At 31.8% G+C, this 72,089-nt stretch overlaps 1 protein-coding gene and 2 long non-coding RNA genes across 9 annotated transcripts in view; 2 read left to right on the top strand and 1 right to left on the bottom strand.

Moving 5' to 3' along the window:
* LOC134711334 (uncharacterized) overlaps window positions 1-12,257 on the top strand; it is a 12,308-nt gene extending 51 nt beyond the window's left edge. The window contains exons 1-9 of one of the 6 annotated variants that reach the window (XR_010106169.1): window positions 1-327; window positions 810-907; window positions 3,676-3,870; window positions 5,054-5,128; window positions 6,581-6,671; window positions 7,113-7,147; window positions 8,009-8,081; window positions 10,574-10,691; window positions 11,876-12,257. The exon at window positions 1-327 is cut by the window's left edge and continues 51 nt beyond it. This is a non-coding gene — a long non-coding RNA (uncharacterized LOC134711334). The other 5 variants (XR_010106170.1, XR_010106172.1, XR_010106171.1 and 2 more) reach the window with 5 other exon arrangements.
* Window positions 12,258-22,548: 10,291 nt separating this feature from the next.
* LOC134711332 (uncharacterized) lies at window positions 22,549-37,617 on the bottom strand. The gene is made up of 5 exons (XR_010106166.1): window positions 37,594-37,617; window positions 30,485-30,544; window positions 29,722-29,876; window positions 27,466-27,541; window positions 22,549-23,651 (listed from the first exon to the last, which is right to left on the bottom strand). It is a non-coding gene; the product is annotated as an uncharacterized LOC134711332 (long non-coding RNA).
* A 265-nt stretch (window positions 37,618-37,882) lies between these two features.
* LOC134711331 (purine nucleoside phosphorylase-like) lies at window positions 37,883-69,922 on the top strand. 2 transcript variants are annotated; one of them, XM_063571875.1, is made up of 6 exons: window positions 37,883-38,015; window positions 62,066-62,235; window positions 62,545-62,648; window positions 68,117-68,292; window positions 68,978-69,168; window positions 69,708-69,922. In XM_063571875.1, the coding sequence occupies exons 1-6, from the start codon at window positions 37,987-37,989 to the stop codon at window positions 69,905-69,907; spliced, it is 870 nt and encodes a 289-aa protein (XP_063427945.1). In that variant the 5' UTR covers window positions 37,883-37,986; the 3' UTR covers window positions 69,908-69,922. The 2 variants fall into 2 exon arrangements, with proteins under 2 accessions (XP_063427945.1, XP_063427946.1); XM_063571876.1 differs by lacking the exon at window positions 37,883-38,015 and adding an exon at window positions 59,194-59,312.
* Window positions 69,923-72,089: the final 2,167 nt, after the last annotated feature.

Raw genomic sequence — 72,089 nt, 5'->3', positions numbered from 1 at the left:
TTTCTGATAATATCGTTAACAAAAACTTAACAGTGCGATCAACCAATCGCTAACGTTAACATATAATACCATAGTGCTTTGAAGTCTAGCAAGTACGGTCTAACAAAATCTTTTAGTACTGATAACAAATTTTAAAAAAATAAACCAATCGCTGATCATTATTGATCCTCCTGACATCATTGCTATCTTCGCCATCTTTGTTACAGAAAATTATTTTCAAAGATCTTATTTATTTTTATAAGTCCATGAAACAAAACAGAAATATCCAGATGACATTCAGATGACATTCAGATTGGTCATAGTAATCAGCTGGAAATTATATTGAGGGTAATGCAATCATTTTTAGAAATGTTCAGTAAACGACACAAGTTTTCCCGATGTACTCCGGGTTTTACATCAGTGTTGTTTGCAACGCCGTATCCTTCAATTTCATTGAAGACATCAAGCGAACATAAACTTGAACGGTGTATGATGTGCTTGCAAAAGTAAAAAAACAACGTACATAAACGCCAACGTGTACATAGAGATTTTCATTGAAAAGATGTACTCCGGAATTATTCCGCTTTTGACTCCATTTTATATTTTTATTTGAGCTCTCTACGTTTGAGGTAGCAAAGGTATACACATGAATACAAAAACGAAAAAAAGTTTCTTTTTTTCTCTCTTTTGAAATGGTAATATACGCTGTTAAAATATATAAACATGCAGATATGTAGTACCTATTGCAAGATTGCAATATTTTTAAAAATTGTTACATAAAAAAGTAAGCAAATTCAGTTCTAGAATTAATAGATTAAATTAAACTACAGGGACTTCGGCTTGTCAACTAAAATCACCATGGACCTGCTAGAGCACTAGATTTTTCATTACAGAAGAAGTTTAAGAACTGAATCGTTTCTCTATAGAGGTCAGTATTTAGTGGCAATCTATTTCCGTGTTGGGTTATGTATCTGGTCCACAGGCACTTGTTTCTATCCATGGGAAGACCCACTGTCAAATATATTTACGTAAATATACTGTTTGATAGTGGGTCTTCGCATGGATAGAAACAAGTGCTGTGATCTGGTCTATAAAAATATTTTGCCACAATTTTGTATTTTTTTAGTCTATTCATGAATTAGATAATGTGTCTGGTGTGATTTTTATTACCACTGAATTAATCACCAATCAAACCATATGTATAAGAGGGGGGATAGGACCTTTATCAGGACTCCGGGATCGGGTGTTTTTAACCTCGGGATTTTGGGATTGACCCTTTCAGGATCCGGGAATTCCTTTTTCGAATTTCGGGACCTCAGGATTTCGTGTTTTTAAGCCTGGGATTTCGGGATGAGGTATATTTTAGCCCGGGATTTCAGGATCAGGACCCCTTCTACCCCCTCTCATATAAATGGATAGAATTTTAAAAAATATCTGGAACCTGAATCCAAAGACAGAATGAATAAATAAATATAAATATAACTTTTTTATGCATCCCATAAAAATACATATATATTGGCGGGACTAGACACTAACTAATTGTAGCTGATAATCAGTGATTTTATTGTCGTTCCATACATAGGTAATAAAGATACAATACGGTACCAAACATGTGTTAAAAAACATATTCACTATTATCATGATTATCTTAATTATTTCCGATAATATCAATAAAATGTCTTTCAAACTAGTGATGCCAGCGTATCAAACTTATAGTATGTCACTTTAAATTTGTTATTATCACATTCATTTTATCACAGAATGCAAACAGGTTAATTAAAAAACGGCGCTGATTGCAGTCCAAATTCAAAAACATTATAGAACTTTTTATAAATCACACTTATTTTGGACATTTTATATGACAGAATATATCTAATTAATTTTATGATAAAACTTTAGAACTATGTGGTCAATGTATAGCCTCAGCAGTTCCAACATTTTTTTCTATAAGAATACGCCACCAAAATCCATTAATCTCCAAGTCTTGGAAGTCTCGTGGACCGTGGAGTCCAAGATTTTGTCAACATTATACTGAAGAGTCTATCAGATTCATTTCCTATTAAAATACATTGTTCCCGGACCACTGCAGCTGCCTGCTGGTAAAAGTGGTCTCTAACTTTTACTGTTGTCACATAAACATGCAATTTTTTCACCCTATTTCAAGTTTTTGAAGTTTTTTTACCATAAATTATTCTTCCATATGTATTAAATGTACTTTAAATGTAAAGAAAAGTTACAAAAAGCATTCCACATGATTATGAGTATAAAATGTAAGATTAAAGATTATTTAGAGTCGATTTAGGCGGTAGCACATATTTTAATACATATAAAAATTCATACAGAAGCTATGAGAAATTGAAATTTGTTATTTTTTGTTCATTTCTATGCTAGGATGTTATGATACAAGAAGTCTAATTGCACAAATACTCTTGCATTCAACTTTTTTTGCAGACAGCATGGTCTAATGCACAGTTTTTTTTTCACTTTTCAAGGAAAACTTGCATGCAGTTTTAGTCTAAATTGGCATATATATTTGAACCACTAACTATTCTAAAGAAGACTGCTTTTTTATAGATTTAGTGAAATATTTATGATGGACTACAGATTTTATGTACAAAGCTCTTCACATTTCACATACAATGTACATCATGTACATGAAACAGGCCGTTTAACCAGGGCCATGAATAAAACATATTTTGCACATTTTTCTGTGATAATCTACTTTTCTCTAGATTCGGAGTTCACCTAATGGGTAATAGAATTTGAATTGAGCACAGAAACACAAATATCAAAACATAAAAAGCCTTCAAATAAAAAGTCAGCATGCCTGTAACCCATAAACATGGAAACTGCTTTAAACTGCTTATTTAGCCGTAAAATGACAGAATTTCTATCAAACACAGATTTAAATCCTTTACTTTTATTGAGACCAGTAAACCATTCAGGGAAGTTGCCAAAGTACAGAATCTACATTTACTGATTTCATCTCTTAGGCCAGAGAAGAGTTATTTCGTAGTGCATTTTCTTTTAGACAATACATTGTACATTCAAATTAAAAAAAATCGCACTTGTTCAATCTCAAAAAGATTTTACAGTGTAGTGTACTACTATTGGGACAAATAAAGCAAAATTATAGAAACTTCTACCAGCTCTCTAACTCAAAATATTGACAATTCTGTGTTAAGGGTGTCTAAAATTCAGTTTGACAGCTTCAGACATACTAATTTTTTCCCTTTTCCACTGGACCAAATCACTACTTAACATAAAAATTCAGCACCCAAATTTTTTATCATGTAATTTCATCCCCTTACTTAATATTTCATGCATAAAATGTCAAGAAATAAATTAGAAAAGGGTGTGAAAAAAATTGGCAAGTAATACACTGTTCACACTAGGGAATATATATATGTGGACAACGAACATCAAAGGACAATAACTGTGTCCTCGCACCAATTGCTAAACCTCTTTTCTAGTCTCTAACTTTAATTTGTCTCAACAAATGTTATAAAACTTATACACTGCTTATTACAACACAGATTAAGTTCAAATTTGACTTTTTTCACTGTTTCTGGTATTGAGTTACAATTATTTATGCTCCATTATTATAAAATGGAAAAATATCCAAATCTATGGTGGATCTAAAAAACTTTTTTTTACGGATTATATTTATTTATATATATGATTTACAAACTTCAGAAAAGGTTGAAAAGCATTTTAATTTGAGGATATTCCAACCTGAAGCAAGTTGTACCAATGTTAATGATGGAAGGCCCTGTTAGAATACTGTGCATACCTGGGGCTAAAACTTAATCAAAGATGACCTATGCTGAAGTGGTGAGACTTGCTATGCATGTAACAGGAGACCAAACTGAGACCACCTTTGATATAAAGGTATGAAAATGATGTCTATTATTATAAGAATGAATGGAATATATTCCAGTTGAATGTGACTTTTTTTTTTATATCCCCTAGTCCCTACAAACAAAGTTTTGGGAGATACATAGAAATCCCTATATCATCCATCTGTAATTTTTGCAAGTGCAACCCCTTAGATCTGCTGAAATTGATGACATTACACAGTAAAACATAGGGCTCCTTATCAGCGAGGTGTATAGGCGAGTTAGGATAGTCGAGTTATGAAGGGCAAGATATGAAAGACCAATTGCAAGTAACAAAAATAACATTTTTCTCTAATTTCTTAAGAATTATATATACAGTCATATATATATAATATATATACAGTGAGTGAATCTTAAAATGGTTGTGGCGTCTGATTTTGTAATCAAAATTTTTACATTTACTTTACATTTAATAAACAAAGCATAGATGTACCCAAACTTAGTTATACATTGCATCAGGAAGGGTCCCGGTATTTTGATTGCAGAATTTGAAAAAGTTATGTGATAATTATTTATAAGAGGCCATATACATGTATGTTGGAAAGTCATGCACACATAAAATTCTTTCATGAGAGTGACATTGCTCATTTTTCTAAAATAAAACGGGATACACTGTAGAGTATACTGTTCTGAACAAATCAAGCATAAGAAAATTAATCATGTAGACAAATAAAATAAACTTGCATATTGCCAGAACAAATATTGCCTCTACAGCTGCCCCAAAAAGACCACTCTTAATGAAATTTGCAGCAGAAGAGGTCTTTTACATATAAGTGCTATAGTTTTAGTTACTATCTCTCTTTAAGTTTAAAATGACACTCACAGTGTTTTCTATGAATTTAATGATCATGATGATAATTAAATTACAAGCCATCCTCAGTATTTCAAAAGGCTATCTGTTTCTATGGAAAATAAACATACTTTGTGTAGAGATTACATTTTTATTACATGACACTCAGACTCAGATGAACAACATAAAGATGATCGAATCAACAATACTGTATACAATTCTATAAGCAATCATCCTTCAAAAATGTTAAAGAGATACACCCAAAAAATATAAAAATAGTTTTCCCCACATATCACATGAATGAATAATTATATCTTAAAAATAAAATATATCATATTTTTGTTATTGGTTAATAAAATTCATTTTATTGGAATTTTGTTTACAGTGTATAGAAATGAAGAAATCAATGGGAGCCCCTGCCAAAAGGAGGAGTGTTGTTACAGAATATAAGTTCCCAATGGTAAAACTATTCTGGAATATTATTTCCACAAGAAGAACTATTATTGTATAGCAATATAATATTTCCCACAGAAAGTAACCAAAAGTTAGCGTGCAATAAATTCCATTATTGCACTAGTGCAATAAATCTTCAAAATTCATGACGTCATCAAAGACAAAAACTCAGTTCAAACCAATATTTACTTTCAAATATTATATTGCTATACAATAAAAAGGTTTATGCATGAATATTGGGGAATATTGTCCCTCGTAGATCATATATTGCACTCACAAGCTCGTGCAATATAAAATTCTACTCGGGACAATATTCCCCAATATTCATGCAATAACCCTATATTACAGTAGGTGTTCCTAACGGAATAAATAGTATCAAATATTTGTTCCAACAGGTACAGGTATTATGACATTGTTTATAATAAAGTTTCAACTGGAACTTCTGTTAGGTGGAACAAATTCACATTGACAGAGTGCCTTCAGATGAGATTGGTAGAAAAAAGAAAGAAAAAACAGTTTTCATATTATTTTGAATAGTATGACTACAAATGACCATTTATAATAATATAGGAATTAACGATATTATACCATAAATTCGTTTTACACCAGCTTCATGCATGGCAAATGTTTGAACGTCTATACATTTTCGAAAATAAAGTGCTTATATAATCTTTGATGAAAAAAGAAATGCTGTATTTTGATTCCTAAATATTGAATGTTAAATAAGTAATCCGCGAAAATTCAAACTTTATTCTTAATTCTTAACTTATAAATATCAGGGTTGGTCATTGATGCATTACTCTTTATGTGTTTATCTTTTCTTTTGCTCCATTATGAATTATTTTATTTGTAATAAAATTTACAAAGGGCTTCTCCAGAAAAAAATACAAAAAGGTTTGAGTTGGCATCTATAGTCTATACTATTAAACGAGAAGACCTCATTCTGTGTGTAGCTTCTCTTCCTTCCACAATAAATTAATCCTCATGCCTCTGTGTTCTATAGGTATTATGCATAGTGGCATTTGTCATCTATTCTTTTTCATTCAGTTTGGGTTATTTAGGAGAAAAACGAAAAATAAAGGCGTACGGATATGGTTTCAGTCGTCAGACAAACTTGTTAGTCATCTAAGACTTTAATTTAATAAGAGTACTTGGGGATAGGACAGTAATTTTCTCGCCGATGGAGACTCTCTATATAATAAAGCAGTGATCGCCGTGGAGAAGAAACTCCTGTTCATAAATTACTTTTGGACACAACATATATATTTTACATCACATGATAATACATTGATATAATTTTGAAGAAGACTCACTTACACATGAGCCGTAAAAAATAACTACCAACAAAATTACTTAATAATTGTACAACTACTGTAATTCCTTATCTTTTAGTTTAAAACTGTTGAATGTTTTAGTACCTTCATCTCATATTTGATACATTGCATTATTTATTTTTTAGAAACAGGGTATAGATGAGTGATCTAGTGTTTGAGTTCACTGAGGATGTGGCTGTCATCCTAACAAACAAAGGTTTACATAGTATTTATCAGGTATTGTTGTATATGGCTGATATATATGAATATATATATTGAACTGCATAAATATCAGATCTCTGCATTTCCATCCATTAATAGTGTTGCTTCCAAAATCACATAAAGAATATATTTAGACTCCATTACAATGTATCTTGAATGCATTTATTTAACTATATATGCAGTGTAATGCAAGACATATTTCTTAATGTGAGAAACAGACAACAGCTAGCTACAAACATGAAAAAATAGATTTAATTTTCTAAGGCTTATCACATTTATTGAATGATCAACTTACAATAAAGAATGGAAAGGGGTAATGTGTCAACGAGACAACAACCCAACCAAAGAGAAGAAAACAGCCCAAGGCCACCAATAGGTCTTCAATGTGCATTTTTTATTCTTATAAGCAAAAAATAAATAAGAATTTATATGCTTATGCCTTCATTTTTTTTGTAGGCAACATTCAGACAGTCAGATATTCTACATTTCGGGTTAGTTATATATATACACATTCAGAATTCATCACACCATTTGAAAATATGGTAAATTACTTAAAGGATGTTTTCATCTCCTTTTCAAAATATCAAGCTTTTCATCAAACTGGTAAATATTGATATGTGATTAATAAAGAACAAAAGAGCAAAAAACAATTAATAACTGTCTTGTTTGTGCTTTTTTTGTTTGTTTGAGATATATCATGAGATATAGGCTATTGAAAATTTGTGGGGAAAATTATCTCTTGAATTTCGATATCTTAATCATTGACAAGTCTTACTTTCCAAACACTATAATAATTACAAAATGCTAGGAAGCTAAAATTACAAGAATTCAAAATTTGTACAAATGACTTCTTTCCAGAATGTTAAAGATTCTGAAAAGAAAAATGAATGTTGCATTTTTGTCTTCAATTGGATAGAACTATAGAGGAATTACGAAATCTGACAAAATTTAAAAACTTGACTAGTGAACATCTTTGATTAATATGGATTTAATTCTGCTGTATGGTGTTATTTAAATTTGAACTTAAGGAAAATTGATATACACTAGAATACAGGGGTTCAAATTTAGGTTGGTTCTAAGTCCATGACCTTCCATTTACGGATTAAAACTATCCCACAGGTAGTTTGTTGCACCCAATGTACTTGCCTATATTTGCAGTTTAAGAAAATTACAAAAACATTTTGATCAAAAGAATGAAAATTTGGATCTTTATTTGCCTAACGTGAATTTGAACTGTGGAACAAAAATACATACAGTTTTCAACAAGCATTTAATTCATTTGTTTTCAATACATCATATAAAAAAATTATGTAGAGTGGGTGGTTAATTCAATACGATTTTCTTTTTATTAGGTACGGAATAAAGAAATTGCTGTTGAGGAAGAGAGGAGTTTCTGTGACGAGATTGATACACATAGAGCATTTGGTAGTGTATAATAACAAGTTAACATTTTTTTTTAATTGGAAACAATAAATAACATGGCTTCTAAAACGGTCATATATTCCTTACACATGAAATTTGTCCAGACATTGTATGTCTGGGATAAGCATGATACCTTCATCTACTTTTCAGCTTTCTTAAGAGACGGTCATATTAATACAATTCACCAAAACATTTGGAAGTTCCTACATGTCAGCTGTTTACATCTAATTTCTTTTTTCAAAAAGATTAAAGTTATTAGAAATATGTTAGTAAATGTTTTATAAATATGATTTGATAAAAAAAATTTAAAAGGTCATTAAAACAACGTTTGATCTTGTCAGTATGTGTGCAGGTGGGAAATTTAATAATCTATCAATGCTCATCAAAAATGCTATTAAAATTATCATTGATACGTTTATCTAACTTTCATTTCTAGTATTTTGATGATGAAATAATGTGGAAAGAGCTACTTTTACTCAATCGTGCTTTATAAATGCACATGGATTTTACGTATCCATATCTGGTCCATGTTTTATCATTGTCAAGTCAACATCTGGTACATGTATTACCAAAATATGTTTTTCAAAATGAAAATATAGTTTTTGATAATGTTATTTTGCACAAATAAAGAGTCTAAGGCAGAATTCAGTACACTGATGTTGCTCACTTCAAATGATGAACTGTCAGTTTAGCACTTTACGCCAGAACATTGAATTTATTTCAAAGTAAAGTTTGATATCTGTTTTTTTTTAATTGTCAATCATTGGTTATATGATGGCCAACTGATTACCATGGTTGTCTTTTGTTACATAGTCTTAAGAGATCTGTATACATGGTATAAGACACAAAATGTCCGGCTGGCTCAAATATTTTTTGGAAGCCCTGGTAAATAACAATATTTTTTTAATTGTCAATCATTGGTTATATGATGGCCAACTGATTACCATGGTTGTCTTTTGTTACATAGTCTTAAGAGATCTGTATACATGGTATAAGACACAAAATGTCCGGCTGGCTCAAATATTTTTTGGAAGCCCTGGTAAATAACAATATTTTTTTAAAACAAAATGTCACCATTTTCAATCTGACAACAGACTTATATTTTAAATTCAGTTTGAGGAATTATTCACATTTGCACAAACAAAATTTGTTGATAGTTTAAGACCCCTTTTTGGCCCCAAACTATAGCAGTTTTACAAAATTGTTGAAATGTAAACTTTCAGTTATTTATTGGACAGTAGAATGCATCTGCAACATAAATACTGGCTGTTCTTGACATATCAATGCACATACATCAGGTACTAGCACCACTGAAATCTTAACAATTCTAGCATTTTAGTCAAATTTTAGACGGTTTTCATGTAAAGCGAAAGTGGCCGCATTTGTGTTCATCCTTTATATAAAAATGTAAGTTGTATTTTATGATAATACAAAACATATATAAAGGTTGAGGATGAACACGGATGCAGCCACTTTCATTTTTGACAAAAAACATCTGAAAAGGTGACATTTTTCAGCATATTTGGTAGATTTTTCATATTTGAGCTTGAATTGGAACGTTTTTAATGACTAAATCAGTTGAAATCTTTCACAAAAACTATTAATTCAAATGAAATAGTTTTTAAAAAGTGGTAAAAATCTTTCGTCAGATGAACCTGAAATTTGAGGCCAAAATCGGCCCTTACCGGACCTATAAAAAAAATCTCAAACATGGTGATTGAAGTGCATGTTATATTATATAAATTATTGCAGTTCATCATCCACTCTTTATGTACTTTTAACTTGTTAAAGCAAACTTAAGGAGGCTCGCGGGTATAAGATTTTCCGAAAAAAAATAAACTTTAATTTTTCATTACAAATTTTATTCCCTTCCTTTAGTAGTTGTTACTTTATCATATGATCCAAAATTCATTCCGAAAAATCAATTCGTGTTGGCCCCAGGTCACTTTTAAAATGTTGATATCACTGAAAAAGCTCCAAATTATCTCCCTTTGGTGCAAAAATGCCATTTTTTGGCATTAAAATTGAAATATCTTTGTTAACTCATAGGTGACCTATATTTTTTATTGTTGTTTTCGAATAAGCTGTACATAAACTAAATAATTGTAAAATTTAAGCGATTTCTGTAATTTAGTTCTTTTTTTATTTTGATATTACCGATATTTCTCCTCTTAGTTCAACAGAAAAAAAGGACATTAACAAAAATTTATACTTCTTTTGAAGGCAGATAGTGAGCGTAAATGAACGGTGACCCCATTTTTTTATTTCATTTTTCTATTAAGAATAAGTTAAAGTTCATTATAGAAAAATATAGGTATATCCTATATTAAATAAAAAAAATGATTTAGACCCGCGAGCCCCCTTAAGTTTAAAAAAAAAAAAGATCTGAGAAAGTCAATCAAGTTAAAGAGTGTGTATATATTGCAACTTAAAACTCTTTATCTCTTTTCTTTATCTATTGATATAAATATATATCTATGTGTATATTGTTTCAGAGTGTAATGAAGTTGTGAGTAGTATTTTAACCAAAAGAACATCTACCCTAACAACAGTGAAGATTAAAGGGATCAGTTGCTGTATGGTGATATTGAAAGAAATCCAGGACCTACAATGGTATCAATCACCCCAAAAAAATATTTTTTAAAACTGAAATTTATCTAGGATTATTTGATCTGAAAAAAAACTTTCAATATGAGACATATGCATATAACAACTTCATTAAAATCCATTTTATTAAGGCATATTGGAAAATGTTTCAATTCATCTTGTGACTGTCATACAAGTGAGAAGTTAAGCTAGCTATAAAACCAGGTTCAATCCACCATTTTCTACATTAGAAAATGCCTGTACCAAGTCAGGAATATGACAGTTGTTATCCATTCGTTTGATGTGTTTGGACTTTTGATTTTGCCTTTTGATATTTGATTTTCCTTTTTGAATTTTCCTCGGAGTTCAGTATTTTTGTATTTTTACTTTTTTTTTTTACATATTTTCATAGAGATTTAATGTTTAATTGACCAATGGAAAATCTGCTTAGTACTCTGGTGAAGTAAGGCAGACTGGATATGCTGCTCCAAACAGTTTCCCTGGGATTAATAAAACATTTGATCAATTCAAAATGGACATGAACAAAAAATCTACCTTTACTGCCTTTTCACAGTATTTTTTAGTTTGGTTTCCTTTAAATTTCAAAACGAGAAGAGACTTTACTGGTATAGTTTTAATTTTCCAGATACAAAATCAAAAATAAATAATTCTGATATAATTGTTACATTGTACTGTATACTAAATTTATTGAAGATTATTGTTTTAAACCTCTTGCCTTGATATAATCGTGTCCGTATCCAACTTATTGAGTTTTTGAGGTGAATATAGATCTCACCCTGTCAGTCTGTCTGTCCATTAGAACTAAACACAAATTGTCCTATCAAATCAATGTAATTATCTGCCCTTTATTATAAAAGGGTATTTTTTAAATTAAATTTAAATATGCTTGATTACACTTAAATGTTTTGATAGTTGGATCTACCTTGCAAGCCAAAGATTTTCCAGTCGTATAATAAATTATATTTGGTAAAATATTTTTAAACCAAAGAAAGGTATTTTTTGCGACATGTCCAAACCAGAAGATTAGAAAAAGACACCATACCAACTTGAGTTTGATATATCACTGGGAAAGCCAGTCATCTTGTGGAAATGTAATATAAATAGTTCAAACTTTTTTTTTCTTTCAAAATGTTTATTTCAAAAATTAAACCAGATTTTGTGAATTTTACATGAAAGTAATTTTATTTTAGGTTTATGAAGACTTCTTAGAGCTTGCCATATAAGTGTCAACAATTTTAAAGAACAGAGAAGACTATTATTGCACTTAGTTTTGAGTTTTTGTTTTATATTTTATCACTATGATAGACTAATGTTAAATTCAGGAATTGTATTTTTCTGATATATCTGTTTTGTTATTACGTTTTACTCATTTTTAAATACGTTTGAGACGTTTTTTTTATACCTTTTCCTACTTGAGTAGCATTGACAACTATTTTAAGTTTTTAGTAAGGTTACTTTCTTTGGGTTTTGTATTATATAATATTAAGATGTCATACTTGAATACCTTGTAGTTATGAACTGTGTATTTTACTTCTTGATTCTTTGATATGTGTAGTATTATTCTCCCCCCCCCCCCCCTCCAATTATTTTTAGTTTTGTAAAATATATTTTCCATAAGGCCTGTCAACAATGGATGCCTCTCTAGATAAAGATTAAATAATCTTGGCACACATTAAATATGAATTTCAAAAGAAAAAAATATGTATGAAGACTCCATACAAAACTACTTTGGAAAGTATCACTCCAGTGATTCTTCTGGTAAAATTCAGGTATGCTCTAAATCTCAGTTTTCATTGGGAACTTTCTTCATTGCATAGAGGATGCTTTATCATCTGTTTTATTATACCTAACAATGCAAGTGTTAAATGTTGGGAATACAGAAAGACAGACAAAATGATTATGATAAGTTAACAAATAATTTTACTTCAAATATAATGAATATTTAAACTGGAATTGACTATTCACATGTTATGCTCATTGATTGTTGACATTATGTGTTGAAAAACAGAAATAAGTCAAAAGAATTACAAGACAGAAAGTCCAAAAGTCACAATTTATCAATTGATAATAAATTTGTTTGCTCTATAATAGAATAGAATGTTTCTAAAAATGTCGATTGAATTAGACTTTCTATAAAAAAAAATCTCTCCAAACCACATTGTGACCTCTTTGTATATATGATTTAATTGGTTACATGTTTGTCTATTTTGTTATATACTTTAATGTTATGCATGAAAAATATATTAACTGTATGCAAATTAGGAAAAATTGAAAGTTTTATGATAATAAAAAAAAAAAAAATTAAACTTGTTTTGATTGATTTGATTTTATCCAATATGTATATTAAAAGAAAAGCTAGTATTTTATTGTTCAAAAATTACAAATGGATTAGCCACAAGTTTTTCAACTTAGAAACGTCTTCTTCAAAAAGGAAACCTGTTCCAATAATTGATATGGCTTTTAAATATAATTTGCATCTTAAAGAAAATAATGGAGGAAAAGAAAGAAAACGAGAGAGACAATTGCTTCAACAGGATTATACTGTCATAATCAAAGTCACATTTCCTGTTTACACAAAGAATTGACTCAATTGAGTGTAATAAAATGCCTGAATTAGACTTAGCATATGTGAAATGATTTTATTATTAAATGATAACTTTACTATTCCCACCAAGTAAAACTAGATCAGGATACAATCTGTGTGAATTATATGGGTTTCTTAGAAATGATCTACATGTATACATGTATGAATTGTCTGTGATTCTTAGATATCGTCAGTATGTTATGTCTTTTTCAAAGATCTTGTCTGAATGTATTTTCCAATATTCAAACATACAGTGTGTATGCTGTTTCTGTGGTTATTAGATACATTCCAAGCAATATGTAATGGTTTTAAATTATGATAAATGACCATAAATTTTTCATGTTACAGGATAATTTTTCTGAAATATAAATTTTATATCACAAAAGTTAGAAGACTTGGATGCTGCAGATACCATATGTTAAGATTTTTTCTCTGTTAAATGTCCATGTCCATGTCCTCAACCTCATTTTAATGGTTCAGCATCTGCTTATATGTTTGTCATTTAAATTTAGTATATACTATGAATAATAGGATGGATAACTATATTTGGTATATTGATTCCTTGCTATGTATACATTTCAGTTATACAGGGTTTTTTCTGACCTTTACCTCATTTTATGTTGAAAGTTGTGTGATTAGTTCCATTTCTAAAATACTGGAAGTAGTAGGTCAACTATATGTTGTATATGTAATGATTGAAAGGGGTACATACATGTATCAGTCTGGCAGGTTTCATCTAACCTTGGTCTAATTTTCATGATTCATGAATGTCGGTCAGAATTTATCTGAAATGTGAATTGTCTGTGATACTTGCAGTGAAACCTTAATCTATAAAACTCATAAAATCAATGGTTAGTTAAAGATGGACAATGTAAGACAAATGTACATAGACCATTAGTAAAATATAGATAATGAAATATTTAAGGCATGTACATAAGACAATTAGTTAACTTTAGATGTTAAAATATATAAGGCAAATGAGATTTCTAGAAACAGTCTGTAGGTACTGTCTGCAGTTCTTATATATAGTCTGTAAGTATTGTCTGTGGTTCTTTGATGTAATCTGTAAGTATTTTCTGTGGTTCTTAGGTACAGTCTGTACGTATAGTCTATGGTTCTTATATACAGTCTGTACATATTATCTGTGGTACTTAAATAGTCTGTTTTTATTGTCTGTGGTTCTTAGATACAGTCTGTAAGTATAGTCCATGTTTCTTAGATATAGTCTAAGCATTGTCTGTGGTTCTTGGATGTAGTCTGTAAGTATTGTCTGTGGTTCTTATGTACAGTCTGTAAGTCTATGGTTCTGAGATACAGTCTGTAAGTATAGTCTGGTTCTTAGATATAGTCTGTAAGTACTGTGCATGGTTCTGAGATATAGTCTGTAAGCATTGTCTTTGGTTCTAAGGTACCCTCTGTATGTATTGTATGTGGTTCTTAGATATAGTCTGTAAGTATTGTATGTGGTCCTTAGATACAGTCTGTAAGCATTGTCTGTGGTTCTTAGGTACAGTCTGTATGTATTGTCTGTGGTACTTAGATACAGTCTGTAAGTATAGTCTATGGTTCTTAGATACAGTCTGTAAGCATTGTCTGTGGTTCTTAGGTACAGTCTGTAAGTATAGTCTGTGGTTCTAAGATACAGTCTGTAAGTATAGTCCATGGTTCTTAGATATAGTCTAAGCATTGTCTGTGGTTCTTGGATGTAGTCTGTAAGTATTGTCTGTGGTTCTTATGTACAGTCTGTAAGTCTATGGTTCTGAGATACAGTCTGTAAGTATAGTCTGGTTCTTAGATATAGTCTGTAAGTACTGTGCATGGTTCTGAGATATAGTCTGTAAGCATTGTCTTTGGTTCTAATGTACCCTCTGTATGTATTGTATGTGGTTCTTAGATATAGTCTGTAAGTATTGTATGTGGTCCTTAGATACAGTCTGTAAGCATTGTCTGTGGTTCTTAGGTACAGTCTGTATGTATTGTCTGTGGTACTTAGATACAGTCTGTAAGTATAGTCTATGGTTCTTATATACAGTCTGTAAGCATTGTCTGTGGTTCTTAGGTACAGTCTGTAAGTATAGTCTGAGGTTCTAAGATACAGTCTGTAAGTATAGTCCATGGTTCTTAGATATAGTCTAAGCATTGTCTGTGGTTCTTGGATGTAGTCTGTAAGTATTGTCTGTGGTTCTTATGTACAGTCTGTAAGTCTATGGTTCTGAGATACAGTCTGTAAGTATAGTCTGGTTCTTAGATATAGTCTGTAAGTACTGTGCATGGTTCTGAGATATAGTCTGTAAGCATTGTCTTTGGTTCTAAGGTACCCTCTGTATGTATTGTATGTGGTTCTTAGATATAGTCTGTAAGTATTGTATGTGGTCCTTAGATACAGTCTGTAAGCATTGTCTGTGGTTCTTAGGTACAGTCTGTATGTATTGTCTGTGGTACTTAGATACAGTCTGTAAGTATAGTCTATGGTTCTTAGATACAGTCTGTAAGCATTGTCTGTGGTTCTTGGGTACAGTCTGTAAGTATAGTCTGTGGTTCTAAGATACAGTCTGTAAGTATAGTTCATGGTTCTTAGATATAGTATAAGCATTGTATGTGGTTCTTGGATGTAGTCTGTAAGTATTGTCTGTGGTTCTTATGTATAGTCTGTAAGTCTATGGTTCTGAGATACAGTCTGTAAGTATAGTCTGGTTCTTAGATATAGTCTGTAAGTACTGTGCATGGTTCTGAGATATAGTCTGTAAGCCTTGTCTGTGGTTCTAAGGTACCCTCTGTATGTATTGTATGTGGTTCTTAGATGTAGTCTGTAAGTATTGTATGTGGTTCTTAGGTACAGTCTGTAAGTATAGTCTGGTTCTTAGATATAGTCTGTAAGTACTGTGCATGGTTCTGAGATATAGTCTGTAAGCATTGTCTGTGGTTCAAAGGTACCCTCTGTATGTATTGTATGTGGTTCTTAGATGTAGTCTGTAAGTATTGTATGTGGTCCTTAGATACAGTCTGTAAGCATTTTCAGTGGTTCTTAGGTACAGTCTGTATGTATTGTCTGTGGTTCTTAGATACAGTCTGTAAGTATAGTCTATGGTTCTTGGGTACAGTCTGAATGTATTGTCTGTGGTTCTTATATGTAGTCTGTAAGTATTGTCTGTGGTTCTTAGATACAGTCTGTAAGTATAGTCTATGGTTCTTAGGTACAGTCTGCATGTATTGTCTGTGGTTCTTAGATATAGTCTGTAAGTATTGTCTGTGGTTCTTAGATACAGTCTGTAAGTTTACTCTGTGGTTCTCATATACATTCTGTAAGTATTGCCTGTGGTTCATAGATGTATACATAATGGTTCTTAAACACAGTTTATATGCATGATTGGAATATTTGCCACTGGATTTAAATCGTTTATTGAACGGACAGAGACTAGCGGTTGAATAACCTAACTATTGTATTCATCGATAATATGATCTCGTCCTGAACATGAATGAAATATTTGTCACTGGACGTAAAACAAACATGAGACAGAGTTATAAGATGGATATGTAGACCCTACAACGATAAAAAAAAACAATGAGACACAGTTATACAAAATACATAAACACTATAACAACGTTCACACATGATAGGTATGGACCCTATATAACGTTCATACACTGATGAGACAGAGTTATTCGATGGGTATGAACCCTATATAAAGTTCATACACTAATGATACAAAGTTTTTCGATGGGTATGGACCCTATATAACGTTCATACACTAATGAGACAGAGTTATTCGATGGGTATGAACCCTATTTAACGTTCATACACTAATGAAACAAAGTTATGCGTTGGGTATGAACCCTATATAACGTGCACACACTATAGAGAAAGAGTTTTTCGATGGGTATGAACCCTATATAACGTGCACACACTAATGAGAAAGAGTTTTTCGATTGGTATGAACCCTATATAAAGTTCATACACTAATGATACAAAATTTTGCGATGGGTATGACCCCTATATAATGTTCAATCACTGATGAGACAGAGTTATTTGATGGGTATGAACCCTATATAACGGTCATACACTGATGAGACAGATTTTGTCGATGGGTATGAACCCTATAAAACGTTCATTCACTAATGATACAAAGTTTTTCGATGGGTATGGACCCTATATAACGTTCATACACTGGTGAGACAGAGTATTTCGATGGGTATGAACCATATATAATGTTCAATCACTGATGAGACAGATTTTGTCGATGGGTATGAACCCTATTAAACGTTCATACACTAATGATACAAAGTTTTTCGATGGGTATGGACCCTATATAACGTTCATACACTGGTGAGACAGAGTTTTGCGATGGGTATGACCCCTATATAATGTTCAATCACTGATGAGACAGAGTTATTTGATGGGTATGAACCCTATATAACGGTCATACACTGATGAGACAGATTTTGTCGATGGGTATGAACCCTATAAAACGTTCATACACTAATGATACAAAGTTTTTCGATAGGTATGGACCCTATATAACGTTTATACACTAATAAGACAGAGTTTTTCGATGGGTATTGACCCGATATAACGTTCATACACTGATGAGACAGAGTTATTCGATGGGTATTGACCCTATATAACGTGCACACACTAATGAGACAGATTTTGTCGATGGGTATGAACCCTATATAACGTTCATATACTAATGATACAAAGTTTTTCGATGGGTATGGACCCTATATAACGTTCAAACACTGGTGAGACAGAGTTTTTCGATGGATATGAACCATATATAATGTTCATACACTGATATGACAGATTTTGTCGATGGATATGGACCCTATAAAACGTTCATACACTAATGATACAAAGTTTTTCGATGGGTATGGACCCTATATAACGTTCATACACTGGTGAGACAGAGTTTTTCGATGGGTATGAACCATATATAATGTTCAATCACTGATGAGACAGATTTTGTCGATGGGTATGAACCCTATTAAACGTTCATACACTAATGATACAAAGTTTTTCGATGGGTATGGACCCTATATAACGTTCATACACTGGTGAGACAGAGTTTTGCGATGGGTATGACCCCTATATAATGTTCAATCACTGATGAGACAGAGTTATTTGATGGGTATGAACCCTATATAACGGTCATACACTGATGAGACAGATTTTGTCGATGGGTATGAACCCTATAAAACGTTCATACACTAATGATACAAAGTTTTTCGATAGGTATGGACCCTATATAACGTTTATACACTAATAAGACAGAGTTTTTCGATGGGTATTGACCCGATATAACGTTCATACACTGATGAGACAGAGTTATTCGATGGGTATTGACCCTATATAACGTGCACACACTAATGAGACAGATTTTGTCGATGGGTATGAACCCTATATAACGTTCATATACTAATGATACAAAGTTTTTCGATGGGTATGGACCCTATATAACGTTCAAACACTGGTGAGACAGAGTTTTTCGATGGATATGAACCATATATAATGTTCATACACTGATATGACAGATTTTGTCGATGGATATGGACCCTATAAAACGTTCATACACTAATGATACAAAGTTTTTCGATGGGTATGGACCCTGCATAACGTTTGTACACTAATTAGACAGATTTTGTCGATAGGTATGGACCCTATATACCGTTCATAAACTGATGAGACAGAGTTATTCGATGGGTATTGACCCTATATAACGTGCACACACTAATGAGACAGAGTTTTTCGATGGGTATGAACCCTATATAACGTTCATACACTAATGAAACAGAGTTATTCGATGGGTATGAACCCTATATAACGTGCACACACTATAGAGAAAGAGTTTTTCGATGGGTATGAACCCTATATAACGTGCACACACTAATGAGAAAGAGTTTTTCGATGGGTATGAACCCTATATAAAGTTCATACACTAATGATACAAAGTTTTGCGATGGGTATGACCCCTATATAATGTTCAATCACTGATGAGACAGAGTTTTTCGATGGGTATGAACCATATATAATGTTCATACACTGATATGACAGATTTTGTCGATGGAAACGGACCCGGCTATAAAACGTTCATACACTAATGATAGAAAGTTTTTCGATGGGTATGGACCCTATATAACGTTTATACACTAATAAGACAGAGTTTTTCGATGGGTATTGATCCGATATAACGTTCATATACTAATAAGACAGAGTTTTTAGATGGGTATGAACCCTATACTAGTATAACGTTCATACACTGATGAGACAGAGGTATTCGATGGGTATGAACCATATATAACGTTCACACACTGATGAGACAGAGTTTTTCGATGGGTATGAACCCTATAAAACGTTCATACACTAATGATACAAAGTGTTTCGATGGGTATGGACCCTATATCATGTTTATACACTGACGAGACAGAGTTATTCGATGGGTATGAACCCTATATAACGTGCACACACTAATGAGACAGAGTTTTTCGATGGGAATGAAACCTATATAACGTTCATACACTATTGATAGAGTTTTTCGATGGGTATGAACCCTATATAACGTTCATACACTATTGATACAGAGTTTTTCGATGGGAATGAACCCTATATAACGTTCATACACTAATGAGACAGAGTTATTCGATTGGTATGAACCTATATAACGTTCATACACTATTGATACAGAGTTTTTCGATGGGTATGGACCCTATATAACGTTCATACACTAAAGAGACAGAGTTTTTCGATGGGTATGAACCCTATATAACGTTCATGCATTTATGAGACAGAGTTATTCGATGGGTATGGACCCTATATAACGTTTATACACTAATGAGACAGAATTTATTCGATGAGTATGGACCCTATATAACGTTCATTCACTTTTCGATGGTTATGGACCCTATAAAACGTTCATTCACCAATAAGACAAAGTTATCCGATGGGTATATACCCTATACAATGTTCATACACCAATGAAACATAATGAGCCGGTTGATATATACCTTAAACAACTGTCATACATCAATGAGACAGAGTAATTCGATGGATATTTACCCTATTTATGTTTATTCACCAATGAGACAAAGCTAGTCCATGGGTTTAAATCCTATACAACGGTAAAGCACCAATGAGACAGTTATTCGATGGGTCTAAAACTTCTACATTGTTCGTACACCAATGAGACAACGTTAGTCGATTTGTATATAGCATACACCAATGAAACATAATTATTTGGTGGATATATACCTTATACAACATGCATACACCAATTAAACAGAGTTATTCAATGGGTTGTCTTATTGTAAAAACGATTGTTCATTGCTGAAGGTCAGATTACCCATTATTGCTTAAATCCATGATCACTATTGGAGAGTTGTCTTATTGAAACGATTGTTTATTGTTGAAGGTCAGATTACCCTTAATTTCTTAAATCCATGATAACACTGGGATACTATAAGTAATATTTAAAATGTCTAACTTTTTAAAGCATACTGTTTTGTTGTTTTGCTTTATTGTATTTGTAATTGTTTGTAACTATATACACTGTTGGAGAGTTGTCTTATTGTAACGATTGTTTATTGTTGAAGGTCAGATTACCCTTAATTTCTTAAATCCATGATCACTATTGGAGAGTTGTCTTATTGTAACGATTGTTTATTGTTGAAGGTCAGATTACCCATAATTGCTTAAATCCATGATCACTGTTGGAGAGTTGTCTTATTGTAAAGATTGTCATTGTTGAAGGTCAGATTACCCATAATTGCGTAAATCAATGATAACTGTTTGAGAGTTGTCTTATTGTAACGATTTGTTTATTGTTAAAGGTCAAATTACCCTTAACGATAAAATCCATGATCACTGTTGGAGAGTTGTCTTATGTAACGATTGTTCATTGTTGAAGGTCAGATTACCCTTAATTTCTTAAATTCATGATCTCTGTTGGAGAGTTTTCTTATTGTAACGATTGTTTATTGTTGAAGGTCAGATTACCAATAGTTGCTTAAATTCATGATCACTGTTGGATGGTTGTCTTATTGTAACAATTGTTTATTGTTGAAGGTCAGATTACCCATAATTGCTTAAATGCATGATTTGTTGGAGAGTTGTTTCTTTGTAACCATTGTTCAGTTTTGAAGGTCAGATTATCAATACTTGCTTAAATCCACGATCTCTGTTTGATCAAGGTCATTTACAACAAACAATAGTTCCACACAGTTGATAACATCTGAGAAACTGAATTGCTGGCTAGTATGAAAATTAATCATTGACCAATAAAACCATAAAAAAAGAGGTCAATGTCAGGTAAACCATAATGTACAGCCTGCCTGTAATGGAATAATCATTCCATACATCCATACATCAAATACTGTTGACTTGCTGCTTACAACGTCCCAGAAAAAAATATGTGGTCAAGTTCATGTAGCTATCAGACTGATTTGTAATCATTTAATACACCAACTTAATATGATACACAGACAAAAAGTGTGCAAACCTATAGTCCCCTTTGACTGTCTAACTAAGAGCCTAATAACTTGCATATAATTCTGGGTTCAAAGTAGTAATAATATTTTTTGGTACAAACTTTATTTCATTCAATGTCATTTCAAACAACATGAGTCACAAACATTACAAATAATAAATCATTCAGTTAATGTTCTTATTGCATCTATGATAAAAAGCAAAGAAAGTTTGTGAGCGCTTTTCCATTGAACTGAGAGTAGGTAGGGACTATCAAAATATCCCTACAATTAAGAACAATATTTTAGATAATTCTACATTATGATAAAAGATGCAAACTGAACTAGTGAAAATGCGAGCTACTGCTCACTGATGATATCCCCGCCACAAGTGGATAATATTAATAGTGTTAAAATATGCAAGTGTTTGGTAAACAGGAAGTTGTCGAGTGATGAATCTGAAAACGCATCACACGGTATAGCTGACTTAAATAAATCCTGAAACCAAATTTCAGAAATCCTTGTCTTGTAATTCTTGAGAAAAATGTGACGAAAATTTTCAACTTGGCTATCATGTGTAAAATCATACAAGTGTTGGGTAAACAGGAAGTTGTCAAGTGATCAATATGAAAACGCATCACACGGTATAGCTGACTTATATAAACCCTGAAACCAAATTTCAGAAATCCTTGTATTGTAGTTCCTGAGAAAAATGTGACGAAAATTTTCAACTTGGCTATCATGTGTCAAATCATACAAGTGTTCCGTAACCAGGAAATTGTCAAGTGATCAATATGAAAACGCATCACACGGTATAGCTGACTTATATAAATTCTGAAATTAAATTTCAGAAATCCTTGTGTTGTAGTTCCTGAGAAAAATGCGACGAAAAATATTCATGGGACAGAAGGACGGACGGACTGACGGACTGACAGACAGAGGTAAAACAGTATACCCCCCTTTTTTTTAAACGGAAAGCAGGGGTATAATTAAGACCCATGACCCAAGTTCAATAATTTAACTTCCCTCCCTGATACATTTTAATGGAATAACCCTCACAGAGAATATACAGCTAAAAAAAAACAAAAAAACATTTCATACGTGTGATATTGTTACGAAGACATACATTGAAATGTTTTACTTAAATATATGTAATTAATGTAAACACATGAATATTAAGTAAGTCAAGAGTATGGATAGTCATAGGAATGCACATAATAAGCGATACATTATTTTTTTTCTTTAATAAAAATGATATATAGTCAACATTATCATTAACACAATTTATGATGGAGTATGTGCTGTATAGATGTCTTATTTAGAATTTGAAATTTGTATGAAATGTTCTCAGACTTCAAAATAAATAATTATCACAAATGACAAAATCTTTTGAATCCCACAGAATAAAAAAAATTAGATTTGTTTTAGACTAATTAAAAAATTGGCAAACATGAATGTGTCCATTAAGTACAAGGATGCCCCACTCACACTATTATTTTATGTTCAGTGGACAGTGAAATGGGATCAAAAATCTAATTTGGCATTAAAGTTAGAAAGATAATATCATAGGGAATATGTGTTCTAAGTTGATTTCACTTCAACTTTATCAAAAAATACCTTGACCAAAAACTTTAACCTGGAGAGGGACAGACGGACAAAGGGGCGGACGAATGGACACATAGACCAGAAAACATAATGCCCCTCTACTATTGTAGTTGGGGCATAAACAATATTTAATGTGGTTAGATATTTGTTATTAAAGCTTCCTCTTATGAATAAATTTTACAAGATATATTTGTTTGTATAGCAGAGATAACAATGACTGCCAAAATTTAATGGTCATATACAAAAGAAATATTAAGTGTATTTCAAATATTAAATTCTTGCATATCTGTATCTTTCCTCTATCAATTTTCTTCTTAAATGACCTGAAAATAAAATCATTGTTTCATGGCTATTATAACATTTTTAATAAATAAAATGCAAAACAACCTGTTAGTGCTAAAATTGAGTTTTTCAATTTGAATTATCAATCTATTTTAAGGTCAGTGCTAAAATTGAGTTTTCAATTTGAATTATCAATCTAATTTAAGGTCAAGGAACAGTAAATGGACTATTATACCACTGTCCCAGATTAGGGGAGGGTTTGAATTCTGCTAACATGTTTAACCCCTCCACATTCTCTTTGTAGTTGCCTGTCCCAAGTCAGGTGCCTGTAATTCAGTGGTTGTCATTTGTTTATGTGTTACATACCGGTATTTGTTTTTTGTTCCGTGACCTTATTTATATTTGTTTTGCAACATCAAAACTGAAATTTATGTATCAACGTCATATAGTTTTAAAAAAAAAATCTATGGAGAAGAATTAGAGATTTGATGAATTTTAAGACAGATTTTGGATGATTTTTGCCGATTTTAAGGGCTTTCTATACAAATGTTCACTCATATTGAAAGATTTCAATCAGTAAATATTTCAAATGATAAATGAGATAAATGCATAACTTTTTCGGTTTCCACTAGAGCCAGAGTTCTATATATGCAAAATTTGACTGAAATCTGTGACATAGCCCATTTAATGTAACTTGACTTTAATAAAGATTTTTTTCACATCTCCCCTCTGACTATAGAATCCATCTGCAATAGAAAGTTAAATTTGCAAAAACTTATCTATGAAGAGTATACAAAAATAATGTTACCTAGATAGTAAAATGTAAAATTGAAAATGGGGATTTTTTTTAAAGAAACAACAACCTGACCAAAGAGCAGAAAGCAGCCAAAGGCCACCAATGGATCTTCAATACAACAAGAAAATCCCACAACCTGAAGCGTGCTCTTAATAGCTGTTTCTTAAACAAAAATATTTACTAGTTCAGTGATAATGGACGTCATACTTAACTTAACATTTGTTTTCGTTCCAATAATGAAATTTCATGTCATATCCAGAATAAACAGGTAGGCATTTCAATGTGTGGTTTATCATTAACATCTACATCATTAGGTCTCTGGTGGAGAATTGTCTCATTGGCAAACTTAACACCACATCTTTTCTTTTTGATACGTTTGTCTGTACCATACACATAGAACAAGGGTAAAACCTGGATTGGAGTAATATAGATTCTATCACAGGGTTTTTTGTGTTTTAATATCAACTTGAAATAGATTTTTTTTTATATAAAAACATAAAGGGCTGCTCTAGAAAATACTATGTCCCGTCCCCCAAGAAAACATATAAAGGCTGTTCCAGAAAATATTATGCCCCCTCCAGGGAAGGTTATTAAAAAAAAATATGTATTTAAGAAAAAAAATATGTGGGTGGTTGTATTATGCATTATACTTTCATATCAAAATAAAACTTTAATATGTATGATATCATTGTATTACAATTTCAGGATATATGTGATAATTAAAATGTTATGCTTCAACAAAATTAAAAACAAAGGTCAAATGTTAAAAATAGTGTTGTCTCGTACAAGACTTAGAATATATTTGTCAAAGTAGGAATTTAAAAATCTGTAAAATTTCAAAAATATTTTTTGATTGCTGTAGTTTTTAATTTATTTTGTGAAGAAGAATATTGTCAAGGTTAGAAACTTGCTTTTAAAAGGGATAACAGATATTATATGTGATGCACCAAAAACCCACCGGATGACAAGCTTGATTGTTTGTTGCTTTACGCCGTATTAGCACAGAAAGGCTATATCGTGGTGACCAGATGACAAGATAATTTTTACTTTGTTTGATATTTAGTTTCATGGTGTCCTTATACTTATGAAATGAACAAAGAAACTAAAAAAATGTGTAAGGGTTCCACGGAACCCAGTGTCTCGCCTACTTTTGCTGTAACTCCCAGGCTCAACAAAAATGAGGAAAAAAAAAATTCCTCTTGATACTATCTTTTGATTGTAAGAAGCTATTGTCCAAGTTTGGTAAAAATTTCAGGATAGTTTATGAATCGAATAAATGTTTTAAAAACTGTAACTGCAGACTGTATGTAATGTTAACTGGAAGAAAAACTAAGTCCATTTATAAGTAAAATACAGATACACTGGTACAAACCCAGGATAGTTAAAGAAAGTTATTAAAATTTCAAAAACTTTAACCACAGAGTGAATGTAATGTTTCCCCGCAGAAAAACTAAGTCCATTTATAGGTAAAAAACAGAATAAATGGAATTTTATTTTTGCAAACCATTTATAAATAAAATACAGAAAAAATAGAATTTTAATTTTACTATCTTATGATCATAAACAAGCTTCTGTCCAAGTTTGGTAGAAATCCAGTATAGTTTAAGAATGAAAATTTAATAACTTTCTTAAACCACAGAGTGAATTTTTGTGGACGCCGCCGCCGACGCTTGAAAGTAGGATCGCTTAGTCTTGCATTTTGGACTAAAGTCGAAGGCTCGACAAAAATGTGAGGTTGTCAGGTGTAGGACCTGTCTTGCATAAGTTAGTTATTCACATAAACACATACCTAATTCTGTCCCAAACAAAGAGAAACATTTAATACAGTTTCAAGTTTCATAAATTTTGACACCAGAAACTAGACCATTTTTCATATTTAAATTTTCATTACATCTATACAGGTGTCATATGTGGAGCAGGATCTGCCTACCCTTCTAGATCACCTCCTTTTTTTAATAGGGTCAGCTTTAGTGTTACATGTTTTATGCAATATTGGTTGTCTGTTGGTCTTTTAAATTTTTCTTTGGTACCTTTCGCTTCTCTTCTATTATAGCTTTTATTATAATATAAAGGGGGCTCGCAGGTCTGAATCAATTTTTTTTTTAAATATAGGATTTCGCTATTCTTTTCTATAAATAAACTTTATCCTAATCTTAAAAGAAAATTTAAATAAAAATATGGGGTTCCCGTTTATTTAAGCTCATAATCTGCATTTGAAAGAAGCATGTATTTCTGTTAAGGTACTTTTTTTTCTGTTGAACTAATAGGAGAAAAAAAGGTAAAATCAAAAGAAAAAAAGAAAGAAATAACAGAAATCGCTTAAATTTTTCAATAGTTTAGTATAAGTACAGTTCATTTGAAAACAATAATAAAAAATAAAGGTCACCGATGAGTTAAAAGTTTTTCAGTTTTTTTTTTTTTTAAATGACATTTTTTCACCAAGGGGAGATAATTTGGAGCATTTTCAATGATATAAACATTTTAAAAGTCATCTGGGGCCAAAACAAATTGGTTTTTTTTTGGTTGATTTTTGTACAATATCATAAAGTAACACTAAAAGTGTAATAAATAAAATTTGAAATGAAAAAAAAATGTTTCAATGTTTGCTGATGTATTTGTACCCTCAAGCCTCCTTAAAAGGAAAATGCAATAAAAAACCCAAAACAAATGGTTAAAATCAATCTTTAAGTGAAATGTCTCCTAAATATTACTGCAGTTTTCAAAATTTCTCTACCATTTTTAAGACAATAAACATAACCTGAATTTGCCCTTCTGTTCTATTTTTAACCATGCATGGCAACTATGATGGTTGGCATGCCAGGTCCTTGGACAAGATATCCGAATGATGATTGTATACCAGTTTGGTTATATTTAGCTCAGTAGTTTCAGATTAGATTTTTGTAAAAGTAACCAGACATTTACGACAGACTTCAAGTGATGAGAAAAGCTCACTTGACCCTTTGGGTCAGATGAGCTTAACTGAAATGATTCATCTATCAGCCAACACATATAGACAATGAAAACATTTGTATGAATTTAACACTTATTATAGATATTACCATATGGAGAAAATCCAAGCAACACTGACAGTCTTTAATGCATGTTTTGCTTGTCTAAATTACTATAACCATTCACCTAAAAATAACAAAGAAACAATAACATGATAGCAAATTAATTAAAGTTGATAAATAAAGAGAAAAATAAAAAGTAATAAATGTGGATTTCTTGAATTAAATAAGTCAGTTTCCAATGGGAAACTCTATGCAAGAATGTAAGCCATTACTTTTTCTAATTTAGTCTTTTACTACTCATGGTTGAAGGCATTACTTATTGTCCCTTCTACCCAAATCAATTGTGACTAGTTGTCACATTGGTAATCATGCCACATCTCTATCTTTTCAAACCTCTTTAGAAGTTCCTGTACATGTATAAAGTCTGTATCATATGAAAAAAAAACAAATATGAGTACAAATGTATATGTTGATCATATGTTGTTTTCTGAGCCCAGAAATTTAGAAATGATCCGGCAGGTAAACTTATTGATCCTTTAAATAAACTCATTTAAACAATTACCAAATCAAAACTGTAATTAGGTCTTTGAATTTTGATTTTATTGGAAATAATATTGATTTGTTATTATTTAATGAAAATCGAACTATAGTTATATACCTAATAATAAATACAGATTTATGGATCTTACAATCTGTCAATACCTGTATCTTGGCATTGCACAAGTTTTTGTTTTTCTCTGTTTATGACACCTGTTCACTAAATCCATTAGATGGTGCATGTGTATTGATTGACAAATCAGTCTAAGATGCATGATTCTTTTTATAAGTTGTTATTGGCTTTGAACTAACTAGCTGTCAGTAACTGTAAACATTTGTTTTTCACTCATTTTTTTGTACATTAATTAGGCAGGTTTTTTCTATTTTTTTGTTGGGATGTACAAGTACCCATCCATGTCAACTTTCTGTTTTTTGATAGATGTATTTCTATTTGTATCCATGAGCTGAGTTAATTTTTTTTCAACTGTGTTATTATGTTGTATTGTTTAACCACTTTTCCAGGTTAGGGGAAGGGTTAGTGCCTTCAAACTAGTTTAACCCTTCACAATCAAATGTGCCTGTCACATGTCAGGAACCTGTAGTGGATTTTTGCTGCTGTGACTGTGTTACATATATTTTTTTACATAAATTAAGCCATTATTTTTCTCGTTTGAATTGTTTTACATTTTTTGTTTTGAGGATTTTTATAGCTGCCTATGTGGTGTTGGTTTTGTTCTTTGTTGAAGGCTTACGGTGACATATAGTTGTTAATTCTGTGTCATTTTAAGCCCGACAAAGTTTTAAAAGTTTTGCTTAATATCTTTATTTCAAATTATTTAAATAACTTCTGTACAGTTGTAAGACATAAAAGTGTCCTGTGAAAAAGTGTCCATGTGGACAATTTTTCATAGATTTTTGGTATTTAATAATGTCCATTGCCATGAAATATTGTCCCTCAAGTGGACAGATTTTTACTGCAAAAGTTATGAAATAGTGTCCAACTACAGGACAAGTTGTCATAGAAGTGGCTATTAAATTGTGACCTCCAAGGGAAGTAATACAAAGGTCATTAACAAGTTTTATTACACTTGAATATTAATAAAAATCCAAAGGATTGATTGACATTGATTAATATACAAATGTTAACAAAAAAATAAGGATGAAAGTGAATAGAGAGAACTTAAAGTTTTAAGAAATACCAAGCTAACGATAATGACAATGAAAGAAGAACAAAAAGGAAGAAGAGTGTAAAGTATAACATCAAATGTGAAGAACTTTACTATATTTATTATGAGATTTACAGAGAAGAAGGCAATAGAAATTATAGAATTTTGGTATTAAACACTGTCCATTGCCATGGAATGCTGTCCCCTAAGTATACAGCATTTTTCAGCAACAAAGATAATTATGAGTGCCAATGAGACAACTCTCTGTTAAGGTTACAATGTATTAAAGTTAGCAATTATTGGTTAAAAAATGTCTAGTAATAACAAGGCAATAGACATCATTTAATATTTTGATCATACCAAAAAAATGTCCTGATGGACATAATGTCCTGAAAATAGTGTCCACCTGTACAAAATTATAGTATTAAATAATGTCCATGTTCATAGCATTTTTCATTGATGAGGACATATTTTCATAGGAAATTGTGTCCAGGACACATTTAAATAAGTAAATTTTGTCCATGTATTTACTATGAAATAAAGTCCTGTGGACATCATTTCATGGGAGACAATATTAAATCCTACACAGTATGTGGGTTACCATAAAACATCGTCTCATATGTGAATTGTTGGTGTTCTATTGTTATTCTTTGTCAAATTGTCTGTGAATTGGTCATACAGTGTCATACAGTATTGCTGCCAGATGGGACAGTATCTTGCTCTTTACTTCATCAAAAACTTTAAGGGCATCTGTACCTAAAAAATAAACATTTTCATGTATGTGAATAGTTATCTAACTTTCAATAGTTTAGAGGGATTTTTTAGTTTTTTACCCAAATCATTACAATATTATCTTTGAAAAAAGCAATTTTAGTACACAATGTACTACTGGAATTTATTCAAGAAATAAATAAGAAACAGTCAGAAACAATCTGTCAACACCTTATGGTGTTTATACATATATCTCAACTTGTTCGATGTGCTCCTGTATACTAGTACATATACATGTATTGTAACAATACATTTGATTTTAATGAAAGAAATTTTAATCTCTGAATTACTGAAAATTGTTACACCAAAGTTCAAGATATCACAAACAAGTCAAAACATTTACAAAATGTTATCATTGAACAAGGACATCATTCGTAATTAAAGATCAACATGTAGACATCTTATACTTTCAGGTATTTCACATCCAATATTTTATGGCAATATTCTGTACCAAGCAATGAACTTGAACAAGGAGGATCTGAATTAAGGTCATTTCCTGAAAATTTGGAAGCAAGCTGGAGTCCAGATGTAGGTTTTGTATCCTGTTTAATTATTTCTGATGACCTGAACACCTTTCATTAATTTCCTTTTACCTCTTTCATATGTAACATGGGCATAATGTCTGCCTCTTTTCCTAACCAAAGGCATTTTATCTAAAAATAAAAAAAACAGACATGAATTCATCATACTTTACAGACAGGACTTCCTAAGTAGGGAAAAAAGCTATTGAAAATGACATGTTGCAATATTTTTTTTTGCAGTTCTGGGTCTAGATAATTTAATTTTAGCGCATCTTGAATTAATTAGCCCACAGTGTCACAGTCACATCGAACATTTATAAAGATAAAACATGGTCCATTGAATTGGAAAAGTGCAAATTAAAAGCTGATGCTTATAAAACACTACTTAAATGACAGATTCTAATGAATATATAAGGGGCAATAGCCTAAATTTCTGTTACCCTGATGATAATTTCAGGGCAGGTAGACCTTGACCTAACTCCTTCTCTCATTTGCTCTAAATGCTTTAGTTTTTGAAATAAATAATTATTCTGATTTGCTCTAAATGCTTTAGTTTTTGAAATAACTAATTATTTAGCCAAAAACTGCATTCTACCCTATATTCTATTTTTAGCCAAGGTGGTCATGTTTTTCGGGAAAACAGAAAATAAAACATAAACTTTATTGGAGATACCCTAATTATAATTCACCTCAAGTTTGGTTGAAATTTGGTATTAATATTGATTTTGTTATCAGTAAACTAAAAGCAAACTAACATTTTTGTTATATACATACACACATTCATGGATTTTACAATCTGTTAATTGATACCCGTATCTTGGCATTGCACAAGGTCATGTTTTTCTCTGACTGTTTATGACGTCTTTACACTAAATCCATTTGATGTTGATGTTTTAGGTGCATGATTTTTTTTATTATAGCGAACCAAATGAAAGTTTTCCAGAGTCGTCTGCTCTTTACCAAGGTATTTAAACTTTTGCAAGTTTACCTGTCCCATTGAATCAATACAATAGGTTTTAAAATTGTTCTCTGTGTAGTTTATTCACTTGGACATTTAAATTTCTTCTAGGAGAAATCTATCACTCCTTGATTAATTTGCCTGACCAAAAAAATATCTTCTTTGTTGATTGAAATACATGTATAAACTCACCTTAACTGCATGTGATACAATATTTATTCAGTATCAATAATATATTTTCCATCTGTTCAATATAACTTTATAATATAATATAAATTAAGCACTGATTTAATTATAAAAAGTTTATTTCTGATTTTTTTTAAGTACTGCATGCTATTATGTTTCAAAGAATCTGCATGTTTTTCATGGTTCTTCAGTTATAAAGAATACATTTATGAAGACCTTTATTTAAACATTATCATTTTAAGTTTTTATTTGTGAACAGACTATAAAAAATAGCAAATTTTAATAGGTAAAATGTTGAAAATTGATCATCAGAAATCAACTTTTAATTTTTAAATCAGTGTTTATATCAGACAAATTGAAAATGTCTTATTGATTGAATAAATACAACATCACATGCAGTTTAATAATTACTTATTTGTACATGTATTTCCATCATTTTTTTGTTCAGGTAAATTAATCAGTGAGTGATAGATTTCTCTTGCAAGAAATTTAAAGGTCCCATTGAATAAACTAAACAGAGAACAATACCTGTTGTATTTGTTTAATGGGACAATAGAACTTACAAAAGTTTAAATCGACAGGTAACTTGCAGGTGAATCTGTGGAAAACTATGATAGGCTTCGCAATAAGTGTTATTGGCTTTGAACTAGCTGTCAGTAACTGAGAGTACTCACAGATCTGTACTAATGGTCTTTTTGTTGTTTGGATGTATAAGTGCCCAGCCACTTTCACTCTGTTTTTGTTAGATATACTTCTATTTGTATCCATCTGATGAGTTTTTAAAGCCTTTTTCAACTGATTTTTATAGTTCGTTTCAATGTTGTACTATTGCACCACTGTTCCATGTTAGAGAGGGTTGGGATCCGGCTAACATGTTTAACACTGTCACATTATGTATGTATGTGCCTTTCCCAAGTCAGGAGCCTGCAATTCAGTAGTTGTTGTTTGTTGCTGTGTTACATATTTGTTATATGTTCATTTACTTGTAAATTAATTAGGCCGTTAGTTTTCTCGTGTGAATTGTTTTACATTTGACATTTCTGGGCCTTTTATAGCTGACTATATACTAGCGTTTATTATCACTGAACTAGTATATATTTGTTTAGGGGCCAGCTGAAGGACGAATCCGGGTGTGGGGATTTCTCGCTACATTGAAGACCTGTTGTTTATCTTCTGCTGTTTTTTTTTTTTATAGTCGGGTGGTTGTCTCTTTGACACATTCCCCATTTCCATTCTCAATTTTATGTAGTATTGAGTTTGCTCAATGTTGAAGGCTGTACAGTGACCTATAGTTGTTTATTTCTGTGTCATTTGATCTTTTGAGAAGAGCTGTCACATTGGAAATTATACCACATCTTCTATTTTATATTATGATGAACAAATTGTGCAAAATTGTCTTTAAAGGGAAATAACTCCTTAAAGTGGTCAATTGAAAGTTTTGGTCTTTTAATTTTGCTGAACATATTTGCTGTTTACAGTCTTTATCTATATAAATAATAATCTAGAAAATAACCAAAAACAGCAATTTTTCCAAAATTTACTTTATAAATGTAGTGTCAGCAACACAAAAATGGGTTGTTCTATTCATCTGAAAATTTCAGGGTTGATAAATCTTATTTGCTCTTAATGCTTCAGTTTTTATAAGTATAAGACAAAAACTGCATTTTTACCTATGTTCTATTTAATTTTTAGCCATGGTGGCCATAGTTTTTTTTACGAAACACAAAATAAAACAATAAGGATCATTTTGAATAAGTTTGCCTGCAACTTGTTCAGTAGTTTCAGGGAAGAACATTTTTCAAAGCTCAAAAACATAATAAACAAATTGTTTAAAATTGCCTTTAAAGGCCAATAACTCCTTAAGGGATAAATTTGGTCATTTATACATAATTGACTTATTTGTAGATCTTACTTTGCTGAACATTTTTGCTGTGCACAATCGTTATCTATAATAATAGTCAAGAAAATAACCAACAATTGCAAATGTTCCCTAAAATCTAATACATTGTACTAATATATTGGCAGCAACCCAACAATCAGTTGACAGGTTTGTCTGAAAATTTCAGGGCTGATACATAGATGTAAAGCTAATCAAAAATTTTAGGCCATGACAGATTTGCTCTTACCCAGTCAGCAGACTAACAGTGGGCCAACGTTGGCAAATGGTCGGCCCGTTGGTCGACCGTTGGTGTTGGCTTCACAACATTGGCCCAACGTTGGCAAATTGTCGGTCCGTTGGTCGCAAGTTTATGTTGGCTGCACAACATTGGCCCAACGTTGGCAAATTGTCGGTCCGTTGGTCGCAATTTTATGTTGGCTGCACAACATTGGCCCAACGTTGGCAAATTGTCGGTACATTGGTCGCACGTTGGTGTCGGCTGCACAACATTGGCCCAACGTTGGTCTGTTGTTGTAAATTCATATTATTATCTCATGTTGGTTATAAATAATCGGGCAAATGTTGGCATTATGTTAGTAGCAACATAGGGCCGATATGAAATTTTGTTAATGGAATTGATTATATAATATTTTACGCTTTATTTCTCTTGGGAGGCGGATAATTTCGATTGCAGCAGGCTTTATGAAAAGTTAATGTTATACTGAAAGTGTTTATCAACTGAAATTACATTTACAACTCTATGTTGGGCCAATGCTGGCCCAACGTTGCGTGATCATATATTATACTATATATATAAGTCAGGTAAAATTTATACTGGAATATCATTACTTACTGTAATAAAAAAAAAATGTATATCTTAAACATAGATTGCCTGGTTAAAAATTAAAATTTATTGCAATCATTATTTATAATAACTTTATTCATTAAACTTTGTGAAACATAATAATAGCAATTATATGCAGAGTGATATTTGATACAGCCAGTCTGTTAATCAAGCCCATTCTGATAAGGTTGACCATATGTTCGACAAATTTCAAAGATAGTTGCTATGGTAATTAAGTTTATAGGAAATCTGAATGTAATGGGATGGTCACTTTTGTGATTATTTCCTGTTGTGTATTTGTAAGAAAGCAGTGATACGAAGAAAACAAAAAGAGAAAATCATGTCATCTGGGATTCAAAGAGAAAGATAGTAACATGTAAGTTATAACTTTAAAAAATCTGATATATATACGAGTCAGAATGACAAATACAATATGATTTTTTAATCTGAGGGATGTTGTTAAAAATCAAAACATATATTAATTTCTATCATTTTATAATGCTGATCTTGAAGTTTATACGTTTTGGGCGAAATATTTTCTAGATTTTAAATCATTTCAATCCTATTAATTATCATGAAATATTTGCCACTGAACATTAGTATCTTCAAACAAATGGTAAATTATATAAATCTATAACCACAACATGTATGATCATTACTGAAGTTAATGGAATAAAATTGTTTTAAGATGTACCTTATTCCGTAATGTTTCAAAAATGTGGTATAATGATTGCTACTTCATTAAAATATAAATGAATTTGTTAGTTTTATTGTATTTCTAAATCGCATGCAAACAGATACGATATATTTGTGAAACCTGATCATATACACACTTGAACGTGTCACAGTGTTTTTATATATCAAATATATAACTGTTCATTAATACACATCTAAATTATTCTTTATATATCATGTTTATTACGAATATACAAAGTATGATACCGAATTCTGAAATGATAGTAAATAAGGGTTTGTTATACCCACAAATCCGTCTAATACTAATGAATTTCTGACCATTAGACAAATAACCAATATAAAAAAATGGTTATTTAAGATTTAATTTGTATTAAATAGTGTTTAAACTATTTAGAATATACATTAATTTATATTACATATCTAGAAGGGAGATTACGCACGCATGCATTAGACAAATACGCAATTCAAGTTTACTTATAACTTTATTACAGATTCGGTTAGAAAAAAAACATAGCTGCAAAGAGTCTTCGGATAAGGAGATAGATGAGGCAGCTAAAGATTGGCGGCGCTTAAGCCTTGACAGAGAAGGTGGCAAGAAACAGAGAAGGGAAAAGCGAATAACATATATAAATAATAATGACACTGTTGAAGTTCAAATTGAGGAGGACACTACTCGTGGTGACGACCAATGATATCAAATTTAAAATAAATAAAGTTTCATCTTCTGAATTATTTAATTTTCATTCTGGATCTGGAAACAATACAACTAAAATTACATCTCTGAAAAACTATTTGTATGATCGCCTAACAATAAGCCATATGTCATTTGTTCTGTTAAAGAAATAAATGAAATTGATATGAAAAAAGAAGATGTGGTATGATTGCTAATGAGACAACTCTTTACAAGACAGCAAATGACACAGAGTTTATCTGGTCGATCCAGCAAACATTGCAAAAGAAATCTTGGCGTCACACAATAAATAAAATTAAAGAGGCAAAGTTCATGAAAAAAACAAGGACAGTAACAACAATGGGTAATACAAAAATACAGAATTGCTACCTTAAACTTTTTCAGTTTGGAACACAATAAAAAAAGATCAAAGTTCTCCGGAGTATTTATCATATACAGCTCCTCATGCAGCATCCATTGTAATTTGGTTGAAACAATAGACCAACGTATTGCCAACATAAAAATGAGAAATACCTACCTTGGACCAACATAGTGCCAACATGATAAGAGAAGATATTTCTACGTTGGTCCAACGTTGTGCCAACATGGATTTCGTTTTTCATACAATGGGCCAACGTTGGCTCTATGTATTGCATATAACCGTACAACGTTGGGCCAACATGAAGCCATCATGTTGGGCCAACGTAGGCCCACTTTGCACTTATACGTTGGGCCAACGTTGAAATACAACGATGGGCCAATGCAATGATATACGTTGTGCCAATGTTGGGCCAACATACTCATGTTGTCTGGGTAATGCCTTAGTTTTCAGATATAATCCAAAATCTACACATGTTTAACCCCGCCACATTATTAATGTATTTGTCTGTCCCAAGTCAGGAGCCTGTAATTCAGTGGTTGTCGTTTGTTTATGTTTTACATATTTGTTTTTTTCTTTCATTTTTTAACATAAATAAGGCCTTTTGTTTTCTCTTTTGAATTATTTTACATGGTCTTATCAGGGCCTTTTATAGCTGACTATGCGGTATGGGCTTTGTTCATTGTTGAAGGCCATTCGGTGACCTATAGTTGTTAATTTCTGTGTCATTTTGGTCTTTCGTGGATAGTTGTCAAATTGGCAATCATACCACATCTTCTTATTATATTGTACAGTGATTTGAAGTTTTCCACTGAGAATAGGCGGAGACAATGTGACCTGATTGCCTGCGGACTAGTCCAAATAATTATAACGTCTTGAAAGGCTATTATAATTTTTTCTTTGACGCCTTACTTCACTACCCACGGACTATATATATAACACAGCTTGCAGACTTCCTCTAGTAATGGACTTCTGGTATCATATACTCAGGTGTGTAGCCTAAATTACCCTTATTAATAATACAATCTTAAAAGATATCATGAATATACATATGTATCAGTGGTGGATCCAGAGGTTGGAATCTCCCCCCCCCCCCCCCCTTTTTGATGATCAATGCATTTGAATGGGGGACGTATATTTGTACAATGCTTAAAATTGGTTAATTGATAACCCCAAACTTCCTTCAACAACATGCATGACAGCTGACAGATCCAATGCCATAAGTCATGTACAATAAAACAATATCATATCTCTCTACAATCGGAAGTTTAAGAGTACACCATTTGTAAAGGGTATCAGTAACGAGAATCAGTACCAATTTTCGAAGGGCAGCGAGCTCTCACATATAAGGGACTATTAGCCTATTGGTCCACAAAAAAAATATACACAGAACGCAAGAATTTGTATAGTTAGTAACTATACAAATCCTTGCACGTTGCTCGAGCTTTTTACCGATTTCACGGAACTATATCCCCACTATGCAGACTAAGCAATCTCGATCATCAAGGTGTTATTGTCGACTGAATTCTAATTTATAGTATAATTTATATAATTTATAACTGTATTCACTATTTATCTGTTTTTTCCTGTCAATATACTGTCATTACTGGTCTTCGTGATAATGGCGACAGGCTTGCTCAGCTTTCCTTATAAAACCATATAAAAGTTAAAACGGATGCGGTAACGTCTTACAGTTATGCTGGGGAAGTACGGATTATGACACTTATTATTGCTTCTATAAGACATTTGTTAGACCGTATGGTCCCACGGTCTTAATTTGTTAGTTATATAAGAAGGCTAAAAAACCTAATAAAATTCTTATATTATAAGCTAAAAGGTATAGGATTGGGTGGAATTATGCATTACGGGGACAATTCCAGCTGATCAATTAGATTTGAAGGAGAAAAAGGTCGAATTATTTCAGAAGGTCGTATTCAAAGTTTCACGCATTCCGAAGAAACGATGACCGATAGTGAACACACACAGGCAGGGTAAGTCTTTTATTCTTCCGCAGAGAGCATTGTTTTCTGTACAAGTAGGGTAAGACTTTTATTCTTCCACAGGGAGCAATGTTTTCTGTACATTTACATAAGAATTCTGACGGCTATATGTTTATTGATTAGTAAGCTTTGACATCCATTTGTCTTATAGTTCCGTTTATATTATCATCAAGTAATTACTTCTTGTCTATTTTGTCTCATTCAATAATTGTAATATGTTTACGTTCTGTAGCAATTTGTTCTGTTAATCTAATTTGATGATTAATAAAAGGAGAAAACACATGCAGTCATATACATTGTATATTGTAACATCAACTTCTCTATATATGAAAACATATCCATCTTTTAGCTTGGTTTGCGTTTTATTATTTGATTGCTTACACTTTTGACTTCAGACCTTTCCATTTATTCCATTCAGTTTGTAAAAAATTACCATCTAGATTACACAACTTACAGTTCGTACTTTACCTATTGCATACTACACTAAATGTCTCATAAGTATGAACAATCGGATAAACTCAGAGTCTGCTAAAACATTTATTCAGATAACATATACAGAGGAGGGCAAAATGATCGAATACAAGGTACAAAGTGTCATAAGAATAAATAGTAATTACTAATTATGTAACGTATAACTTCTATCACTTCTTGAATATCGAAAATAACTTAAGTTAATATCTTTCCGAATTGTACTGGTGTGTTTGCTAACAGGCAACATAACAATCCATGAAACATAGATATAATTTTCGCCTTATTCAGAATTTCATATATTTGGTAAACTCAAAAGGTAGTTGATGCCATGAACGTATGACTACCCGGAATCCTTTGGTTGCATTGCGCTCCATGGCAGCTAAAGCTGCGTGTGACTCTACAATTCGCATGTTTAATCATTCAACCTGATCTGAGTCAGCACTCCTGTGTTGACATGAATTATCAATGATATGGTCATAATTACAAATTAACAGTTTAAATAACTTAGAATTTTTGAAATACTAAATACTAAGGTTTTTCTACCTCAGGAATAGATTACCTTAGCTGTATTTGGTAAATCTTTTGGGAATTTTTGGTCCTCAATGCCCTTCAACTTCGTACTTTATTTTACATTTTTCGATTCGAGCGTATCTGATGAGTCTTTCGTAGACTTAACGAACGGTAGGCGCAAATATGAAATTTCAATCCTGGTATCAATGATGAGTGTATTTACAGGCTACTGGATCGATACCACTGCTGAAGTAGTTTTTATTCCCCGAGGGTATCAACAGCACAGTTGTCAGAACTTCTGTGTTGACATGAGTTATCATTGATATGGTCATAATTACAAATTTACTGTTTACAAAAGTTTGAATTTTTGAAATACAAGGGCTTTTCTACCTCAGGAATAGATTAGCATTTATCATTCGAGTCACTGGTGAGTCTTTTGTAGACGAAACGCACATCGGGCGTAAATATTAAATTTCAATCCTGGTATCTTTTTACCAAAAATAATTTTGAAACAGTAAAGAAGCAAGCGAGCTAGATTCGGCACATATCAACAAGTTTATAGTAAATATTATCGGTTATGAAAAAAAAAACTTAACTGAGGGATATAACCACTCAATTTAATGACTATCCCTTTTATGAGGGGTATTAGTACTTTTCTAGTGAAATATATCTTTCATAAAAAAAAATCAGACATACTTAAAAAGGTCACTGAAAGGGGCAAATATTTATATTATTGAAGAAAATGTTCCCACAGAATCTGGTCAGTATTATACATATGGTCAACATATGTTCAAAACTTTTTTTTTAAATAAATATTCACATGGACTTATATCTTGTTTTATATTGTAAAAAAGAAATCAGTCATTTCAAAATAAAGTACAAATTCGGATTCTGAACTTTTTGAAAAAAATTAAAAAAACCAATAGCATATTGATTTGTTGATATTTTTTTCAAAATATGCAATCTTACCAACACCTGAGAAAATTTTATTTTAAAATTCTGTGCCAGCTTGTGTCAGATTTTGTCCATCCTGTTACTTTTTTTTTTAACTGATAGCAAAAGTGATAATAGAAAAGAAAATATCCAATAAAAAGTGTGGCTCGCATTTGAATAGCAGTGTTCATTTGAAATCACATTTACATTTATCATTTATGGAGATTACCGAAAAAAATCTGCAGATGTTCGGTACGTTCAGGAAAATCATCACATTTCTTATTTTTCAAACACTCTTAAAAAAATATTGTAGAGACAATGGCATTGAAAATTTACTATTATGTCCCTTTTCAATTGTACTAACTGGAAACTTAGTCAATAGATCAGTTATGTTGATTGTAAAAATTATTTTGCACATTTTTTGGGGGGTAACAGGAACGAACAAAAGCAGTAACAGGGAGGACAAAGTGGTAACAGAAGAGACAAAACATAATTAAGGTCACAAAAATCAATAACAAAAAACTGGATTTTGAATTTCATAGGGATACGAACGGGAGATATAAGTATCGAAACATTATACACGAACCATGTACCATGTATCAACCCTGTCCGGGTCAAACAAACAAAACAAAACAAAAACAAATAGAAAAATTGGTATTGGTGTTTTTTGTTTTTTTTCGCTAAGTATGAAGTAAGATTTGGTTGCCGCAAGTCGTAAAAATCAGTACATAAGATGACATGCCTTTCTGTGAACTACCGCTTTTAAGACCAAGTTCAGCATGTTGGTTCTTATTTATTTATCATATTCTCTTCCTGAATATGCCTTTAAGTGTCCACTGGAGGCTAACCAATCACCAGAACAACCACCCATCGTACCGTCTGAGAGAAGGTTGAAGATGTAGGCGTAAAAAGCAAAACTAATTTCATATGTTATAAACAGGAAGACATGTCAAAGAACATAACAATACAACTGAACGAAAATTCAAATTATGTTTATCTTATTGCCAATGATTCTGATATACATGTAGCTAGTTTCTGACACAATTTAGCACTGAAGGATTGTCATTCTTGGATTTTTGGATCATCTCCATAAGTTCACGAAGAGGCTCTGATTTTATTTGAATTCGGAATGATAGCCAATATTCTGGAAGTTGTAGCAGTGTCTCTCAATTATTTTTGGCAAAGAAAAGCACGCAGGCGTCCCAAAAAAAGGGGGGGGGGTATGTCATAATAAAAATTAGAAAAATGAATAATACACACAGATTTGCCGCTGGTGAGCGTATTTATATTTGGAATGGCAAATATATCAATGACCTGTAACTTTAAGAAGGCAATAAATCAATGGGTAAAAATTCTTGTATCAATTAATGGGTCAATTTGCATCTTCTTATATCATCTCATTTAAGTATGATAGTGGTAGCTGTGAAATATATATGTGACGGAGAAGGGATTTTCACATTGTTATTTTATGAATAGGGCCGGGGGAGTTCAAACCACAACCGGAGGTATAATAATTATATACCCACATTTATATGTTGTGCAACCCTCCCCCTTTTTTTTGGAATAAAAGACATTCTTTTGTTTTTTATAAGTATTGCTGTCGTCAGCAAGATCTGTATCTCTACTTGCCGGTAACGAGAAAGTATCATGTCTCTAAGAAACCAGTACAAAAGTTGGCAAAATATGATGATAGTTTTACAACCCAAGCAAAACAAAATTACTCATCCAGGAACAAAATGAACCAAATTAGGTTCAGGTACTAAAGAAAGCATTTAAGTACAAATTGCAAAGCATTCAAAGAGTATTGAAAAGAAACAATGCGTATTCTATATGACACGCTTGAATAATAGCTGTACAGTAATATCGGCAACTGAATTCTAAAAAATAGTAAGTTGCACAATTAATAATTTTGTCCATCCTGTTACCCGTCAAGGTAGCTCTTGACTTGTTCTAGAAATACCTCAATACAAATGTACATTTTATGAATTAATGTACCGTACGGTAATACATATGTGTAACAATTTATTTGCGATAATGTAAGAGGCATTTTGAGTTATCTTACAAAGTATGTCTATCCTGTTACCATTTTTGTCCCGCCTGTTACCACTGTCTTTATAACAGGAATGACAGTAACAGGATGAAAAAATTAGTACATAACTTAAATTGGTTTTAAAATAGTCGCTCCCTAATAACTGATGTAGTGTTTTAATACTTCCGGCCCCTGCCTTAGTTACGATAACAAGCGTTTCATTAGTCTTATGCAATTAAAAATTATCTATCAACTGGTAACATTAAAGACATTATAAAAAGCGCTGCTGGATAACTCGGACTAAAACAAAGTCGGACTATAACAAAATCGGACTATAACTAACTCGGACTATAACAAACTCGGCCTACCATTATTCATATGCAGAAATATATTGAACCAACTCGGACTACGATTAGAAGATTGGTTTATAAGATTATAATGAATATTTTTGAAGAAAAAAAACTCGTATTTAGAAATGATTAATATTTGTTACATGAGTTGAATTAGATATGTTTAAATGAGGGTAAAAATAATTATCTTATATAGTCTACTTGAAGAAATATTATTGTGATTTATGATGTTTATTGACAAAAGAAATTTTAATGATTGGTGTGTGTTATTGTTTTTATTGTGTTTAATCCTTGGTGTTTATGATAAGTAAATAAACAAAGACAAATTTGATTGACAGTGAATGGCTTCTTAACAATTTCACTAATCTGTAATGGATTCAGCTATTGAAAAGTAATTATATTCAAATGGTCACATCAAACAGATACAATGATTTTAGAAAGGCAAGCCGAGGCAAACATTTATTATACATGTATCCAAAAATAGATTTGGAGTAAAATTGAAAAAAACAACAGATCCAGCAGGTGTACGCTCTTTGCAATGGTTTATTTTTATAAAATATTATTTTTTCAATGAAAAAAAATTCTTTGAGGTAATTTTTTAAGGCTACACTATTTACTTGTCCACATTGCATTTTTGTTTTGTATATATATAATATTTGGTTAATAGTATTATGAGATTTCTTATGTAGTTTTTTTCTGTTTTTTGCTAATATCCCAAATAAGATAATATTTGGTTAATAGTATTATGAGATTTCTTATGTAGTTTTTTTCTGTTTTTTGCTAATATCCCAAATAAGATAATATCTAAATTAAGTGGTAGTTTAATTTGAACTTTTGCAAATATCCATTTATTAAGTTCTTCCCAAACATCAAAAACTTTTGGACATGTCCAGAATATGTGTTCAATAGTTTCTATTGAGTCTGAACAGAAAGTGCATTTATTGTTTTGTGAGACTTTAATTTTGTAGAGAAATTTATTAGTTCCCAAAATTCTGTGATTAATCCTGTATTGGAGCCACTGTAATTTTGAGTTTTTAGTAATGTAAAATGGAAGTCTGTATATTTTATTCCAAATAATATTATGTCTATTTAGGATTAAAGACCACTTTTCCTGTGATGTGATATTGGTTATTTTCACCAATAAATCTACCAGGTATAAATCCGGTCTGGTCATTATTAAGGTAGCACAATACAAAGATTTTATAACTCCAACTCCCAAGTTTTAAAATGCTGTAACTTTCTTAATAATGCTTAAAAATTTATAAAAGTGGTAGTTTTGGATAGCTAACAGATTAATCTTTCAAATTAATGCAATGTTAGTATTATGCAACAATTAGATGTAACCAATTATAATGTTACCTGTGTTTTAAATATTTTTCACCAAATTTCGACTTTAAAATGAAATTAGCTTCTGCATAGGTATCCCTAGAGGATTGATTTTATTATATGTTGTTCCTATGGCCATTATCTACAAAAGGGTGTCTCAGATTTTAAAATGTGCTTGTGTTTTATATATGCCTCATATTTTTCGTAAGAAATATTATAGATTATTGAATGACGAAATTATTGTTATGTTTTAATTGTTTGTTGACACAAGATTTGTAATAATAACAAACAAAATAACTGAAGTTCAGTTATAGCCAATACAAGACAAAACACATTTAATTGGATATTTAGTTCCCAATTTCGTGTAATAATAGGTACTTGGGTGATTAGATAGGTGTCAACAGTACATGTGCAGTTGTTTGTTTAATTAATTTCCAATAACAACAACAACCAACATTACTTATATTCTTCTAGTAGTCCGAGTTTGGTATAGTCCGAGTTTGTTATAGTCCGATTTTGGGAGGCCGAGTTTGTTATAGTCCGATTTTGTTATAGTCCGAGTTTGTTATAGGCCGAGATATCATGCATAAAAAGGTACGCATACATCAATACCAACCGATCTTTGGATTCTGATGACCAAAATCTTTCCACATAAAAATTTTTACCGTGTCGTTACGTCCTGTATCCACGCCTACGACGTCATCATAAAAAAACGCCGTTATTTGAGGGAGAATCTAGTTTTTTTTCGTAAACAAATAAATAGTAACAGGAAGGACAAATATTGATGAACAGACATTCCAATGACTGTGGAATAAAATTTGTCATGATTCGAAACATGGAAAGTTGTTTATTTTCAATTATGATGTTACTAAATGAAGAAAAATCATTCTGTTTACCTTTAAAGACAGTTTTATGTACAGATAATTTGAATGCAAATGTTATTTATCAAAAATGAACGCATGGAAATTGGCGAATTTTCATACTTCAACGAATATGAAAAAAAAAAGAAACTTTTTGCACACTCAGTTATATTTGCATGTACTATCTTGCACAATATGTAAACTCTTATGTTAAATTAAAAAAATATGTCAAACTTACAAATAAAACAGACAATAGACAATAACCGAAAAATGTACATTTTTTTTTAAATGACTGAAATAAGTGGACCTATGGCAAGCCGTTGTGGAATTTATTCCCTATTTATTAATATTAAAAAATCATTTATTAATATTAGATATTATTTTTTAATATTAATAAATCGAATATTTAATATTAATAAATATTTTTTAATATTAAAAAATAGTCATTTTTTAATATTAATAAATAGGTTTTATTTTCTAATATTAAAAAATCATTTTTTAATATTAAATATTCGATTTATTAATATTAAAAAATAATATTTAATATTAAAAAATAGATCCTATTTATTAATATTAAATATTCATTTTTTAATATTTATAAATCATTTTTTAATATTAAAAAATCATTTTCTAATATTAATAAATGGTCTTATTTTTTAATATTAAAAAATGAATATTTAATATTAAATATTCAGGTTGATTTTTTAATATTAAAAAATCATTTTCTAATATTAATAAATACGCCACCTATATATGAGAGTTGTTTGAGCGCTTTTATTTACGATGATCATACCTTACTGCAAGCATGTAGCTGAACTAGATCGGTGGAAAATATGAATAACAAAAACATCTACGAAACACCTGCTTTATCCGACAATCAGCCAATTATTGTAAAAATAACAAGTTGAAAAAAAAAGTTTTTTTCTTTCTTAAATGTACAAATAAAGTCTCTTGTTACTCCAACTCCATATTGAGCAAAGATCAGCAAACGGTAATGAGAATATTTTTGTTTCTGCCGTGACCACTTCGCGGTCTGCGTTTAAACTATGTAGATTTCTTTGAAAAATGTTAAGAATCAGAGACTTGGATTTAAAAAATAAACTTTAAAGCCTCAGTTGTTAATTGAAGAATATAAACAATTGATGTACATTGTCGGAAATACTAAATGTATGTGTACTCGCTGAGAAAGAAGAGAAAACCACGGCTAGAGTAGCTATTCGTTCTGTTTCTAAATCTTCCCGGAACAAAAATGTGTGATTTTAACAGGTAAATGATTATGTAATTTCAGGTGACCAAATTATCAAAGTTTTACTTGTGATATATGACTGACTTTTAATTTCTATAACAACTGCCCCCAATAAATGTTGACATAACCATAATAACAGGAAAAAGGCAATAAAAGTTATTTTCATGACTGTTCAAACTTGACAATTATAATTTAATTCGTGCACGAAAAAGAAATTTTGAAAGATTTATATTCTTATACGGTTGTTGTTTTATCTTTTTCTCTAATATTTTATTCTGATAATAACCTTTTTAATTGAAAACTTGCAAGACACAATCCAGTGATAAGAAAACTGTTTCGTTTGATTAGATTAAAGAAGGTACATATCTTTTTAGACACTAATTTTTTTATACGGAAATCTATAAAACATTTTGTTTATTATATTTAATGAAATTTCTGTTGAAAATATTACTAAACATGAACATATCAATAAAAGCTGTCCATTTCATAGACATAAATGGTAAACAATAAAAGAATGTAGGACAGAGAGTGACAGGACAAAAAGTCACAGGACAAAAAGTCACAGTTCATTTTTTTCTGATTATTTTCTTTAAAGAAAAACAGCTTATTTCTACAAAAATATTTTTGAATTTTTCTTGAACTATTGTATATATACCAACTCATTGGCACTCACACCGCATCTCCCTTTGTCTATTTGTAAACAAAAATTATCAAAAATATATCAAAGATAATCAAATAATTGTTAAAAAAACAAAATGATAAAGTGGCTTGGAACTTAAATGGCTTCATGGTGCCAAGAGATATATCTTTTGCATTATTAAAATTAAATAAATCTTGATTTTTCAAGTATAATGACACATTTCTTAAACTTTAATTTGAATATATGTATTAAAAAGTAAATATTTCAAGATATTTCTCTTATATATTCAAACAATTGTCAACAAATTATTTGTGACTTTTTGTCCTACCAAATTTGTGACTTTATGTTCTGTGACTTTTTGTCCTGTGACTTTTTGTCCTGTGACTTTCTGTCCGTTTACCAGGTCATAGGAAATAATCTTTCTACAATAATTAATAGCTCTTCAAAATAGTCGAAGAACACTTAGAAAAGAAAGTTCAGTGAAAATGGACTTCATACTAAACTCCAAAACATATAAATGAAATAAAATTTAATTTTTTTTTAAAAAAACCACCATACACGACTCAGTAACAAATGCCAGAGGTTCCTTATTTAGGACAGACACACAAATGCCATGGGGTTAATCGGTATAGGAAGATATGGTATGGATGCCAATGAGACACCTCTCCATCCAAATAACAATTTATAAAAGTAAAGAATTATAGGTCAAGGTACTGCGTTCAACACAGAGCCTTGGCTCACACCAAACAACAAACTATAAAGCATAATTAAGGGCCCCACAATTACAAGTGTAAAACTATCCAAACGGGAAAACCAACGGTCTAATCTATATTTAAAAAAACGAGAGACGAGAAACATGTATAAATTACATAAACAAACAGCAGCTACTGTACATCAGATTCCTGACTTAGGACAGGTGCAAACATTTGCAGCGGGATTACACGTTTTAATGGTACCAAACCTTCTCCCTTTTACTGAGACAATAGTATAACATCACAACATAGAAAAACATATGATCAATTGGGAGGCTTAACTCAATCAAAATACGTAGATTAATTTAACACACTATGAACAAATAAATTTGAGATGCGATACCTGAATGTATTGTGAGATCTGATATCAACCCTTCCCTATACCTCAAGCCAATGTAGAATAAAGAAATGTATGAAAAATATACAAGTTTTCTAAGTCTAGACCACACAAGCGGTGACCAAAGACATCGGTCATCGTTTATTGATGTAAAAAAAGAGAAACAGAAACCATTTCATCCTAAATTTTATCAGAGGGTATAAAATAAGCCGAGAGTTTTTTTATAATACATTCTGCAAGGCCATACATTTCACGGCATGATGATACACTTTTATTACAATTACGTATCGGAACTATCTAGACTGCAACAGCTATATTTCAATTTCATCAAACAGCCCAACGAAACATCTACTAGTACCCAAAAGACAGCTGTGCAGTCCGTTTTTACTACACCTTTTTTATTGCACCATATGCTCTTATTGTTCCTCATAGCAATTTATGATTTGTAAAGTAAGAAATTACCAATGAGACAGATTCAGATTCAGATTCAATATTTTATTATAGTCTCACAACATACAAACATAAAATGAGATTCACATACATAGATTTAAAACATTAAAACATTTGCATTGCATGCACCAATCTTAAAAATATTTACGAGAGACTTTTAAGATATACTATATACATATAAACATATTTTTACACATTTATAATTTAATATGAATATATGTATTAATAAACAAACATTCAACAAGAACCTACTATACCAATAGGATATCCAACAAGTACCTGTCATACTGTAGGACATTAAACAAGAACCTTCTATACCAATAGGATATCCAACAAGTACCTGTCATACTGTAGGACATTCAACAAGAACCTTCTATACCAATATGACATTCAACAAGAACCTGTCATACTGTAGGACATTCAACAAGAACCTACTATACTGTAGGACAATCAACAAGTACCTTTCATACTGTAGGACTTTCAAAAAGAACCTACTATACCAATAGGATATCCAACAAGTACCTCTCATACTGTAGGACATCCAACAAGTACCTATTATACTGAAGGACATTCAACAAGAACCTACTATACCAATATGATATCCAACAAGTACCTGTCATACTGTATGACATTCAACAAGAACCTACTATACCAATAGGAAATTAAACAAGAACCTGTCATACTATAGGACATTCAACAAGTACCTATCATACTGTTGGACATTCAACAAGAACCTACTATACCATTAGGACATTCAACAAGTACCAAACATACTGTAGGACATTCAACAAGAACCTACTATAATGTAGGACATTCAACAAGAATATTCTATACCAATATAATAACCAACAAGTACCTGTCATACTGTATGACATTCAACAAGAACCTTCTATACCAATAGGACATTCAACAAGAACCAGTCATACTGTAGGACATACAAAAAGTACCTATCGTACTGTAGGACATTAAATACGAACCTACTATACCAATAGGATATACAACAAGTACCAGTCATACTGTAGGACATTCAACAAGTACCTGTCATACTGTAGGACATTCAACAAGTACCTATCGTACTGTAGGACATTAAATACGAAACTACTATACCAATAGGATATACAACAAGTACCTGTCATACTGTAGGACATCCAACAAGTACCTGTCATACTGTAGGACATTCAACAAGAACCTACTATACCGATACGACATTCAACAAGAACCTGTCATACTGTAGGACATTCAACAAGTACCTATCGTACTGTAGGACATTAAATACGAACCTACTATACCAATAGGATATCCAACAAAGTACCTGTCATACTGTAGGACATTCAACAAGAACCTACTATACCAATAGGACATTCAACAAGAACCTGTCATAATGTAGGACATTCAACAAGAACCTACTATACTGTAGGACAATCAACAAGTACCTTTCATACTGTAGGACTTTCAACAAGAACCTTCTATACCAATAGGACATCCAACAAGTACCTATTATACTGCAGGACATTCAACAAGAACCTACTATACCAATAGGATATCCAACAAGAACCTGTCATACTGTATGACATTCAACAAGAACCTACTATACCAATAGGACATTCAACAAGAACCTGTCATACTGTAGGACATTCAACAAGAACCTACTATACTGTAGGACAATCAACAAGAACCTACTATACCATAAGAACATTCAACAAGTACCGAACATACTGTAGGACATTTAACAAGAACCTATTATACTGAAGGACATTCAACAAGAACCTACTATACCAATAGGATATCCAACAAGTACCTTTCATACTGTAGGACTTTCAACAAGAACCTTTTATACCAATAGGATATCCAACAATTACCTCCCATACTGTAGGACATTCAACAAGTACCTATCATACTGTTGGACATTCAACAAGAACCTTCTATACCATTAGGACATTCAACAAGTACCGAACATACTGTAGGATATTCAACAAGAACCTACTATAATGTAGGACATTCAACAAGAACATTCTATACCAATATAATAACCAACAAGTACCTGTCATACTGTATGACATTCAACAAGAAGCTACTTTACCAATAGGATATTCAACAAGAACCAGTCATAGTGTAGGACATACAAAAAGTACCTATCGTACTGTAAGACATTAAATACTAACCTACTATACCAATAGGACATTCAAGAAGAACCTGTCATACTGTAGGACATTCAACAAGTACCAATCATACTGTAGGACATTCACCAAGAACCTACTATACCAATAGGATATCCAATAAGTACCTGTCATACTGTAGGACATTCAACAAGAACCTACTACACCAATATGACATTCAACAAGTAACTGTCATACTGAAGGGCAATCAACAAGAACCTACTATACCAATAGATATCCAAAAAGTACCTGTCATACTGTAGGACATTCAACAAGAACCTTCTATACCAATAGGACATTCAACAAGAACCTGTCATACTGTAGGACATTCAACAAGAACCTACTATACTGTAGGACAATCAACAAGTACCTTTCGTACTGTAGGACTTACAACAAGAACCTTCTATACCAGTAGGACATTCAACAAGAACCTCTCATACTGTAGGACATCCATCAAGTACCTATTATACTGAAGGACATTCAACAAGAACTTACTATACCAATAGGATATCCAACAAGAACCTGTCATACTGTATGACATTCAACAAGAACCTACTATACCAATAGGACATTCAACAAGAACCTGTCATACTGTAGGACATTCAACAAGAACCTACTATACTGTAGGACAATCAACAAGAACCTACTATACCATTAGGACATTCAACAAGTACCGAACATACTATAGGACATTCAACAAGAACCTATTATACTGAAGGACATTCAACAAGAACCTACTATACCAATAGGATATCCAACAAGTACCTTTCATACTGTAGGACTTTCAACAAGAACCTTCTATACCAATAGGATATCAAACAATTACCTCTCATACTGTAGGACATTCAACAAGTACCTATCATACTGTTGGACATTCAACAAGAACCTTCTATACCATTAGGATATCCAACAAGTACCTTTCATACTGTAGGACTTTCAACAAGAACCTTTTATACCAATAGGATATCCAACAATTACCTCCCATACTGTAGGACATTCAACAAGTACCTATCATACTGTTGGACATTCAACAAGAACCTTCTATACCATTAGGACATTCAACAAGTACCGAACATACTGTAGGACATTCAACAAGAACCTACTATAATGTAGGACATTCAACAAGAACATTTTATACCAATATAATAACCAACAAGTACCTGTCATACTGTATGACATTCAACAAGAAGCTACTTTACCAATAGGACATTCAACAAGAACCAGTCATAGTGTAGGACATACAAAAAGTACCTATCGTACTATAGGACATTAAATACGAACCTACTATACCAATAGGACATTCAAGAAGAACCTGTCATACTGTAGGACATTCAACAAGTACCTATCATACTGTAGGACATTCAACAAGAACCTACTATACCAATAGGATATCCAATAAGTACCTGTCATACTGTAGGACATTCAACAAGAACCTACTACACCAATATGACATTCAACAAGTAACTGTCATACTGAGGGGCAATCAACAAGAACCTACTATACCAATAGATATCCAAAAAGTACCTGTCATACTGTAGGACATTCAACAAGAACCTTCTATACCAATAGGACATTCAACAAGTACCGAACATACTGTAGGACATTCAACAAGAACCTATTATACTGAAGGACATTCAACAAGAACCTACTATACCAATAGGATCTCCAACAAGTACCTTTCATACTGTAGGACTTTCAACAAGAACCTTCTATACCAATAGGACATTCAACAAGAACCTCTCATACTGTAGGACATCCATCAAGTACCTATTATACTGAAGGACATTCAACAAGAACCTACTATACCAATAGGATATCCAACAAGAACCTATTATACTGAAGGACATTCAACAAGAACCTACTATACCAATAGGATATCCAACAAGAACATATTATACTGAAGGACATTCAACAAGAACCTACTATGCCAATAGGATATCCAACAAGTACCTTTCATACTGTAGGACATTCAACAAGTACCTATCATACTGTTGGACATTCAACAAGAACCTTCTATACCATTAGGACATTCAACAAGTACCGAACATACTTTAGGACATTCAACAAGAACCTACTATAATGTAGGACATTCAACAACAACATTCTATACCAATATAATAACCAACAAGTACCTGTCATACTGTAGGACATTCAACAAGTACCTATCATACTGTTGGACATTCAACAAGAACCTTCTATACCATTAGGACATTCAACAAGTACCGAACATACTTTAGGACATTCAACAAGAACCAACTATAATGTAGGACATTCAACAACAACATTCTATACCAATATAATAACCAACAAGTACCTGTCATACTGTATGACATTCAACAAGAATCTACTATACCAATAGGACATTCAACAAGAACCAGTCATAGTGTAGGAAATACAACAAGAACCTACTATACTGTAGGACAATCAACAAGAACCTACTATACCATTAGGACATTCAACAAGTACCGAACATACTATAGGACATTCAACAAGAACCTATTATACTGAAGGACATTAAATACGAACCTACTATACCAATAGGATATCCAACAAGTACCTTTCATACTGTAGGACTTTCAACAAGTACCTGTCATACTGTAGGACATTCAACGAGTAACTGTCATACTGAGGGGCAATCAACAAGAACCTACTATACCAATAGATATCCAAAAAGTACCTGTCATACTGTAGGACATTCAACAAGAACCTTCTATACCAATAGGACATTCAACAAGTACCGAACATACTGTAGGACATTCAACAAGAACCTATTATACTGAAGGACATTCAACAAGAACCTACTATACCAATAGGATCTCCAACAAGTACCTTTCATACTGTAGGACTTTCAACAAGAACCTTCTATACCAATAGGACATTCAACAAGAACCTCTCATACTGTAGGACATCCATCAAGTACCTATTATACTGAAGGACATTCAACAAGAACCTACTATACCAATAGGATATCCAACAAGAACCTATTATACTGAAGGACATTCAACAAGAACCTACTATACCAATAGGATATCCAACAAGAACATATTATACTGAAGGACATTCAACAAGAACCTACTATGCCAATAGGATATCCAACAAGTACCTTTCATACTGTAGGACATTCAACAAGTACCTATCATACTGTTGGACATTCAACAAGAACCTTCTATACCATTAGGACATTCAACAAGTACCGAACATACTTTAGGACATTCAACAAGAACCTACTATAATGTAGGACATTCAACAACAACATTCTATACCAATATAATAACCAACAAGTACCTGTCATACTGTATGACATTCAACAAGAATCTACTATACCAATAGGACATTCAACAAGAACCAGTCATAGTGTAGGAAATACAACAAGAACCTACTATACTGTAGGACAATCAACAAGAACCTACTATACCATTAGGACATTCAACAAGTACCGAACATACTATAGGACATTCAACAAGAACCTATTATACTGAAGGACATTAAATACGAACCTACTATACCAATAGAACATTCAAGAAGAACCTGTCATACTTTAGGACATTCAACAAGTACCTGTCATACTGTAGGACATTCAACAAGAACCTACTACACCAATATGACATTCAACAAGTAACTGTCATACTGAAGGGCAATCAACAAGAACCGACTATACCAATAGATATCCAACAAGTACCTGTCATACTGTAGGACATTAAACAAGAATCTTCTATACCAATAGGACATTCAACAAGAACCTCTTATACTGTAGGACATCCATCAAGTACCTATTATACTGAAGGACATTCAACAAGAACCTACTATACCAATAGGATATCCAACAAGTACCTGTCATACTGTATGACATTCAACAAGAACCTACTATACCAATAGGACATTCAACAAGAAACTGTCATACTATAGGACATTCAACAAGAACCTACTATACTGTAGGACAATCAACAAGTACCTTTCATACTGTAGGACTTTCAACAAGAACCTTCTATACCAATAGGATATCCAACAATTACCTCTCATACTGTAGGACATCCAACAAGTACCTATTATACTGTAGGACATTCAACAAGAACCTACTATACCAATATGACATTCAACAAGAACCTGTCATACTGTAGGACTTTCAACAAGTAGCTATTATACTGTAGGACATTCAACAGGAACATACTATACCAATAGGATATCCAACAAGTACCTTTCATACTGTAGGACTTTCAACAAGAACCTTCTATACCAATAGGATATCCAACAATTACCTCTCATACTGTGGGACATTCAACAAGTACCTATCATACTGTTGGACATTCAACAAGAACCTTCTATACCATTAGGACATTCAACAAGTACCGAACATACTGTAGGACATTCAACAAGAACCTACTATAATGTAGGACATTCAACAAGAACATTCTATACCAATATAATAACCAACAAGTACCTGTCATACTGTATGACATTCAACAAGAACCTACTATACCAATAGGACATTCAACAAGTACCTGTCATACTGTTGGACATTCAACAAGAACCTACTATACCATTAGGACATTCAACAAGTACCGAACATTCTGTAGGACATTCAACAAGAACCTACTATAATGTAGGACATTCAACAAGAACATTCTATACCAATAGGATATCCAACAAGTACATACTGTAGGACATTCAACAAGTACCTATCATACTGTATGATATTCAACAAGGACTTACTATACCATTAGGACATTCAACAAGTACCTGCTATACCTATAGGACATTCAACAAACACCTGATATAACTAGATGAAATTCAACAAGTACCTACTACGATATTTTGTCATGAAATAAGCAAATTATACATAGTATTAGAAATGAATTGTTTCTGTACCCTGATTGGCCTCTAATTCCTAAACAGTTAGGGCCATAACCGCCAAAATGCATCCCAACCTTCCTTTTCCGGTATGGAACCTTATGGTACAATTTCAGAAAGATCTATACACTTACACACAAGTTAGTGTCTGGAAACTCAAAAAATGCTTATTTGGACCGCTTTTTAGGTCCTTTTAAAATTCTTAAACTTGTGACCATAACCCCCAAAATCAATCACAACCTTCTTTTTGTGGTTTCATAGAGATCCATTTACTTAAACTAAAATTATTGTCTGGAAACTAAGTGTCTTCGGACGACGCAAACGACGACGACGTGATACCACAATACGACTGCAATTTTTTTTTTGCGGTCGTATACAAATTATTGTTACATTGAAGTGCATTAATGTAACAATAACGCAATGTAACATGGTAGCCGTAGACCTATAAAATATGTTACATTTGTAATTATTCAGATCCCTACCCAACCATTTATTACGGCAAATACTAGTAGTCTCCACAGGGGCGGATCCAGGACCTCGATGTCTGGGGGGGCACCATGATTTTTTTTTTAGAGATACAATGTATATATATATGCGAATGTGAATGGTTGTTAGGTTTGCTTTGGATTTGTTTGTTTGTTGTTGGGTTTGTTTTTTGGTGTTTTTTTTTTCTTTGGGGGGGGGGGGGGGGGGTCAAATCATCATATTTCTATGTTGTGTTATTTTTTACATTTATACTTTATTCTTTATTTCCTGCCAATTGATCATTATCATATTCGAGCTTAACATTCATCAAATATTTGCCACTGGATGTCAGTTAACATTCATGCAACATATATTTCATCAGCTCTATATTCTTTTATCTTTATCTTTTAGGAATCGCTTCCAGACTAACATTTTGCACATTATTCAAATATCTGTAAAACACCTTCATATCCTTATAAATGGGGAATTGTGCATAGCCTCATACATGTACACGGTAATGGAAACAAGAAAAATAAAAACAAATATAACTGCATGCATGGACTTTTAGAGAAATGTATAAGTCCTAGATTCTGTTACAAAGTAAATTTTTAACAAAAATCAAATAGCTTTATTAATGATTATTTATTAAGAGATGTCAATTCATTTTCCTTGACCTGGAAAGAATTAGGGAAAAGGGGGGGGGGGGGAGTAGAACAAACTGTTGATTTCCCTTGAAAATAAGAGGGGACTAAAATATGACATCCGTTTAATAAACATATCTTGTAACTTATCAAAAAATAAATAGTTTAATTTGTTGCTGAATAAATTCACTAAAAGACAGTTTTGAAAAAAAACGTACATTTATAGGAAATGTTATTGTGAGTACTGTATTTTGGAATGAAGAGATAACCAAAAATAGATGTAAACAACATTATCGACATTAAACATATATTAATACTTCAAATACACAAATCAGAAGTTTCACCAGGTAATCGATCTTAATCGGTATTGTATGCAAATTTGTACTATCCCAATCAACATGTAAATGTGTTTTACATAAAAGCTTTTGCATTGAGAAATTACACACAGGTGTCAATATTTACACACCCACCGATAAGTTGTCATAAATCACGCATGTGGACGCTGGTATTAATTAACGGTCAGTTTAAGAAGTCTTATCAAGCTGTGACAATTTCCGCACTTGATAAGAAGTTTCAGTAGCAATATAATTATGTTAGAAATTTTTTTTGGTGACCTGAACTGGGGGGGGGGGGGGGGGGGCACGTGCCCCTTGTGCCCCCCGGTAAATCCGCCACTGCTCCAATGTAACAATAATGTTTTTGTAATTAAGATGTAGCCAGTGCAATAAAAATATCTACAATATGTGTTGTCCAGTGCGGGTAGCTGACTATGCAGTATGGGCTTTGCTCATTGTTGAAAGCCATACGGTGACCTATAGTTGTTACTTCCTGTGTCATTTGGTCTCTTGTGGCGAGTTGTCTCATTGGCAATTACACCACATCTTCTATTTTACAATTATGGAGAGTTGTCTCATTGGTTATCATACAACATTTTCTTTATTAATATAAGCCCTTTATTAAGCAGCATAACTTATACAGTATTTTCACATCTTTTTCTTTCTGATTGTGAATAATTAATATACGTCAATTGAAAGTACATGTATATTGACGAGCTTGACCCTGGCTACACAAACACATACTAATGATATACACACAGTCAATGCCTCGCGCAGAAGTTCTGTTCATACTTTCGAACAAAATTTAAGCCGAAAGCTTGATTGATTGGTGGATTGTTTAACGTCAAGTGGCAAATAGTTCATGCATGTTCAGGACAAAATCCAAATAATGATAAATATAACAGTAAGCTAAGTCCTGTAATAGGGGTCGTTGAGGACGAAGGTCTGGGAATTTGGAAATCCCATGCATTGGCAAATGAGGGTTTAATGGATAGGAACAGAAATTTAGAATTTCAGTAGACCACTGGCCTACGAACCCCTCAAAGAGTTGTTGCAAGTTTCTTAACGTGTAGAGAGCGTGGCATTCTCTCTCCATCATGCATCCGATTTAACATCACCATTTTGACCTGAATTGACTGCGTCTGTATACATCCTGTACAGACAAACGGACGCCCAACTTTGGCACACATTTATATAGGTAGAATGACTGAGACCAAGTGGGAAGCTAATTGAAAACCAGCAACTAATTAACAAAAAAGCATGTGTGTTTAAATGAGGTTTCAATAAGTCCTTACGTAAAAATTAAATTTACGCCGCGTTCCAGAGAGGGACATGAACAGCTTCTCTTTTGGCGAATAATTTGTCGTTACAGCTCATTTACTTATAACTAAGTTGAGGTTTATTCTAGCATTTGTTGATAGAAGCGAAATGATCTGAACGAAAGTTTTAGTTATATTTTCTATATAAAGGGAGATATGATGACATATTATTATATCCAATACTCCATTCACTAATGCTTACTAGTGTATACATGATAAAAAAAATTTACAAATCGCTTATGTCGAATTGTCGCCCCAAGTAAATAAATTGATCGAGAATTTAGTCAGTGGTACACTTGAAGATCCTTGAATGTGACATTAATTATGTTTTGATTTTTTCATGAACTTAAATATTGATATGAATAGATCTTTTCAAAGCTCTGATAGGGGCAATGCAGAATATTTAACCACGGGTACTGTGGTATGTTTGCCAAATATCGGTCATTGTCAATTTAATTGTTTTGTCCCTAAAACGCTTTTATTTTGGCAAGTTCAGAAACTATTAAAAGAAAATTTAATTAAACGTTTAATATTTAATAGTTTATATAAATCATTAAATAGTTCAAACTTTCCTAAAATACTTGTCAGGGTCGATATAAGATGGTCCGAGTTAACTTAACATAGACTAGTCTCCAAAATTTCTACGGACCGACTTGTCTAATAATCATCATTAAAGCGTTTGACAGATAATGATTGATTTGCCTTATATTAAACGCTAAGGTTACATTGATGTTGATTTTTTAATATTAATAAATGATTTTTTAATATTAAAAAATCAGCGTATTATTTAATATTAAAAATTCATTTATTAATATTAAAAAATCAGACTGAATATTTAATATTAAAAAATGATTTTTTAATATTAAAAAATGATTTTTTAATATTAATAAATGATTTTTTAATATTAAATATTCATTTATTAATATTAAAAAATCAGCGTATTATTTAATATTAAAAATTCGATTTATTAATATTAAAAAATGATTTTTTAATATTAAAAAATCATTTATTAATATTAATAAATGATTTTTTAATATTAATAAATAGGGAATAAATTCCACAACGGCTTGCCATATGGACCACTCTATTACGGAAAAGTAGTAGAAAATCTACCAAATATAAAGAATTTTCCTTCTCTTCAAGTTAAAAAAAAACTTGTCCAAATAATTATGACGTCTGGCACGTAGAAAGGCGTCCCAGAAAAAAAATTAAAATAGCCTTGCCAGACGTCATAATTATTTGGACTAAAAAAAAACTATTTTTTTAATATATTTTCAGTCAAGTCATTTTTAGTATTTACAACAGCAAAATTAATGACCCTTTGTAATAAACAAAACTAACAAAACTCGCTTAAAAAAATCTTATTAATCTTATTATAAAAGACCTATTGTACATGCCTCTAACCCTAAACAGTATCGTCGCATATCAATCAAGGTTCATAACCGACGAATAATTTTGTTTGGCCTAAATTTATTTACATTCCATTACGTTCGGAATGTTTCGGGATTTTTCTTGCATTGTGAAGGTAGAATTTTGTAAACAGAAAATACAAATTCCTTGAATATTTGCTTTCTCTCCTGTAGGCAGCACATACAAATTCATCATGTGGATGGGACAAGGGTAATGTTTTATGATCGAAGGATAAGGGTATCGTTAGTGCACACAATATAAATGCCAGTGGTATAAAATAAAATTGATAGCCTCATTCATAGTTCGCATGATATGGAAGGTGAACATTATTTTCCCCCCTGACATGGTATTGGCAGGTCAGGAATAACCACCAATTGGTGGATTATACCTCAATTGACGTATAATCCACCAATTGAGGTATATTGGTATAGACCAATTGACGTATAATGCAAACTTTTTGTAATAAAATGCTAGTGTGAGATAGGAGCATGATTTTGCAACTTGCAACCTATTTTATGACCCTTATTGAGTCCTCCAAAAGCTTCAGTTTTGTCAAAGCCTGCTTCATTTTTTGAGAATGCATGTGTACAACAATTCTTTTGTTGAAACATTTGTACTATTGACCATGATTGACTTTTGATAATGAAAGTCAAGTATTAACAAAGAGCTCCATTCACCTGTGGAGTTGTACTCATGATCACATGACTGCAGGCAGTAATGATGTCCATTGATAGGTGAATGCAGGTCAAGAATTGACAAGTTAACAATAGAAGAAACTGCAAATACAATTATTGATGAAATGCAATATGTTATGTCACTATACTGAACTAGGAATGTTTGACAAGTTTTCATACCATAATATGGTTTAAAGAAAACAATGCTCCATTTTGGTAGAATAATTTCTTTTGAAAAACAAAGAATTATACACCAATTGGTCTATACCATTATATGTCAATTGGTGGATTATACGTCAATTGAGGTATAATACACCAATTGGTGGTTATTCCTGACCTGATTGGTGTTGATGATATATGTGTTTGGCGCACAGTGTCAAATAGTAAATGCATAACATGTCAAAAGCATGTACGTTTTATGTGAATATGAGCGCAGCTTTGTATAAGAACTGAACCCTTTTGTTAGACCTACATGTACCTATTATTTGTATTGAATGTTATTTTTTTTCTTGTCCCAAACATGCAACATTTGCCACTGGACATAATTTTAGGCAATCATACTAGACTGACATCTGCTGTCATATTTAACAGAGCAAAAACATGCAGCAGAAAGAAATGTTTCTGTCTTAAGGTATAGATATTCTTCTATATCATGTACAATTATAGTTCTGAGAGGGAGAAATATTCTGGAATATTATTTCCACTGAAGGATATATTACTTTATCATATATTTAGTACAAAATACAGCTATTTTGTATATCTAATAAAGGTTCGTTTTTCCAGTCTGTATCATCTACCCTGTATCGCAAACCCCGTATCGCATAGCTAAACCCGTATCACATACCCCGTATCGCATAGCTAAACCCGTATCGCATACCCCGTATCGCATGGTAAAACCCGTATCGCATATCTTTTTTTTTTTTTTTACATGAAGTCAGTTTTGGGGTTTTTTTTGCTTAAGAAATTTTTTGAATGACGTCATTGTTTGGTATGTAACGTCACGAACCTCAAGTTTTCATATTGTATTTGACGTCATGAACATCAAGTTTTCATAATTTTTGGCACACTAAATGCAACTATAAAAAATACAAAACACTCAAATAAATACAATAATAAACAAAATATTTTTAAAACAACAGCAAGCAAATAGACCACTTTCGAGTTCATCCGTCACCGGAAAAAACTCGTCAATTATACGCGCCTTTATCATCGTCATTTATGCGTTTAGGGGCGTCGTCACTTCCTTCCAATGTTGAGCGAGTGGTTGGAAAACTATAATTCTATATTGTACGAATTATTCGGCAAATTGAATTCTCAAAATTGACAATCAACACTGCTGTCATTAGGGAATTGTCAGTAAGTACCTACAGAGCAACCATTATTTCTAGTTTATCCTGCACAAAGATGATTACTAAGACGCTTGATAAATGTAAATAGTGCAGGGATACAGGCGAGCCCCTCTATCTGGTAAATGACATCATAAAGGCGTGTATAATTGACGAGTTTTTGCCGGTGACGGATGAACTCGAAAGTGGTCTATTGTAAGGTAACCCAGGTGAGCAGTTATGTTATGGCTTTGAAACAAGACAAAAGCAGAACTGAAGGTAACCCAGTGCTATGGATCAGAAAACAGTTCATAAAATATTATACTCTTCTGTTGAAATATATGATAAAGCGTATAATACATGTACATGGCAATTCCGTATCACATGCCGTATCACCATGACCAATATCATCCCTCGGGCCTAAAGGCCCTTGGGCTGATATTGATGTCTCGGGATGATACAACATATGATACGGATTTTGCCATGTATTATTCTCTATGTATCTGTTTCTGAAAAACATAAAGGATATAGAAAATTTGTTCCAACAGGAACATATATATAATAGCATGGTTTAAAACAAATATAACATATTATGATATAGCACTAAAATAAAATAAGCCCACTCATAGGTTTGCAAGTAACTCTTTTCTAATTGAATAAAATTTCAGTTGGATCTAGTTTTTATGTGAAATAATATAGATGGTCTGGTATGGGTTGTCATGGTTCAAGTTTGTACCATATGCAATAAACACAAGCCCTAAGGCAAAGTCTAGGAAAATGTTTGTCAGTAGCATTTAAAAAAAACAAAAGATTACATGAAAAGAGGCATTGCAAGACTAAGATTTACAGAGGGTCTTTACAGATTAAGTTTCTGTCTTGCAAATCTTTTGGTAAAGCTTGAGATCAACTTAGATTTCATTTCTTCATATACATCTTATTCTTATGGATCTTTTTCTCTTTTCAGTCCAAGCTATGAAGAAGTCCATGAGATTGCAAAGACTCTAGAAGGGAAAACAAAATACAGACCAACACTAGGTATTGTTTGTGGATCTGGACTTGGAGGACTTGGCGATTTAGTAGAAGAAGCTGACATCATACCCTATGATGAAATACCACACTTTCCAGTCAGCACAGGTGGGTATCATTCTTATGATTGCAGAAAGTAGGCAAGCAGACGACAGTTGGTTGTTATAGCTCATTGATTTGATGAATGATCCCAATGTTTTAACAATAAATGCCATAGGGAATATGATTACTTTGTTTTATTGAATAGATTTTATGGTTATATTTTAATTTGATTTTTCAGACATTGTCAGATGTTACCTCATACCATTTACTAGTATTTATTTATGTTAAGATTTTTTGGACTTTAGGCTGAGAAAAATATTTTATCATTTTTAATCTTGAAAATGGGTGGAGTCTAATATTTAGGTTTTTTTTCAGTTCCTGGACACATGGGAAAGCTGGTTTTTGGAAAGTTGAAAGGACAGATAGTGGTATTAATGAGAGGAAGATTACATTGCTATGAAGGATATCCTATGTGGAAGGTAATAAAAAGTAAAATACCAAAAATACCTACATTGCTATGAAGGATATCCTATGTGGATGGTAATAAAAAGTAAAATACCAAAAATACCAAACTACAGGTATATATTGAAAACACAAGAAATTGGTACAACTACTAAAAGCCTTTGTATCTCATCATGCATCAAAGAATTGTATAGTATGTATTTGGCAAAGTGTAAAATACATGTTCATAGTTGTGAAGGTTATTTAAGAAGCCTTATTTTTGAAAATTCTCATGTGATTTGAAATTGAAGAAAAGAGATTAAAAACTCTAGATCATCTAACCATTTAACCTTGGTAAACACTGGATTCATTATTATTTGTGAAGTTTGGCATATAAAAATACATTGATTTAGTTTATCAACACAATCATAACAATAAACTCATTTAATCCAAAAGATTTGTTTGAACCAAGAACTCTTTTTTCATTATAAAGATAATCGGTTGTGAAGGCACTCGTCATTATAGGAAATATTATTAGTTACATAGTGTGTTAGTGACCTAATATGATATATACAGGGTCAGTAAATTCCATATGGGGTGAGAGCGAAGCTCGAACCCCATATGGAATTTACTTACCCTGTATATATCATATTAGGTCACTAGCACACTATGTAACGAATTTATCTTACCGACTATCTTTATGTGTTGAATTTAGACTAAAGTTGTCTTATTTGCTTTTATAACACATCTCCTTATTTCTGTATTAAAGTGTTCAGGTGTTCAATTTTAAGAACCTTCTTCAATTGATATGCACTAAAAAAACTAATGTAAACGATAGATATTTCTAATAAACAACCTTGATATAACAATATTAAAAAGAACTTTCAATATTTGAAATAATCAAACAGTGCCTAAGTCGCAAATTCACTACTAACCTAATATTGAAATAAGCCCCGCCTCCCTACTAACCTAATATTGAATATACACGGTCTCCACGAGGTCGCTTTTAACCAATCATATTCCTAGAAATGTATAGGAGGTAAGATAATCATTATTGTCATAGTAGGCGAGTGTAATATTTGAAAAATACGTCTAGTTAAGGACTTTAATGCACCCACCTAACACACGGTTAATTTCTTTTTTAAATGAAAGAATAATGATTTAACTTTGATTTTTGCCCGGTCGTCACAAAATCGTACGGTGCAGTTTTTGTAAAATTGACGTTTATTTCAGAAATTATTTGAAAATTATAAGATTACGACATATTTTTCAAGCAAAGAAAATTGGTCGTATCTCTTCTTTTAGACAGGATAATTAAGTGAATTAGATTCTTGAAATAATGAATAACAACATTTACAACTGTAAGTCTGCATGCTTTTGCATTCCTTCAAAATATTTGACATTTTGTACGAAAATTTTCAATAATCCTGACCTTCGCGGATCTACTATTAAATTTTTATTGATTGCTTTTGCACTGTATCCGTTATAGAACACACCAAATTACTCGTCAGTTATCGTTTTTTTATTCAAGATCAAGAATTTATCTCAAAATTTCTTAAAATCACGAATTTCTGTAATTTTATGATGTTGGGTAAAATCACTATAGTTTCCGGAATCCCTTATCTATTTCGTTATCGTTTTTTTACTCAATATATGAGTCGATTTCCGTGTACTTAATAGTGCTATTAGAGTACGATAAATCATATTTAAACGGTTCAATTTCTATCTTTAACTTCAGTGTGGCTTAAATAAATATGAAATCGTCCAAAATTAAGTTCAAATCAAAGTAAAACATAGTTTTTGAGTTCTTTAGAATTCACCCCTTTCTAAATAAGGAATCGTATCGGAAAATTGTAGAAAATCTTCCAAGTCGTGTCAAATTTTCCCCGTCCAGTTCACAATGAAACTCTTCCTATGCTAAATAGCAAAAACTATCCATTAATTGACACAGATCCATAATCTGTCATGTATTTGCTACATAGAAACTGAAGTTAAACACTTAAATGAAGATACAGTTGTATTGCCGCAGTGGGAAAACGAAAAGATCAAGTTTACAGAAGACTGGTCGATGAATATGAAAAACATGAAAACATCCCATTTGAAAATAAAAAATATCAAAAGAGCTGCTATATTTCAAAAGTAAGCAAACCCTATCATCTTATGTTTTGTCTGTACAATTACTTTGTACTGCATGTACCAATTCTAACGTCCAGTCTCTTCTCATCTAAATCAACGAGGGCAGAAGACCTACAACTCATTCTGATTTTTCTGTTTGTGTATTTTGCACATGTATAAACCCTATAAGCAAATTACACAACTTCATGAGTTATCCTCTGAGGAGCAAACTCAAACTGTATAGAGTGTTACTACATATATCCCCTAATATGATCTGATTTACAAAATACTATTAAATCTTTATACCATCGAGCTTGCAACGCTAAATATTTGCTATAAAATTTGAAATAAGAAAGGAAAGAGCTATTTAATTCTAAGCATAACACAGCTTGTTTTTTTTAATTTACTAACATTTCGACGATTAAAGATAACGTGCCTGTACACAAGAAAGTATTCTGGTGAACAACTTTAATTACTTCAGTTAACCGGGCTTAGTTTCTGCCCGAGTATCGCCGCCGAGAAAACTACACCACATATTATCAGCTTCAACAAAAACTAAGCATATATGGTAAATTTATAGTTACATGTATAAAGCCTCAACAAGGCCAAGGTACATCCAATATTGTATACAATAGCTCTATAATTTTGTCTTATGCCGTTATGACGGAAAATTACCCGTTTAAAATGACTGTGATATACAAACTGTTTATTTTAAAGATCTGAGCAGTGACTGCGAAACTGGTTGCAAGCACTCTATGCAATTACTAGTATTTTACGGAAGCAGATATAGGGTAAAGTTGTAATCAAATCAGATGAATATCCATAATCTAAAAACTTTTCATTGGAATATTCAATTGAAATTATGCCACATGCTTTAAAAACATTTCTGTATTGTCTTTTGGATGATGGCACATCTGCGGCAGTTAATAAAGCGTACGATATTCCTATTGACAAAGTTCTTAGATGTATGGATTAATTATAATTTATATTATCTTTAAATATTTGGTTTTACTTTTTTTCATTTAGGTTTATCATTACAAATGCACCGTTTTTATGGACACACCTTTGATAACTATTAACAAGTTTGACTGATCAGGAGATTAGAAAAACGGGACAAACATGTACATCGTACATGGCATTATTTTTCTTCTGTTGGTCAAAATGTTATCCAAGACAATGTCGACCTAACTACAGAAACAATAAAAGTTCTCCATATGACTTTGGTTGGCTTAATGGCAACATCGGTCTGGTATGATGTCATCCAACTTTCTACAGGATTTGATCTGTTCACGCATTGGTATAATCATTGGGGAAGGGTTGAGATTTCCAAAAACATTGTTTAACCCCGCCGTAATTTTGCGCTTGTCCCAAGTCAGGAGCCTCTGGCCTTTCTTAGTTTTGTATGATATTTTATTTTAATTTCGAAGCTTAGTATGAAGTCCATTATCATTTCAAACTAGTACATTTTTGTTTAGGGGCCAGCTGAAGAACGCCTCCGGGTTTGGGAGTTTCTTGCTGCATTGATGACCCATTGGTGGTCTTCAGTCGTTGCCTGCTTTTTGAACGTGTTGGTGTCTCTTTGACAAATCCCTCATGTCCATTCTCAATTTTAATTCCATCTATATATAGTAGATCTTGTGCCTGCTTTGAGCAAAACTTGTGCTGTACTGATGTATGCCCATGCCAAGGAAGTTGTCTTTGTATAAATATGTTGACTGATAAGAATGATGAAATTACAATTTAAAACGAAGCTATAATATTCAGATATCTCAATAATCCGACACCTAAATGGTCCAACATCCCATTGGTCCGACGTTTCGATCATTTAGATTATACTCTAACGGGATTTTAACATAAGAAAGCCAAATAAAAGGTTCAATATTAGGATAACCTTGTACTCCCTTTTGAAGCGGCGAAACAAACAAGATATAAAAAAGTAAATTAAAGACTTGGTGCCAAAGTAGCCGAACGTCATCACTAGCGTAATTTAAAAAAGTACAAAACTGTCAAGTGTTGTTTGATTAACTAGATATCTCAAGAAACATGGCGGCCGACTAAAGTAAAACCAAACACAGTTTGACATACAATGAGTGGTCATATTTTCCTTGTGATGTTTTATATTAAAATTGTCAATTTGTTGATATATACTAATAGCACTTTACATTTTAGTAATGTTAGTTAGTACTCTAATCATATCCGATTTTGTGATTTAAATGAAATTGCGGTATGATCCAGACTCAACATATTGCACTACAATAATAAAAAAATCTGCCCTATGGTTGCCTGATCTTTAAGCGGTTGGCAGGCTTTCAAATTAACAGGAGACCATACGCTTCCTCAATTTTATTGTACAGCTCATGATCATCATGGGACTTTTCGAAACAATTAAATATATGTCATATATGTTATATTTTCCCCTTGCTTCAAATATCTTTTTTCGGATTATTGCAGATATATGTTTGTAAATACGTGCACTCAAAATGTTATCATGGAGGTATTATTAGATTAAGATAACGCAAGGGCGACTATTAATGGTTGATTTCAAAGACTCCGAGAGAAAACGTTACGTAACATGCGTTACCGTTAAAATCAACCAAAATTAATAAATACTATCATATAAATATATTTTCACAACAGTAATACAGCATTCATATACAATTGTTTCGTTTTTGTATTTGTTTTGACTCGATTTGTCTACTGGGAGTATGCTTGAATTGAAATTGCACCCATGACCTTTGACCTCGATTTAAAAAAAAATGCACCATAATTTCTTTTGACGACCGGGATATTTAGAAAGTGCACATTCTTAGCTTTCCATTGATATATAATTTAGCCGTGTGTTAGGTAGGTGCATTAAAAATGTAAATTTGGCTCTCATATCACTCGCCTATAGAGCCATTGCTCTTTAATCCTGTTCATATATTTTATTTGTCCAGACTACACACTTAAAATAAATATGCTAGAGTTGAATATTCATAATTTGTGAGAACAAAACAAATGGTTAAGAAAAGGCAAAATATAATACACATATCAAAAGCATGATAGCTGAGATCATGGACCAAAGATTTTTACAAAGACAAGCAATAATCTATAGAACCAAAGATGTGTATTTGTAGTTTGAACTCAACTGAAAAAAGTGGTGATCACTGCTTCTGAAAAAATCATACCAGTTTCTATTTCTCAATATAAAAATGAAGATGTGGTGTGAATGCCAATGAGACATATCTTCACAAGAGACCAAATGACACAGAAATTAAAAGTCAGTTTATAAATCTATTATAAATAAGGGATACTGACATCACTATACTAAAATGTAATTGCATGAAATCAAAAATGGGCAAAAACAACTGTTATTATGAAGTAATAAAAGGGTACAATTTCTTTATTGCAGACAACAATACCTATTCGTGTTATGAAGGCTTTAGGAGTAGAAACATTATTTCTGACTAATGCAGCAGGAGGTATCAATCCTGATTTTAACACTGGTGATATTATGATTATTAGAGACCATATAGACTTTGCTGGATTGTCTGGTGAATGTGTACTCAGGGGAGCTAATGATGAAAGGTGAGTCAGCAAGGGAGATAATTTATCTAACACACTGGTGATATCATGATTATTAGAGACCATATAGACTTTGCTGGATTGTCTGGTGAATGTGTTCTCAGGGGAGCTAATGATGAAAGGTGAGTCAGCAAGGGAGATAATTTATCTAGCACACTGGTGATATCATGATTATTAGAGACCATATAGACTTTGCTGGATTGTCTGGTGAATGTGTGCTAAGGGGAGCTAATGATGAAAGGTGAGTCAGCATATAATCACAGATAATTTGTGAAATAATTAATCCACACACTTTTAAAGCGTTTGACCCCTCTGTCAATTCTACTTAGCCATAAGTCATTAGGGAGGAATAATGTAAAAGTAAGGAGATTTTTTATGATTGTCATTGAGACAACTATCCATAACGAAGGAAGAACAAAGATTGGCTTGGCAAAGATTGTGTAGGATTACAAATGTTTACCAGTGCTCAATCAGATCAGTACTAAGCATAAAAACAAATAGCAAAAGGACACATTATATCAATCTAAAATGCTCACAGTTACTGTAGTTATTTCAAAGCTCAAATTCAACTAACAATTAAATTTACATTCCTAAGATATAAGTGTGGATGGAATGTAGTAACATAAAGGTTATATTTGAAAGTGTTTTCAATACAAAACTACCTAAAGTTTGTGCTATCTATATTTAGATTTGGACCCAGGTTTTTAGCTACAGTTGGTACATGGGATGATGCTATGAATGAGTTAGCTGAGAAAGCTGCCAAAGAATTAGGACTTGGAGATATACTACGACGAGGTGTTTATGTAATGATAGGAGGACCTACATTTGAAACTGTAGCTGAGTCCAGGCTATTGAAAAATTTTGGTGCAGATGCAGTTGGTAAGTATAAATCACACATTAATATGTTATCTAAATTATTGTGCCTTAATATTCTCATGTTTATATATGAATCTAATTGAATATTTTCATTGAAAATGTAAAAATGCATGTACTCTGTTACAAATACTCACATCCTGGAAGTTAATGTACTCCCGATGTGGATTCTGATTTAATTGTACTGTTATAATGAATATTTTTTTGTGGATTTTGTGGGTAAAGCCTAAAAGGTAACCAAATTTTTTTAAGTGTTCAATGAATACCAATTTTATATTTACTTGATGTATAGAAACTTTGTTGAAATCATGACCTTGTGATATCCACAAGAATACAATGTTCACTGAAACTGAACATAATCTGCATAACATCATTTACATTATCTGTTCAAATTTGAAAAATTTCATCATAAAATAAAATTTGATAAAGACATGCAAGGCATATATTGTAGCTAAGTATGTTTATGAAATTTGTTTTTTTAAAAAGTGGATGAGAATGTTAAAATAATGTTTTGATTGAAGACTTTCAATTTATTTTCTCTAAAGGTATGAGTACAGTAGCTGAAGCCCTTGTTGGACGTCACATGGGTATGAAGGTGTTTGGTATATCATTGATTACAGATAAATGTTGTCTGGACTACACTACAGCAAAGGTTACAACACATGAAGAAGTTTTAGCAATAGGTCAAAAGAGGGCTAAAGATCTGCAAAGTTTAGCTCTTAAAATTTTAGAATTAATGCAATAAGTTTAAGCATAATTTTATAGTTGTCTTATGTGATTAATCTTTTAACTTTTTTGTTGTTTTTTAATTTGTTAGTTCAGCTTCCTTGCCAGCCTTTTGAGTTTAAGTTGAAAAAATGCTTTACTTGTTGGTTATAAATAACAGATACCGGTTATCAAATTTAATATGATTTTATTCAGTTTGATGTATGAATTCACAAAAGAAATCCCTTTTGAATTGAATTCCTTTCTCAGTTTATAGTCAATTTTGTTCTTTATATTCAATATGTATTTACTTATTATTAAATTTACAATTTTGTGATATGCCGGTACTATGTGATATGTGAATATTTGTAGAATATTCTGATATATGATATTTAGACATTATATTAACATTCAGATTATTATAAAGCAACTTTAATATAGATGAAGTAATTCTATTCAGAGGGATGCATTAATTCATTACAATCTCCCTATTCAAACAAATTCCTATATCTGTATAATAGCTAATACCTTACTTTTGGAAATTCAGTGACACTTTTGAGGAATGTGTAGGTGAAAATCAAACCTGCTTTCAAGGTAAAATCTGTTAAGCTAATGTCTGACTTTTCAGGTCATCCTCTACTTGTCCTACTGTTTGAACCTCAACTTAAAGGTTATCACTCTTTTCAGGTCGGTTTCATCTAGTCCTTAGGGTGAGTTACATACAAAGTTCGACTGAATTTCAAAAACCAATGAAAAAATGAAATTACAAATCATCTAGAAACTCCTACATTTATTTTAGGGACTTGATATTTAAGTCAGCTACCATAAAATGTTTTTACAGTGTACATTTAAACACAACATGAAATCCCCATTTTAGTGAAAATGAACTGTCTTTTTAATATTAGTTGGCCTATGCATTTTTCTTTGACAATTCATTGATACTCTGTAATTGTAAAGATTGACATAATAGCTTATATAATATATTCAAGTTACATTTGTATATAGTTGATGTATAGATTTAATTAACTATTTATTATATTACTTGTTGATTATTAATAGATAAGTTTATAGTTTTAATATCTTAAAATCTGTTATACCGTTATTATAAATTTATTGATATTTTTGTTATGTTCTTTTTGTCGACTTTCCACCAGAAATTAAATGCATATTATTTTGCAAAACAAAGTTCATATATGAAGCTTATATCTAACATCAAAATACATTCAAGATAAAAAAAAAAAACGTTTTGCTATGAGAGTAATTTTATCAATTAATCTTGTAGTCTCACCATTTCAAGTAAAGCCATGACATTAATATTTAGCTGAAATGGCTTGACAGCATAAAATGTCTTGTATTCAGATCTTTTTAAGAAGGATCAAGACTAGAGATTGCCTGACTTCCACATATATCTGTGTTAATTAAATATAATACAAAAAGTTAGGGTCTGAGTGGGGGTTTCGTCAATTCTTTATTCTTCAAGTTTTTGAACTTTCTTTCTTTAATTCTTTTTTTAACCATTTCAAACATTATTCTCTCTCTTTTATACATGTATTTTACTATACCTCTATGATTGATATCATAAAGATAAATGAATCTACAGTGAAACTAACACAACCCTAGTACAGAGGAATTTTCCTAAAGCTTGCTGCTTTATAGGTAGTATTCATCTTAATATATCCTTAAAAACATAATATATATAGCTTGTTTAATATGTTATTTGTAATTTGATACATTAATTAAGGATGGTCAACCAAAGCAACAGTGATTTAAAAATAGATAATAATTAATATTAAAACTAATGTACTTAAAAGCATTTGTAGTATTAAACTATAATCTCAGGATAAGGAATTATAATTTATAACTCTTTAAAAAAAATATGCACATTCTTTTAAATTGATTGTTATTTGTATTCTTGTTAGAACATAATGCATGTTGATAGATAAGTTAATATTTGTTACTGCCAATAATCCAACATTAGACCAGCCATGTTCCATGTTAACAGTTATCTCCCCTTTTGAATGTTAAGATTTATTAAATTATTAATGCTGTTTTGTGTTAACTGTGATTCATTGTACCACCTCATCTTTCAGCAATGTAATAAATCCACTGTTTTACACTTTAATAAATTGTTGTTCTGTAATCTGTGTATTTGTTATTTTGTGGGCTCTTTGATAACACTGGTGATATATGTGGGTCTTCAATTCTTGTTTTTTCTGTCAGAC

The sequence above is a fragment of the Mytilus trossulus genome, chromosome 3, assembly GCF_036588685.1.
Source record: "Mytilus trossulus isolate FHL-02 chromosome 3, PNRI_Mtr1.1.1.hap1, whole genome shotgun sequence".
NCBI lineage: Eukaryota > Metazoa > Mollusca > Bivalvia > Mytilida > Mytilidae > Mytilus > Mytilus trossulus.
Note: the sequence above shows the minus strand (reverse complement) of the source record. Positions and strands in the feature narration are given on the sequence as shown.

Bases quoted from the DNA above. Each gene is read 5' to 3' on its own strand.
- LOC134711331 (XM_063571875.1), top strand. From the start codon at position 37,987: ATGACCGATAGTGAACACACACAGGCAGG. The intron at 62,236-62,544 runs GTGGGTATCATT...GTTTTTTTTCAG, and splicing joins ACACTTTCCAGTCAGCACAG to TTCCTGGACACATGGGAAAG. The intron at 62,649-68,116 runs GTAATAAAAAGT...TCTTTATTGCAG, and splicing joins AAGGATATCCTATGTGGAAG to ACAACAATACCTATTCGTGT.